The 72,089-nt window shown below is 32.2% G+C and overlaps 2 protein-coding genes and 1 long non-coding RNA gene across 8 annotated transcripts; 1 reads left to right on the top strand and 2 right to left on the bottom strand.

Annotated features, from left to right (window-relative positions):
• Positions 1-50,946: 50,946 nt before the first annotated feature.
• Positions 50,947-51,462, bottom strand: LOC139865851 (uncharacterized). Its single transcript, XR_011765121.1, has 2 exons — positions 51,317-51,462; positions 50,947-51,222 (listed from the first exon to the last, which is right to left on the bottom strand). It is a non-coding gene; the product is annotated as an uncharacterized lncRNA (long non-coding RNA).
• A 565-nt stretch (positions 51,463-52,027) lies between these two features.
• Positions 52,028-55,119, top strand: LOC139866867 (proline-rich receptor-like protein kinase PERK3). 4 transcript variants are annotated; one of them, XM_071855162.1, is made up of 8 exons: positions 52,028-52,410; positions 52,548-52,726; positions 52,856-53,067; positions 53,274-53,400; positions 53,523-53,594; positions 53,816-54,005; positions 54,089-54,221; positions 54,633-55,119. In XM_071855162.1, the coding sequence occupies exons 2-8, from the start codon at positions 52,579-52,581 to the stop codon at positions 54,894-54,896; spliced, it is 1,146 nt and encodes a 381-aa protein (XP_071711263.1). In that variant the 5' UTR covers positions 52,028-52,410; positions 52,548-52,578; the 3' UTR covers positions 54,897-55,119. The 4 variants fall into 4 exon arrangements, with proteins under 4 accessions (XP_071711263.1, XP_071711262.1, XP_071711264.1 ...); XM_071855161.1 differs by having other exon boundaries at positions 52,544-52,726; XM_071855163.1 differs by lacking the exon at positions 52,028-52,410 and having other exon boundaries at positions 52,420-52,726; positions 53,921-54,005.
• Positions 55,120-56,441: 1,322 nt separating this feature from the next.
• On the bottom strand, positions 56,442-61,027 carry LOC139867339 (phytyl ester synthase 2, chloroplastic-like). Of its 3 annotated transcripts, none has more exons than XM_071855707.1 (14): positions 60,395-61,027; positions 60,168-60,219; positions 59,967-60,022; positions 59,593-59,751; positions 59,390-59,503; positions 59,124-59,215; positions 58,574-58,695; positions 58,249-58,357; positions 58,043-58,173; positions 57,589-57,958; positions 57,413-57,526; positions 57,226-57,311; positions 57,033-57,142; positions 56,442-56,933 (listed from the first exon to the last, which is right to left on the bottom strand). In XM_071855707.1, exons 1-14 carry the CDS (start codon positions 60,762-60,764, stop codon positions 56,743-56,745), a joined length of 2,076 nt encoding a protein of 691 aa, XP_071711808.1. In that variant the 5' UTR covers positions 60,765-61,027; the 3' UTR covers positions 56,442-56,742. The 3 variants fall into 3 exon arrangements, with proteins under 3 accessions (XP_071711808.1, XP_071711809.1, XP_071711810.1); XM_071855708.1 differs by having other exon boundaries at positions 57,413-57,493; XM_071855709.1 differs by lacking the exon at positions 60,395-61,027 and having other exon boundaries at positions 60,161-60,222.
• Between the last annotated feature and the right edge of the window lie 11,062 nt (positions 61,028-72,089).

The raw sequence follows: 72,089 nt of genomic DNA, 5'->3' as shown, positions 1-72,089 counted from the left end.
CACGGGAAAAGATAGGACTATCAACAAATATGTTCTTGATATAATTAGAGATCAAGTAGAATGCAAGAGTCATGTAACATGGCACATAATGACGATAGGGTCTGTGAATCATCATGTTCCATTTAGAAACTCAGCATGACTTACTGTAATATAATCACGTTGATCAAGTGTCATTATATTATACTAACTCATGCATCAGTTCCCAACATTACTTCAGTAACATTCATAATTTAAGCTCGAAAGTTTACAGAATATAGAAACTAACAGTTTCTATATGATGTAATACTGATAGCACGAAGAGATTAATGAATTCGGATAAGAATATGTATGAAAATATCCTCAGAAATATGGAGGATATTTATAATGAAAGATACGATGATATCTTGGAATTTCTAATATCGAAGGGTGGTGATGAAATTTTGTCCGCAAGAGTTTGGAGTCAGAAGCAAGGTATTCGCTAAAGATTTCATCAGAAACAGAATCATCAGGATTCTTTGAAGGCAGATTTTATTCTATGTGATTTGTCCGCAGTCTCCTTCATGGTTAGCCCAATCTGTTTTCCAGTTCTAACTTTTCTGAGCTTTTCCAACATACTATTCTTTTTCAACAACTTCCGATGATTAAGGTCATTTACGGTTGTCTACGGTTTCTGCTGCTTCATTCAGCTTTTTCAACATTCAGAGTATTGATTTGTAGACTGAGTGCTTTTAAGGATTTCAGATGAAAGATCATAATTCTAAGAGATAAATGTCATACATATAACTGTTGATGTAGATATGTTGTGAGTTTTCAAAGTACTGATTGCTGATTCCCGGTAATTGGTATGGCAGTTCTCGTTACAAGATGCGGATGAGTATATGATAGGGTTTCAGTGAATAAATATAATGATTTGTCAGAGAGATTTAAGCCAAGAAGCAACGAGGTTGCTGGTACGTCTGCTGATAATATGGTGGAATATAAAAGAATTCTCCGGTATCAAAAGGGTAATCGTATATATCAGGATTTATAGTAAGGCTACTTCGAATGAAAAGTCGAAGTTGACCTGCTGGAGCTGTGACAAAATTGGCTACTTTAAAAAGGGGTCGCAAAGTTATTTTTGCTAATAAATGCCAAAGGATCTGACGCGGCTACGTGTTAAACTTTTACTCAATTGCCGAGAGTTTCTTAGGTGCATAACTATATGCATAAATCTTTTATTCCGTAGATGAAGTGCGGCTGATTCATCCTATCGATTGAAGTGTTTTCAAGAATTATGAAAGGCTTGAATGCAGATTGTAATCGTCAAGATACTAATGAAGTTTAGAATAAAATCAAGTGGCAAACTTGAAGAATCGTTTAGTTTCATATGTTATAATCAATATTTTAATTCATTTTAATTGTCCAAAGTGGGTAGTCCACAGTTAGCAATCCACAATTACTAATTCAATAATTCATATACAGTTTATAATATTCGAATTAATTAATACGTATCGTGACCCATATTCGTCTCAGACTCGATCACAACTCAAAGTATATATATTATTATAGAATCAACCTCAACCATGTATAGAGAACTCGATCATTACTGCATATAGAGTGTCTACGGTTATTCCAAATAATATATATATATGTGCGTCGATATGATATATCAAAACCTTGTATACGTGTCCCGATATTTAAAGTGCGTAAAAATAAATAACAGAAATTAAATGACGATAAATAAAGTGCGTAAAGTAAATAACAGAAATTAAAAGATGATAAATAAAATTGCGAGAATGTAAATTGCGATAATTAAATTACGATAAATAAAATGTGATCAGTTAGCTAGGAACAATTAGCTAGGAACAGTTAGCATGGATTCTTAATAAAATTTTCTCATGGTTAATTTTTTTGTTTCTAACAAATTTTTATTTTTGTCCAATGTTTTCTTCATTATGCCACTTGTTGGATTCTGATAGGTCAAAATCCAAATATGAAATTGAATGAAAATGGTTATGCTGCAGTGAACGGATTCGTACTTCTGTGGTTGTAAGTAGGATAGTAATTGACTATTGAATCAGATTCGAAGAATGTACAGTGTAACTTATTAATGTGAAATCTAAATATTCCTCGGGTATTACCTACCCGTTAAAATATTTTCACCATTAACAGTTTGTACGAAAGAATTTTTAATTACAATCTTTGTGAAAATATACTTACATATATATTTTCTTCAGATGTAATCATGGATTTAATGAGTTAATATGATATTAACCTCATTTGCTTTTTGGTTTGAGCTAGAATACATAATCTCTAAGACTTTAGAGATTACATAATCGCCATGAAGAACGAAGATAATTGATGTAGATCGATACGTAGAACGGTGATTATACTCGAGGTACAGAATGAGATGTTGAGGCATGTGATGTTGAAACTTGGGTTGTTGGTAGTACTGTTGGTGCCGGTGATGTTGCTGAAGCTGGTACGTTTTGCACCATATTTTTCAAGGCTATTACTCGAGCACGAAGTTCACTGACTTCTTGTATTACTCCGGGATGATTGTCGGTCGGAATGAGTGGATGAATATGGTTTAGAATTGTGGATAGAATATAATTGTGACGAGATACCCTGGAAAAGAGAGAAAAAATGGTGTCTCGAACAGGTTCGCCGGTAAGTGCTTCAGGTTCATCATCAAGAGGGTAATTTGGTTGGTGAAAAGGATCGCCTTCTACTCGCCTCCATCGGTTAAGTAGACTACGAACCCACTCCCAATTCATCCAGAATTGAAGATGACTAGTTGGTTGATCCATTTCGTTTATACTGCTTTCGGAGCTTAGGTGAATATCCATGTCGGAATAGCTGTCGGAATAACTACCGGAATAGCTATCGGAATCTGAGGAACTGGAACTGGTTGATGGATTCATCTCGTACGATCAGATGAATGATTTTCGATAAGAAATAGATTATAGGATGTAAATTAGTACCCTGCAATACATAATTTACATATGCATATATAATACTAAAATCCCATAAGTTACGGAGGAATCTACGGAAGCTGTCATGCAAAGGTAACAATAACAAATACGCTAAGATATGAATTAGCAGCTATGCTAAGATATGAATTTTGTCTATACACTAATCATGCAATCAATGCAATAAGATGTGTCTAGACTAAGGATGATAAGCAAGTGATTCTCTAAGAATGGTAAGCAGGTAATTTTCGACAAGAAATGATAAGCAAAACTTTTGACACGCAGACACGGTCGAAGTCCAGACTCACTAATGCATCCTAACGACATATCAGTTAGACACACTAAGGTAGACCTGGTTTGCTAAGATCACCGCTCTGATACCAACTTTAAAGACCCGTCCCAATCCATCCGGACAAAGTCCATATCGATTATAAACGATTCACAACAGTTGATTACATCGCGAGGTACTTGACCTCTATATGATACATTTTACAAACATTGCATTCATTTTTGAAAAGACAATCTTTCATTACATAGAAAGTTTGCATACCATTTTATAATATATCTAACTATAATTGACTTAATAATAATCTTGATGAACTCAACGACTCGAATGCAACATCTTTTAAAATATGTCATGAATGACTCCAAGTAATATCTTTAAAATGAGCAATTTGCACAGCGGAAGACTTCTTTCATACCTGAGAATAAACATGCTTTAAAGTGTCAACCAAAAGGTTGGTGAGTTCATTAGTTTAACATAAATAATCATTTCCATCATTATAATAGACCACAAGATTTTCATTTCCAGTTCTCATAAATATACGTCCCATGCACAGAGACAAAAATATCATTCATATGGATTGAACACCTGGTAACCGACCTTAACAAGATGCATATAGAATATCCCCATCATTCCGGGATCCTCCTTCGGACATGATATAAATTTTGACATATTAAAGCATCCGGTACTTTGGATGGGGCTTGTTGGGCCCAATAGATCTATCTTTAGGATTCGCGTCAATTAGGGTGTCTGTTCCCTAATTCTTAGATTACCAGACTAAAGGGGCATATTCGGTTTAATAATCAAACCATAGAATGTAGTTTTAAGTACTTATGTCTATTTCGTCAAACATTTATAAAGCAGCGCATGTATTCTCAGTCCCAAAAATATATATTGCAAAAGCATTTAAAAAGGGAGCAAATGAAACTCACGTAATGTATTTTGTAGTAAAAATACATACGACGTCATATAACAAGTGTAGGGTTGGCCTTGGATTCACGAACCTATATCAATTGTATGTATATTAACACATATAATTGAAATCGAATAAATTTACTTATTATTATTAGTGCGAAAATTGATATATTTAATAATTTATAGGTTTCATTAATAATTTAATTAAATATTTTCATTTTATATATAAACATATTAATATAGTTAAGTTACTTGTATTAAATATAGTTTTATATAAATAATCTTTATTAGGTAATATTATTAATAATAAAGAAAATTGTATCTTTTTATAATAATAAAGTACTTGATAATAATACTTGATAAGAATAATATTAATGTTAATAATAGCAATATTCATAGTAATAATATTATTCATAATAATAATAAAAAAATGATAAAGTTAATGAAATTCTAATAATAATAATAATAATAATAATACCTACGCTGAAAATAATAATGGTAATAATAATGATAATAATAATATTATTAATGATAAGATTAATAATAAAAATGATAGTAATGATACTTCTAATAGTAAATATCATTCATTTAATCATGACTTGATTGTAATTATAATTATAACTATATCTTTATATCATCTTAATCATACTCATATCCTAATACTTGAATCATAAACTTCATATCATTATAATTATAATCATATCCATCATTAAGTTCATCATGTTTTAAATAATAATAATATTAATATTAATATTAATAATAATAATTGATAATGATAGTAATATTAGTAACAACAATGTTATTGATAAATATAATTGTAATAATAACAATAAATGATGAGTAATAATGATAATAATTATAAGACTAATAATAATAACAATAATAAAAATAAAAAGGATTTTGATATAGAAATCTACCTTCTATAGCTTTTCCAAAAAAAATTGTCATGAACCAGACTCGAACCCGAGACCTCTTGAACACCCAAACACACTCCTAACCACTCGGCTAGATCTATTTTTCTGATTAATACTATGTACCAATTTTATTAAACCCGTTTTCTGTTTTCCTTTCTTCTTCATCTCCTTCAATTACAATTCAGTCGACCAGGAGTGAAAATCAAAAAAACAATCATTTAAACGATTCTGATTCTTAAAAAAAAAAAATATTAACGATATTTACATTAACAGCAAACGAAAAGAAAGAAAAAAAATATATATAGATTTATATTTCTGTTGCTGTATCGCGAAGGAAAAAAAATTAAATGACTCAAACTTTGATTCAAAAATTTAGACATTTTTAGATTAAGGTTCCTACATGAAATATCTCCCAATTCATCATCCTAATACACTAGACTTATCAAATTAACCAGAAATGAAGACACAGATTCGAATTTCCTGAAGAACATCACAGTTGACTTTTTGATTGTGAAACTTTGACTCCGAAATTTATAATCAATTTGAGAAATTGATATTTGAAACTTTACAGATACCTTGACTAGAAGATTTCTAACACTTTAGTTTTTATAAATTTTGAAATTTGATTCGGTTTTTGAATTCTTGATTTAAAGGTTTTGAACAGGGGTGTCGAACTAAATAAAAAAAATATCCTTTTCACTCGATTACAGTTGCACAAGTCATGGATATATTGAAGGAATTTGTTTGATACTGTAAATGAGTTAGACAGGTAACAACCCATCGACAGAAACAAAGTTGAGAATAGTTTAATGGCTCCTTGAAATCTAATTTGTACGACTTTTCTTTATATATTACATAATTAATATAAATATATTAATATTAATAATAATTACATAAATAATAATTATTAAATAATAACAATAATAATAATAATAATGAATAAAAATACTGGTTTTCTAATAAATACATTTATATATATCTATTTATATCTATATATCACTATATATGTATATCTCTTTATATATTTATCTTTATAGATTTTAATTAATATAAATATAACTATAATATTAAATGCTCTTAATATAATATACATAATAATAATACAAATTTATAATAATATAATATTAATAATAATATTTCTAATGATAATGATATCATTTACCATATATAATACAATAATATTATTAATAATACTAATTATACTAATATCATAATAATAATATTAATAATAATAATAATAACAACATATCAAATTATAAATACCAACTTATTCATACCCAATTTCATATATATATATATATATATATATATATATATATATATATATATATATATATATATATATATATATATATATATATATATATATATCTTGTATTAGAAATAATAATATTAATGATATAAATATTAATATTAATACTAACATTAATAATAATAATAATAAAAATAATAGTAGTGATATTAATTTAACAAATGTATAATTATATTTGACATATTAATAGTACATATTATAGTTGTACCACATCTAACATATGTTGAATATTATTTATTCATTTTAATATAAATACATTATACAATTTGTGTTTGTATTTTAAATATGATTGTCTTATATATTTATAAGTATTACATATGTATTTACTTGATATTGTTATTTTCTTTTGTTAATATAAGTTTCGACATATAATATCTATAACTTTTGTATATATTTATATATACATTTTTTATTTCAAATCAATTGTTCGAGAATCGTTCGGGAGTAGGCAAAGGTCAAATGATATTATGAATATAGTTTACAAACTTTGTTACTCAACATTACAGGCTTTGCTCATCATGTCGAAATCAAATACGAATTAAGTTTAAATTTAGTCGGAAATTCCCGGGTCATCACAAAGAGATGGGTACTAAGTTGCATGTGAGTACCGCGTTCCACCCACAAATAGATGGTCAAAGTGAGCGAACTATCCAAACTCTTGAGGATATGTTAAGGGCGTGTGTCATCGATTTTGGTGGTAGTTGGGATGCTCACCTACCTTTAGTTGAATTTTCATATAATAATAGTTATTACTCTACCATCGGAATGACGCCTTATGAGATGTTGTACGGAAGGAGGTATAGAACCCCAATATGTTGGGGTGAAGTGGGTCAAAGGGAATTAGGAAGCACGGAAATAGTACAATAAACAACCGAAATGATAGATCAAATTCGTGAAAGAATAAAGGCGGCACAAGATCGATAAAAGTCTTATGTAGATAAAAAGAGGAAGCCGATAGAATTTCAAGTGGGTGATAAGGTAATGTTAAAAGTTTCCCCATGGAAGGGTATTATTCGTTTTAGAAAAAGAGGAAAATTGGGTCCAAGGTTTGTGGGACCATTTGAGATAGTGGCAAGGGTCGGAAAGGTAGCATATCGTTTGGCCTTACCCGAGGAATTGAGTAATATTCACGACACGTTTCACGTGTCGCAATTGAGGAAGTGTTTGGCGGATGAATCAACTTATGTTCCATTGAGTGAGATTGAGGTTGATGATAAGTTAAGATATGCGGAAAAACCAATAAAGATTTTGGATCATAAGGTGAAGCAATTAAGAAATAAGTCGGTTATGTTATTGAAAGTGTTATGGGAATTTAGAAAAGGCTCCGAATGTACGTGGGAACCCGAAGAATGGCTTATGAAGTATTATCCATCATTGCATCAAGAATGGTTCGCGAGGACGCGAACAATCCAAGGGGGGAGAGTTGTAACATCCCAAATTAATTAAGGTATTATTTTATATAATTTAATTATCAAGTATTTGGATGGTATGATTTAAATTAAATAAATGGCAATAGTTAATGTTGTTAGTTAAGTTGAAAAAGGACTAGTAATGCAAAGTTAATTTAAGGACCTCTCTTATTATGCTTTTGGTGGGGAGGGTAGAAAGTGCAATTAAGGCAAAGTTGTTTTAATAAAAGAGTAAAACACTGATAAATCATTATCAGTTGTAAAAAAAATAGTAGAGAGTGTATCCTTTTGTGTGTGTGTCGACATTTACAAGAGGAAGAAGAAGAAGCTTCAATTGAAAGGATTTTGTTCATGCAATTGAAAAATTGTGTAATCTAGTGTGCTCTAATCACTCTAGCAAGATTTAAATCTTCAATCTCTTCTTCTTTATGCACAATTAGGGTTCTTGAATCCCTAAAGACAAGGTATGAATGTTTATGTCTAAGTATTACTATTATTGGGTGTTTGTGATGAGTCTTAAGCTTAAAAGTTATTGTATGTTGAAAATGTGCACACTTGAATGCTTTAAAACGAATTTGTTAATGATTTTGGAAGTTTGTTCATGTATGAACTTACATTTTGAGTGTATGGTATGAATGTGGTGAAATTGGTGATGTTCTAGCTTAGAATCAAGTTATGCACACTAGGTATTTGATGAAATGTCTCAATAAAATGTTTATGTGTTTTAGTTGAAAGTTATGAAGAAGGAAGTCTATACATGAATTGTTGTTATTGTTGTAAGTAATGGAATTTGAACAATTGATGATTTAGGGTTGCTAGTAATAGAAATGGGTTTATGCACATTTGATGTTTAATAGAATATTTGAAAGAATTGCATGTTATGATTATAAGAGATGAACTAGAGAATTGTGTGATTAAGGAAATGATGTTGGCATGATAATGTGGTTATATTGGAAAAGATGAGATTAAAATGCTATGTATGTAAGTGTTTGTGTGTATATTGGAGTAAATAGGGGGTTAAGTCAATGTATAAGTGTATGAATGTGTTGAAAGTTTGTGAAAGTTGTAATTTTGTTGAATTATGATATTGATGAGATTAGCTCATGTATAGGTGCTAATCAAGGCCAAGGAGCTTCAAGTAACCAAGGAATTGTGTTTAATCAAGGTAAGTTTATAGGGGGTAAAATGGGCGGGTCAAGAGTGGCTTAGTGTTCTCTAATCCATTCCAAGTAATCATCAAATTCCATAAGTATAGTTTCATAAAAATCAAGAATACTTCCAAGTTTGCAAATTTACTTCCAAGCTCTCTAATCCATTCCAAGTAATCATCTAAGATCAAGGAACCTTTGTTATTTATAGTAGGTTATCTTTCTAATTCAAGGTAATATTCATATTCAAACTTTGATTCAATTTCTACAACTATAACAATCTTATTTCGAGTGAAAATCTTACTTGAACTGTTTTCGTGTCATGATTCTGCTTCAAGAACTTTCAAGCCATCTAAGGATCCTTTAAAGCTAGATCCATTTTTCTCATTTCCAGTAGTTTTATCCAGAAAACTTGAGGTAGTAATGATGTTCATAACATCATTCGATTCATACATATAAAGCTATCTTATTCAAAAGTTTAAACTTGTAATCACTAGAACATAGTTTAGTTAATTCTAAACTTGTTCGCAAACAAAAGTTAATCCTTCTAACTTGACTTTTAAAATCAACTAAACACATGTTCTATATCTATATGATATGCTAACTTAATGATTTAAAACCTGGAAACACGATGAACACCATAAAATCGGATATACGCCGTCGTAGTGAAACCGAGGGCTGTTTTGGTTTGGATAATTAAAAACTATGATAAACTTTGATTTAAAAGTTGTTCTTCTGGGAAAATGATTTTTCATATGAACATGAAACTATATCCAAAAATCAAGGTTAAACTCAAAGTGGAAGTATGTTTTCTAAAATGGTCATCTAGACGTCGTTCTTTCGACTGAAATGACTACCTTTACAAAAATGACTTGTAACTTATATTTCTGACTATAAACCTATAATTTTTCTGTTTAGATTCATAAAATAGAGTTTAATATGAAACCATAGCAATTTGATTCACTCAAAACGGATTTAAAATGAAGAAGTTATGGGTAAAACAAGATTGGATATTTTTGATCTTTTTAGCTACGGGAAATGTTTAACAAATCTATACAAATCATACCCTAGCTAACTTATATTGTATTATACATGTATTCTAATATATTATGTAATCTTGGGATACCATAGACACGTATGCAAATGTTTTGACATATCATATCGACCCATGTATATATATTATTTAGAACAACCATAGACACTCTATATGCAGTAATATTGGAGTTAGCTATACAGGGTTGAGGTTGATTCCAAAAATATATATACTTTGAGTTGTGATCTAGCCTGAGACGTGTATACACTGGGTCGTGGATTGATTTAAGATAATATATATCGATTTATTTCTGTACATCTAACTGTGGACAACTAGTTGTAGGTTATTAACGAGGACAGCTGACTTAATACACTCAAATCTTTAAAACATAATAAAAATGGTTGTAATTATATTTTGATCATACTTTGATATATATATATGTACATATTTGTATAGGTTCGTGAATCGATCCGTGGCCAAGTCTTATTTCCGAGGAAGGAAATATCTATGAAAGTGAGTTATAGTCCCACTTTTAAAATCTAATATTTTTGGGATGAGAATACATGCAGGTTTTATAAATGATTTACAAAATAGACACAAGTACGTGAAAATACATTCTATTGTTGAATTATCGAAATCGAATATGCCCCTTTTTATTAAGTCTGGTAATCTAAGAATTAGGGAACAGACACCCTAATTGACGCGAATCCTAAAGATAGATCTATTGGGCCTAACAAACCCCATCCAAAGTACCGGATGCTTTCGTACTTCAAAATTTATATCATATCCGAAGGGTGTCCCGGAATGATGGGGATATTCTTATATATGTATCTTGTTAATGTCGGTTACCAGGTATTCACCATATGAATGATTTTTATCTCTATGTATGGGATGTGTATTGAAATATGAAATCTTGTGGTCTATTGTTACGATTTGATATATATAGGTTAAACCTATAACTCACCAACATTTTTATTAACGTTTAAAGCATGTTTATTCTCAGGTGAATACTAAGAGCTTCCGCTGTTGCATACTAAAATAAGGACAAGATTTGGAGTCCATGTTTGTATGATATTGTATAAAAACTGCATTCAAGAAACATATGTCGATGTAATATATTTCTATTGTAAACCATTATGTAATGGTCGTGTGTAAATAGTATATTTTAGATTATCATTATTTGATAATCTACGTAATGTTTTTTAAAACCTTTATTGATAAAATAAAGGTTATGGTTGTTTTAAAAATGAATGCAGTCTTTGAAAAACGTCTCATATAGAGGTCAAAACCTTGCAACAAAATCAATTAATATGGAACGTTTATAATCAATATGAACGGGACATTTCAGATCAACCAATCAGCCATCATCTATTCTGGATGAATTGAGGATGGGTTCGTAGTCTACTAAATCATTGGAGACAAGAAGAAGGCGATCCCTTCCACCAACCTAATTCACCTCTTGGCGAAGAACCTGAAGCACTTACCGACGAACCTGTTCGAAACACCATTTTCTCTCTCATTTCCAGAGTATCTCATCATGATTATATACTATACCAAATTCTAGATCATATTTATCCGCACGTCCAAACCGACAATCACCCCGGTGTAATAGAAGAAGTCAACGAGCTTCGCGCTCGGGTAGTGGCTTTGGAGAATATGGTGCAAAGATTACAAACACCAGCAGCAGCACCAGCAGCATAACCAGTACCACCATCATCAACGCCAACAGTACCATTACCACTACCAACAACAACCGCCGCAAACCTCAACTTCACAATCTGTCACACGAACATCAACGTCATACGTGTGATGACCCGGGAATTTCTGACCAAATTTAAACTTTAACCTTTATATGTTTCCGACACGATAAGCAAAGTCTGTAATATTGAAATCTCAAAAACTTTGAACTGTGTTCATGTATTCATTTACCCTTCGACTGCTCTCGACGATTCACGAACAATTAATTGTAAATAGATAGGTGTGTATATATATAAGTAGTAATTAGAAATATAATTTGAAGTATTATATGTTGTTGCTATTAAAATTAAATTATATAAAAAAAATAAAAAATAAAAATAAGTTATAAAATAATTAAGTACAGTTTAAAATGAATCTATATATATAAAAACATATGAGATATATGTATAACAATTATATATAATATATATAAAATTAAATAATAAAGAATCAATAAACGCTATATTATAATATATTATGTGATCATTAAATATTACATAATTAATATATTATTAACAAATTAAAATATAGCTGTTACAATAAGAATTTTTATTACTTTCATTATTATTATTAATACTAAGGTTAATATTAATAATGAATATTAGTATTAGTTATAATATTATAGATAATATATAGGTATGAAATTTAATGCTTTTGCTACCTTTACTAATATTATAATTACTTTCACTACTATCATTAGAATATATATCTAATATTAACAGCAATGTTATTATTATTTTGTAAAATACATAAAAATGAAATTTGATATAATTGATGTCTGGGATGATTACTATTATTATTAGTATTGTTCATATTGTAATTATCATCATTCATATTAGTAATAAGATTATAACTTTAGTTAATATAAATTATTATGTATTATTATTATTATTACCTTTAGCAAAATTATTAATATTAATATCATTATTATTATAGTAATTATCAATAGAAATTAATATAATCTATTACCATCAATAATAATATAATTATTATACGTTTTAGGATTATTTGTATTTTTTATTTATTTATTATTATTATAATTGTTAGTATTAATAATACATTTATTAATTATTAGTATTAATATATTTTATAAATTTATAAAGCCAGGAACCCAGCACGAAATCAGATTTACATACCAACCCTACTGTAATAGATTTTGTCTCTATATCCCTAATCTTATATAATTGAATCCAATCAGATACAATCTGTTAACTATCCTTATCATTCGTACCAATCAATGTATTATTTATTCAAAGTTTTATTTTACTCTTCTGTTTTCTTTTGAACAAATAATTGGTCGACCAGTCAGATATATGGAACCATCGATCAATTCATGTAGGAGAGCAGTCATCCAAGATTCTTTTCACCATCAATCTCAATTACCAAACCTAAATAGCTGTAAATGAAGAATTAAACAGAAAAATTCAAGAAATAGTCCCGGTTCTTTGCTCAAGTAACTTTTCATACAAAAATTGATTTTCGAATGAAACTTAAAAATCTATTAATGCAGAGTTATTTGAATTTGTCTACTCAAACTATCTGTGAAATCTCACGACCTAATTTTCCTTATCGAATTCGAATTTTACAAGTCAAACTTTTAAATCAAAAAGTCAAACGAGGTGTTCTTTGTGAAATTCAAATCTGCTTTGATGTTTCATGTATAATTGATGATACACGAGCATTTTAGAAGTAATTTGAAAACTAGTTCGTGTATGAACTTTTGCTTAAAACGTTACCAAATTCGAAATCAAATTTATTTTTTTTATTTGTTTCAGCGACGGTCTGCAACAGAGTTTTTTTTTATTTTTTTCCAATAAATTACAAATTGTTAATTGTTTTTAATTCAATATAACAGTCTAAATTAAATCGATAAATTCTTGTGTTGGTTGTTAAACTCGACTGAAGAAATGGAATTGTAAATGATGAAGAAGAAGAAAAGGAGTCAGAAAAACTAAACGGGTTATATCTATTTACAAGTAGTAATAATCAGAAAAATATGTAGCAGTGTAATGGTTAAGGGTTAGCTTGGGTGTGCGAGAGGTCGCGAGTTCGAGTCCCGTTCGGGGCAATTCTTTTTACAAAAAGCTTCAAGGGTATATTTTTATTACTTTTATTATTATTATTTTTATATTATTATTATTATTATTAGATTATTATCAGAATTGTTATTATGATGATTGTTATTATAGTTAAGACACTTAGTATTATTATTATGTTATTATTATTATTATTACTATGATTATCATTATTAATTATTATTATTGCTAGCATGTTAGATATTATTAATAACAAAATGATTAATGATATAATTTATGATATTATCATTATTATTACTAATACTATCATTTATAAACTATTAGTATTATCATTACTAAGATTATTATATTTATTTACATTATTAGTATTGATATCATTATTATGACTTTGACTATTATTAGTATTATCATTTTATAAATATTAGAACTATTATTATTAACATAGGTATATTATTAGTATTAGTATCATTTTCTATAATTTTTAGTATTATTAATATTGACATAAGTATTATTACTAATATTATCACTTTCATTAAAATAATTATCATTTACGAGTACTGTTATTATTTAAAAATTTGTATAATCATTACTAAAAAGTATCATTACTTTGAATATGTATATTTTTTTTATATAAAAACTATTACTAATACTATCAATATTATTATTAAGAAAATTATTATTTTTATCATTATATTTATTTTAGTATTAGTATAACTATATTATGTAAATAAAAGATTTGCTTAAATAAAAAGATATATAATATAAAACTTAACTATATTAAAATTGTTATTTATTTAAATATATAAAATAGCATATAATTTATTAATATAAAAATTATATCACTAATAATAAATATATTTATTCGAATTACGATTATGTGTGTTAATATATATATGCAAATGATATAGGTTCGTGAATTCGAGGCCAACCCTGCATTGTTCAATATAGTCATATGTATTTTTACTACAAAATACATTAGGTGAGTTTCATATGATCCCTTTTATTCTTTACATTTTTGGGCTGAGAATACATGCGCTGCTTTATAACTGTTTTATGAAATGGATACAAATACTAAAACTGATTTTTGTGTGAGTTTCATTTGCCTTTCTACCCTTTATATTCTTGGGCTGAGAATACATGCGCAATTTTTATAAATGTTTTACGAAATAGACACAAGTAATTGAAACTACATTATATGGTTGAATGATCGAAATCGAATATGTCCCTTTTATTAAGTCTGGTAATCTAAGAATTAGGGAACAGACACCCTAATTGACGCGAACTCTAAAGATAGATCTATCGGGCCCAACAAACCCCATCCATAGTACCGGATGCTTTAGTACTTCAAAATTTATATCATGTCCGAAGGAGGATCCCGGAATGATGGGGATATTCTTATATGCATATTGTTAATGTCGGTTACCAGGTGTTCAATCCATATGAATGATATTTTTGTCTCTATGCATGGGACGTATGTTTATGAGAAATGGAAATATGAAATCTTGTGGTCTATTAAAATTATGAAATGATTATTTATGTTAAACTAATGAACTCACCAACCTTTTGGTTGATACTTTAAAGCATGTTTATTCTCAGGTATGAAAGAAATCTTCCGCTGTGCATTTGCTCATCTTAGAGATATTACTTGGAGTCATTCATGACATATTTCAAAAGACGTTGCATTCGAGTCGTTGAGTTCATCAAGATTATTATTAAGTCAATTATAGTAAGATATATTACGAAATGGTATGCATGTTGTTAACTTTCGATGTAATGAAAGATTGTCTTTTCAAAAACGAATGCAATGTTTATAAAATATATCATATAGAGGTCAAGTACCTCGCAATGTAATCAACTGTTGTGAATCATTTATAATCGATATGGACTTCGTCCGGATGGATTAGGACGGGTCGCTTCAGTTGGTATCAGAGCGATGGTCTTAGCGAACCAGGTCTGCGTTAGTGTGTCTAACTGATAAGTCGTTAGGATGCATTAGTGAGTCTGGACTTCGACCGTGTCTGCATGTCAAAAGTTTTGCTTATCATTTCTAGTCGGAAATCATCTGCTTATCATCCTTAGTCTAGACACATCTTATTGCATTGATTGCATGATTAGTGTATAGATAAAATTCATATCTTATCATATCTGCTAATTCATATCTTAACGTATCTGTTACTGTAGACTTTGCCTGACAGCTTCCGTAGATTCCTCCATAAATTATGGGATTTTAGTATTATATATGCATATGTAAATTATGTATTGCAGGGTACTAATCTACATCCTATAATCTATTTCTTATCGAAAATCATTCATCTGATCGTACGAGATGAATCCCTCAACCAGTTCGAATCCCTCGGATTCCGACAGCTATTCCGATATGGATTTTCACCTAAGCTCCGAAAGCAGCATCACCAGAATGAATCAACCAATCATCCATCCCCAATTCATCTGATGGATTCGTAGTCAACTTAATTAATGGAAATGCAAAGAAGGCGATCCTTTCCACCAACCGAATTCATCTCTTGGCGGAGAACCTGAAGCACTTACCGGCGAACCACTTCGATACACTATATTTACTCTCATTTCCAGGATATCTCGCCATGATTATATGATATCCAAAATTCTCAACCTTATTCATCCGCTCGTTCCGACCGACACTCATCCCGGAATAATAGAATAAGTCAACGAACTTCGCGCTCGAGTAATCAATTTGGAGAATATGGTGCAAAATTAACCAGCTTCAGCAACATCACCGACACCAACAGTACCATCAGTAACAGCACCTGTATCATCAACAATCCTTGCCTCAACATCTCGTTCTGTATCTCGAGCATAATCATCGTTCTACATTATTTATCTTCGTTCGACATGACAATTATGTAATCTCTAATGTTTTAGAGATTATATATTCTTGTTATAACGGTAACTCAAATGAGATTAATATCATATTAACTCATTAAATCCATGATTACATCTGAAGAGAATATATATGTAAGTATATTTTCATAAAGATTGTAATTAAAAATTCATTTGTACAAACGAATTAATAGTGAAAATATTTTAACGGGTAGGTAATACCCGAGGAATATTCAGATTTCACATTAATAAGTTACAATATACATTCTTCGAAACTGATTCAACAGTTGTTTACTATCCTACTTACATCCACAGATATACGAATCTGATTCACAACAGAATAACCATATTCATCCAATTTCATATTTGGATTTTGATTTATCAAAAATCAAGTGGTATAATGAAGGAAACATTTGACAAAATAAAATTTGTTAGAAACAAACAAATTAACTATGAGAAATTTTGTTAAGAATCCACGCTAACTGTCCCGAGCTAATTATTCCCAGCTAACTAATTACACTTTATTTATCGCAATTTAATTATCGCAATTTAAATTCTCGCAATTTTATTTATCGTCATTTAATTTCTGTTATTTACTTTACGCACTTTATTTATCTTCATTTATTTTCTGTTATTTATTTTACGCACTTTAAATATCGGGACACGTATACAAGGTTTTGACATATCATATCGACGCATCTATATATATTATTTGGAATCACCATAGACACTCTATATGCAGTAATGATCGAGTTCTCTATACAGGGTTGAGGTTGATTCTACAATAATATATATACTTTGAGTTGTGATCGAGTTTGAGACATGTACACGGGTCACGACATGTATTAATTAATTCGAATATAATATACTAAACTATATATGAATTATTGAACTGTTAACTGTGGACTATCAACTGAGGACTACCAACATTGGACAATTAAAATGAATTAAAATATTGATTATAACATATGAAACTAAACAATTCTTCAAGTTTGCCACTTGATTTCATCTTAAACCTCATTTGTATTTTCACAATTTCAATCTACGTTCAAACCTTTCATGATTCATGAAAACACCTCCATCAAGAGTATGAACCAACCGCACTTCATCTACGGAAGAAGAGATTGATGCATATAGTTATGCACCTGAAAACACTCGGAACCTGAGTAAAACGTTTAACCCGTATCTGCGTTAGCTCCTTTAGCATTATTATTACCCAAAATAACTTGGTAATCCCTTTCAAAGTAGCAAATTTTATCACAGCTCCAACAAGTCAACTTCGACTTTTCGTTCAAAACAACCTTATTATAACCTTGATATATATGTGTACTCTTTTATTGTTACCGAGGAACCTTTTATATTCCACGACATTATCAGAAGATGTACCAGCAACTCCGTTGATCTTTGATTTTCCGAAAATCATTATATTCATTGAAACCCTATCATATACTCATCCGCATCTTGTAACGAGTATTGCCATACCAAATACCGGGAATCAGCAATCATTATTTTGAATCTTGCAACAATTTTACAACAACAGTTATATGTGTGTGTGTATATATATATATATATATATATATATATATATATATATATACCTCTTAAAAAAATCATGATCTTCAATTCTGAAATTTTGAACAGCACCTAGTCTACAAATCAATACCACAAATTCTGAAAAAGCTGAATACAGCAGCACAAACTGTACACGACCTTAATTGTTGAAAGTTTGATGATAAAGAATGGAGTATTGGAAACACTCAATAGAAAATTTAGTACCGAAAAGCGAATTATGCGAAACTATGAAGGAAGCCGTGGACAAATCACAAAGAATAAGTTTGACTTCAAAGAATCCAAATGATTCAATGCCTGCTGAAATCTTTAGCGAATACCTTGCTTCTGACTCCAAACTCTTGCAGACAAATTTTCTTCACCATCCTTCGATATTAGAAATTCCAAGATATCATCGTATCTTTCGTTATAAATATCCACCATATTTCTGAAGATAATTTCATAACTATTCTTATCTGAAATCATTAATCTCTTCGTGCTATCAGTGTTACATCATATAGAAACTGTTAGTTTCTATATTCTATAAACTTTCGAGCTTAAAATATGAATGTTATTGAAGTAATGTTGGGAACTGATGCATGAGTTAGTATAATATAATGACACTTGATCAACGTGATTATATTACAGTAAGTCATGCTGAGTTTCTAATGAAACGTGATGATGGTTCACAGTAAATCATACCATCATCATGTGTCATGTTACATAACTCTTTCATTCTACTTAACCTCTGAACATATCAAGAAAATATATTCTTGAGAGTTCCATCCTCAGTGACTCTGGTAATTTGACAAATCAAATCGTGCTAATATATTCCTTCTTATTTAGAACATGATGTTTATCCAAAATTCCATACTTATGAGTTCTGGACCGTTACTCGCTCTACTAGAGGTCGAGAGGATAAGCAAAAGGCAAAGAGCTCCAAAATATAAGAGAAAATATAAAGCCCAATAACAACACGGAAGTTACAAACCGTGGATATTAATACGAATAGCAATATAAAGACACGGGAGAATTAAAAAACATTATAACTCCAAGGGTAAAGTAGAAGTAAACAGATCCCTCTGGTGGTAGATGAAAAAGGAGAATGATAGATACTAAAGTCAGGAATATATTCATAATTAAAACTGGAAGAAGCACATTGACTGATGATCTAGAGGAATGAATTAAAGTATAGAAAATAGGAGTGGTAAAAACAATAGAACGGAAGAAGTTCATTTATAGTGAAAATACCAGACAAAGTAATCTGGACAGATGATCGCATTTAATTATAGAGATCTTAATTTCCATAAATCTCAAAGAATCAGATCTTATAGATTTCCAAGATTTTCTTTAAATCCCTTGAATTCCGGAATTCAACCAAGGCAACGTCAAAAGTTAAAATGAAACCTCATTTATTCATTTCACTCTGTTGTGATATCTTCATTCGTGCTCTTCGAATAATCGAATTATTTTATTTGTATTATTCAATAATGATAAAACTTTATTTATCAGCTCATATTCGTCAAGAAAACATATTTATTGTTAGCCATGACGACCTCACTCAAATTTCGGGACAACATTTCTTTAACGGGTAGGTAGTGTGATGACCCGGGAATTTCTGACCAAATTTAAACTTTAACCTTTATATGTTTCCGACACGATAAGCAAATTCTGTAATATTGAAATCTCAAAAACTTTGAACTGTGTTCATGTATTCATTTACCCTGCGAATGCTCTCGACGATTCATGAACAATTAATTGTAAATAGATAGGTGTGTATATATATATAAGTAGTAATTAGAAATATAATTTGAAGTATTATATGTTGTTGCTATTAAAATTAAATTATATAAAAAAATAAAAAATAAAAATAAGATATAAAATAATTAAGTACAGTTTAAAATCAATCTATATATATAAAAACATATGAGATCTATGTATAACAATTATATATAATATATATAAAATTAAATAATAAAGAATCAATAAAAGCTATATTATAATATATTATGTGATCATTAAATATTACATAATTAATATATTATTAACAAATTAAAATATAGCTGTTACAATAAGAATTTTTATTACTTTCATTATTATTATTAATACTAAGGTTAATATTAATAATGAATATCAGTATTAGTTATAATATTATAGATAATATATAGGTATGAAATTTAATGCTTTTGCTACCTTTACTAATATTATAATTACTTTCACTACTATCATTAGAATATATATCTAATATTAACAGCAATGTTATTATTACTTTGTAAAATACATAAGAATGAAATTTGATATAATTGATGTCTGGGATGATTACTATTATTATTAGTATTATTAATATTGTAATTATCATCATTCATATTAGTAATAAGATTACAACTTTAGTTAATATAAATTATTATGTATTATTATTATTATTACCTTTAGCAAAATTATTAATATTAATATCATTATTATTATAGTAATTATCAATATAAATTAATATAATCTATTACCATCAATAATAATATAATTATTATACGTTTTTAGATTATTTGTATTTTTTATTTATTTATTATTATTAATATAATTGTTAGTATTAATAATACATTTATTAATTATTAGTATTAATATATTTTATAAATTTATAAAGCCAGGAACCCAGCACGAATCAGATTTACATACCAACCCTACTGTAATCGATTTTGTCTCAATATCCCTAATCTTATATAATTGAATCCAATCAGATACAATCTGTTAACTATCCTTATCATTCGTACCAATCAATGTATTATTTATTCAAAGTTTTATTTTACTCTTCTGTTTTCTTTTGAACAAATAATTGGTCGACTAGTCAGATATATGGAACCATCGATCAATTCATGTAGGAGAGCAGTCATACAAGATTCTTTTCACCATCAATCTCAATTACCAAACCTAAATAGCTGTAAATGAAGAATTAAACAGAAAAATTCAAGAAATAGTCCCGGTTCTTTGCTCAAGTAACTTTTCATACAAAAATCGATTTTCGAATGAAACTTAAAAATCTATTAATGCAGAGTTGTTTGAATTTGTCTACTCAAACTATCTGTGAAATCTCACGACCCAATTTTCCTTATCGAATTCGAATTTTACAAGTCAAACTTTTAAATCAAAAAGTCAAACGAGGTGTTCTTTGTGAAATTCAAATCTGCTTTGATGTTTCATGTACAATTGATGATACACGAGCGTTTTAGAAGTGATTTGAAAACTAGTTCGTGTATGAACTTTTGCTTAAAACGTTACCAAATTCGAAATCAAATTTATTTTTTTATTTGTTTCAGCGACGGTCTGCAACAGAGTTTTTTTTTTTATTTTTTTCCAATAAATTACAAATTGTTAATTGTTTTTAATTTAATATAATAGTCTAAATTAAATCGATAAATTCTTGTGTTGGTTGTTAAACTCGACTGAAGAAATGGAATTGTAAATGATGAAGAAGAAGAAAAGGAGTCAGAAAAACTAAACGGGTTATATCTATTTACAAGTAGTAATAATCAGAAAAATATGTATCAGTGTAATGGTTAAGGGTTAGCTTGGGTGTGCGAGAGGTCGCGAGTTCGAGTCCCGTTCGGGGCAATTCTTTTTACAAAAAGCTTCAAGGGTATATTTTTATTACTTTTATTATTATTATTTTTATATTATTATTATTATTATTATTAGATTATTATCAGAATTGTTATTATGATGATTGTTATTATAGTTACGACACTTAGTATTATTATTATGTTATTATTATTATTATTACTATGATTATCATTATTAATTATTATTATTGCTAGCATGTTAGATATTATTAATAACAAAATGATTAATGATATAATTTATGATATTATCATTATTATTACTAATACTATCATTTATAAACTATTAGTATTATCATTACTAAGATTATTATATTTATTTATATTATTAGTATTGATATCATTATTATGACTTTGACTATTATTAGTATTATCATTTTATAAATATTAGAACTATTATTATTAACATAGGTATATTATTAGTATTAGTATCATTTTCTATAATTTTTAGTATTATTAATATTGACATAAGTATTATTACTAATATTATCACTTTCATTAAAATGATTATCATTTACGAGTACTGTTATTATTTAAAAATTTGTATAATCATTACTAAAAAGTATCATTACTTTGAATATGTATATTTTTTTTATATAAAAACTATTACTAATACTATCAATATTATTATTAAGAAAATTATTATTTTTATCATTATACTTATTTTAGTATTAGTATAACTATATTATGTAAATAAAAGATTTGCTTAAATAAAAAGATATATAATATAAAACTTAACTATATTAAAATTGTTATTTATTTAAATATATAAAATAGCATATAATTTATTAATATAAAAATTATATCACTAATAATAAATATATTTATTCGAATTACGATTATGTGTGTTAATATATATATGCAAATGATATAGGTTCGTGAATCCGAGGCCAACTCTACATTGTTCAATATAGTCATATGTATTTTTACTACAAAATACATTAGGTGAGTTTCATATGATCCCTTTTACTCTTTACATTTTTGGGCTGAGAATACATGCGCTGCTTTATAACTGTTTTATGAAATGGATACAAATACTAAAACTGATTTTTGTGTAAGTTTCATTTACCTTTCTACCCTTTATATTCTTGGGCTGAGAATACATGCGTAATTTTTATAAATGTTTTACGAAATAGACACAAGTAATTGAAACTACATTATATGGTTGAATGATCGAAATCGAATATGTCCCTTTTTATTAAGTCTGGTAATCTAAGAATTAGGAAACGGACACCCTAATTGACGCGAACTCTAAAGATAGATCTATCAGGCCCAACAAGCCCCATCCAAAGTTCCGGATGCTTTAGTACTTTGAAATTTATATCATGTCCGAAGGAGGATCCCGGAATGATGGGGATATTCTTATATGTATATTGTTAATGTCGGTTACCAGGTGTTCAATCCATATGAATGATATTTTTGTCTCTATGCATGGGACGTATGTTTATGAGAAATAGAAATATGAAATCTTGTGGTCTATTAAAATTATGAAATGATTATTTATGTTAAACTAATGAACTCACCAACCTTTTGGTTGACACTTTAAAGCATGTTTATTCTCAGGTATGAAAGAAATCTTCCGCTGTAGTGACCCGAACTTTTCCATGTTTATATATATTAATTGAGATTGATATTTACATGATTAAATGTTTCCAACATGTTAAGCAATCAAACTTGTTAAGACTTGATTAATTGAAATATGTTTCATATAGATAATTTACCACCCAAGTTGACCGGCGATTCACGAACGTTAAAACTTGTAAAAACGACTTGACGATATATATATGGATATACATATGGTTAACATGAGATTATGATAAGTAAGTATCTCCATAAGTATATTAACAATGAGTTATATACATATAAACAAGACTACTAACTTAAGGATTTCGAAACGAGACATATATGTAACGATTATCGTTGTAACGACATTTAAATGTATATATATCATATTAAGATATATTAATATATCATAATATCATGATAATATAATAATTTAACATCTCATTAGATATAATAAACAATGGGTTAACAACATTAATTGAGATCGTTAACTTAAAGGTTTCAAAACAACACTTACATGTAACGACTAACGATGACTTAACGACTCAGTTAAAATGTATATACAAGTAGTGTATTTAGATGTATTAAAATACTTTTGGAAGACTTCAAGACATATATCAAAACACTCATACTTAACGAAAATGGTTACAGTTACTTTTCCATTCTTTTCTTTCATCAAGAATTCTAGTCGTATTCTTACCCGTATTATACACAGCTTCAAAACGTACTTACTATGAGTATATACCAATAGGAACTAGCATGGGATTCCACTCTTGATTATGTCATGTATGACTAATCAATTTTAACTTCTACCATGAGCTAGTCAACTAACTAGAACTCCTTTTAACCCCACTCACCACTCACCAATTACCACTCATCATTCACTCCATTTCACTTCCAATTCTCTTTCTAATTCTCTCTCAACACACATACACTATTATGAACGTATTTTTCCAGTAGTTAATCATCATCTTCATCAAAAATCACTTCAAGAATCAAGCTATAATCATCATAGGAAGAACACTTCAAGAACACTTCAAAAATCCCTTCAAGTTTACTAATTTACTTCCAAGCTTTCTAATCCATTCCAAGTAATCATCTAAGATCAAGAAACCTTTGTTATATACAGTAGGTTATCTTTCTTATTCAAGGTAATATTCATATCTAAACTTTGATTCAATTTCTATAACTATAAACTATGTTAATTCGAGTAAAAATCTTACTTGAACTTGTTTTTGTGTCATGATCCTACTTCAAGAACTTTCAAGCCATCCAAGATCCTTTGAAGCTAGATCATTTCTTGTCACTTCCAGTAGGTTTATCTACTAAACTTGAGGTAGTAATGATGTTCATAACATCATTCGATTCATATATATAAAACTATCTTATTCGAAGGTTTAAACTCGTAATCACTAGAACATAGTTTAGTTAATTCTAAACGTGTTCGCAAACAAAAGTTAATCCTTCTAACTTGACTTTTAAAATTAACTACACACATGTTCTATATCTATATGATATGCTAACTTAATGATTTAAAACCTGGAAACACGAAAAACACCGTAAAACCGGATTTACGCCGTCGTAGTAACACCACGGGCTGTTTTGGGTTAGTTAATTAAAAACTATGATAAACTTTGATTTAAAAGTTGTTATTCTGAGAAAATGATTTTTATTATGAACATGAAACTATATCCAAAAATTATGGTTAAACTCAAAGTGGAAGTATGTTTTCTAAAATGGTCATCTAGACGTCGTTCTTTCGACTGAAATGACTACCTTTACAAAAACGACTTGTAACTTATTTTTCCGACTATAAACCTATACTTTTTCTGTTTAGATTCATAAAATAGAGTTCAATATGAAACCATAGCAATTTGATTCACTCAAAACGGATTTAAAATGAAGAAGTTATGGGTAAAACAAGATTGGATAATTTTTCTCATTTTAGCTACGTGAAAATTGGTAACAAATCTATTCCAACCATAACTTAATCAACTTGTATTGTATATTATGTAATCTTGAGATACCATAGACACGTATACAATGTTTCGACCTATCATGTCGACACATCTATATATATTTCGGAACAACCATAGACACTCTATATGTGAATGTTGGAGTTAGCTATACAGGGTTGAGGTTGATTCCAAAATATATATAGTTTGAGTTGTGATCAATACTGAGATACGTATACACTGGGTCGTGGATTGATTCAAGATAATATTTATCGATTTATTTCTGTACATCTAACTGTGGACAACTAGTTGTAGGTTACTAACGAGGATAGCTGACTTAATAAACTTAAAACATCAAAATATATTAAAAGTGTTGTAAATATATTTTAAACATACTTTGATATATATGTATATATTGTTATAGGTTCGTGAATCAACCAGTGGCCAAGTCTTACTTCCCAACGAAGTAAAAATCTGTGAAAGTGAGTTATAGTCCCACTTTTAAAATCTAATATTTTTGGGATGAGAATACATGCAGGTTTTATAAATGATTTACAAAATAGACACAAGTACGTGAAACTACATTCTATGGTTGAATTATCGAAATCGAATATGCCCCTTTTTATTAAGTCTGGTAATCTAAGAATTAGGGAACAGACACCCTAATTGATGTGAATCCTAAAGATAGATCTATTGGGCCTAACAAACCCCATCCAAAGTACCGGATGCTTTAGTACTTCGAAATTTATATCATATCCGAAGGGTGTCCCGGAATGATGGGGATATTCTTATATATATGCATCTTGTTAATGTCGGTTACCAGGTGTTCACCATATGAATGATTTTTATCTCTATGTATGGGATGTGTATTGAAATATGAAATCTTGTGGTCTATTGTTACGATTTGATACATATAAGTTAAACCTATAACTCACCAACATTTTTGTTGACGTTTAAAGCATGTTTATTCTCAGGTGAATACTAAGAGCTTCCGCTGTTGCATTCAAGAAACTGCATTCAAGAACTGCATTCAAGAAACTGATTTCGATGTAACATATTTGTATTGTAAACCATTATGTAATGGTCGTGTGTAAACAGGATATTTTAGATTATCATTATTTGATAATCTACGTAAAGCTTTTAAACCTTTATTTATGAAATAAAGGTTATGGTTTGTTTTAAAAATGAATGCAGTCTTTGAAAAACGTCTCATATAGAGGTCAAAACCTCGCAACGAAATCAATTAATATGGAACGTTTTTAATCAATAAGAACGGGACATTTCAGTTGGTATCCGAGCGTTGGTCTTAGAGAACCAGAAAATTTGCATTAGTGTGTCTTATCGAGTTTGTTAGGATGCATTAGTGAGTCTGGACTTCGACCGTGTTTTCTTTAAAAATGATTGCTTAACATTTTTGTTGGAAACTATATATTTTCAACATATGAATATTATGTGATATATTAATCTCTTATCGTGTTTGATATTATGTGATAGATGTCTACCTCTAGAACAAGTCCCATTGACTCACCTAATAATAATGAAGAGTCAAATGTAAATTGGAATGATTCGTGGACTGATTCACAAGTTCCTGAAGAGGAACCGGAAGAAGAGTCGGAACCGGAAGAAGAATCGGAACCGGAAGAAGAATCGGAACCGGAAGAAGAAATAGAACCGGTGGGGGAAATAATAAAACGGTTAAGTAAAAGAGAATCCTCAACCAACCGACCAAGGTTAATTATGGTCAATGGTGTTTCCACCAAGGAAGCAAAATATTGGGAGGATTACCAATTCTCCGATGAATCGGATTCCGACGAGAATTCCGATGATGTTATAGAAATTACCCCAACTGAATTTAAAAAGGCAAAAGAAAATAATAAGGGAAAGGGCATAAAAATAGAGAAATCTAATTCCAACCCCGATGAACTTTATATGTATCGTCAACCCCCGAAGTCCTTAAGTTGTAACAATGACCTGGGAACCTCTAAACCACCAAGTTTTTCTAAACCAATGTGGACAACGACAGCTCATATTAGGGCAACATCATATATCCCTAGAAACTTGGCAAAACGAACCAAAACCGAACAAGAATAAACGAGCGAGTCGGAATAAGATAATTATATTCGTGTGGTGTAATATATGTAATATAGTGTGCTTATGCTTTATGATATATGTAAAAATTGCTTGTATTAATAAGTATTTTTTTTATGAATCTAACTCTTGTCTATTTTACAGTATAAAAACACAAAATGGATAGGCAACCCAATATTTTAAGAGACCTACCCGGAGACATGATTGATGAAATCTTGTCTAGAGTCGGTCAGAATTCCTCGGCACAACTATTTAAGGCGAGATCAGTTTGTAAGACATTCGAAGAACGTTCCAAGAATGATTTGGTTTATAAAAGGCTTTCGTTCGGAAGATGGGGGATATCACATTGGGAAATCCATAAGTTACGATGTGTTTACTTTGACGCATATATTGCGGGGAACCCAAATGCTATTTTACGCAATGGGTTAAGAAATTATTTTGACTCAGTATATCCAAATATAGGACTTCGTGATTTAGAAAAAGCGGCTAACATGCAACATAAAGAAGCATGTTATGCTTACGGGTTAGTAATGTTCGCTTCTCACCAAAGTGAGAACAAGAACATCGGGCTACAACTATTAAACAAAACGTTCCCACAAGTGACGGAGTCGGTAATTGGGGTAAGAAATGAGGTTTTTAGGTTATTACGAGACTGTTGGTCATTACGTAACCCTCGTCCCTTTGACGACGTTACAACACGCTGTCTTATCAACGGCCATAACGGTTATGTTCCACAAGACCAAGGATGGGAAGTAGTCCTAGTAAAACCAGAATGCATGACTTGTTTCTGGACGTATGAATTACGTGTCTTTATTGCCTTTGCTGAACGACTTGTGTACTAGCTAGAATTATCGTCACAACTATCTTGTATCAAAGTTATTGTGTGCTATATTTCATGCTTTATGTAAAATAAGCGGTATTGTAAGTTTGTAAAATATTGTATAAAAGTTTGAACGTGAAATATTATTACAATCAGTTTTTCATATAGAATTGTAGTAGTTGAATTGTATATTAGCTACTAAGTATGAACTTAACGGGTAGGTACTACCCGAATTTAAACTTATAAAACGCTAATATGAAGAAAAAGCTTTTATAAATGAGTTCATATTATGCTACGAAATACTATTAACTACTCTTAATATTCTGTATGATTAACTTGTTCCCTTTGACTATTTTGAAGGAAATGGCACCGACTACTCGACACACCGTGAATATGAATGAAGAGGAATTCCGTACTTTTCTAGCTTCAAACATAGCCGCAGTACAGGCTGCGCTATATACCAACAATAACCTTGGATCTGGCAGTACAGGAAATCGTGTAGGATGCACCTACAAAGAATTCACTGCCTGCAAACCTTTGGAATTTGATGGAACCGAAGGACCGATCGGATTGAAACGGTGGACCGAGAAGGTCGAATCGGTGTTTGCCATAAGTAAGTGTACTGAAGAGGACAAAGTGAAGTACGCTACGCATACCTTCACAGGTTCTGCGTTAACATGGTGGAATACCTATCTAGAGCAAGTGGGACAAGATGATGCGTACGCACTACCGTGGTCAGCATTCAAGCACTTGATGAACGAGAAGTATCGTCCTAGAACCGAGGTCAATAAGCTCAAGACAGAACTTAGAGGGTTACGAACCCAAGGATTTGATATTACCACGTACGAAAGATGATTCACAGAATTGTGCCTATTGTGTCCGGGAGCATTCGAAGATGAGGAAGAGAAGATCGACGCGTTTGTGAAAGGATTACCGGAAAGAATCCAAGAAGATATAAGTTCACACGAGCCTGCCTCCATACAACAGGCATGTAGAATGGCTCACAAACTAGTGAACCAAATTGAAGAAAGAATTAAAGAACGGACTGCTGAAGAGGCCAATGTGAAGCAAGTCAAAAGAAAGTGGGAGGAAAACGGTGATAAGAATCACCAATACAACAACAACAGCAATTACAACAATAATCGCAACAATTATCCCAACAATCGCAACATCAATCGTAACTACAACAAACGGCCCAACAACAACAACAACAACAACAACAACAACAACAACAACAGCAACTACAACAATCATCCCAACAACAATAATAACCGCAACAACAACAACAATCAGAAGCAGCTATGCCAAAGGTGTGAAAAGTATCACTCGGGGTTCTGCACCAAATTTTGCAACAAGTGTAAAAGAAATGGTCATAGCGCGGCGAAGTGTGAGGTCTACGGACCAGGGGTTAATAGAACGAAAGGAACAAATGGTGTCGGAACGAGTAATGGCGGAGCAAGTAGTGTCGGAGCAAGTTATGCCAATGTAGTTTGTTATAAATGTGGAAAACCGGGCCACATTATTAGAAATTGCCCGAACCAGGAGAACACGAATGGACAAGGCCTCGGAAGAGTTTTCAATATTAATGCGGCAGAGGCACAGGAAGACCCGGAGCTTGTTACGGGTACATTTCTTATTGACAATAAATCTGCTTACGTTTTATTTGATTCGGGTGCGGATAGAAGCTATATGAGTAGAGATTTTTGTGCTAAATTAAGTTGTCCATTGACGCCTTTGGATAGTAAATTTTTACTCGAATTAGCAAATGGTAAATTAATTTCAGCAGATAATATATGTCGGAATCGAGAAATTAAACTGGTTAGCAAAACATTTAAGATTGATTTGATACCAGTAGAGTTAGGGAGTTTTGATGTGATAATCGGTATGGACTGGTTGAAAGAAGTGAAAGCAGAGATCGTTTGTTACAAAAATGCAATTCGCATTATACGAGAAAAAGGAAAACCCTTAATGGTGTACGGAGAAAAGGGTAACACGAAGCTACATCTTATTAGTAATTTGAAGGCACAAAAACTAATAAGAAAAGGTTGCTATGCTGTTCTAGCACACGTCGAGAAAGTACAAACTGAAGAAAAGAGCATCAATGATGTGCCCATTGCAAAAGAATTTCCCGATGTATTTCCGAAAGAATTACCGGGATTACCCCCACAGCGATCCGTTGAATTTCAAATAGATCTTGTACCAGGAGCTGTACCAATAGCTCGTGCTCCTTACAGACTCGCACCCAGCGAGATGAAAGAACTGCAAAGCCAATTACAAGAACTTTTAGAGCGTGGTTTCATTCGACCAAGCACATCACCGTGGGGAGCTCCTGTTTTGTTTGTCAAGAAGAAAGATGGTACATTCAGGTTGTGTATCGACTACCGAGAGTTGAACAAACTTACCATCAAGAACCGCTACCCACTACCGAGAATCGACGACTTATTTGATCAACTACAAGGCTCGTCTGTTTATTCAAAGATTGACTTATGTTCCGGGTATCATCAAATGCGGGTGAAAGAAGATGATATTCCAAAGACTGCTTTCAGAACACGTTACGGTCATTACGAGTTTATGGTCATGCCGTTTGGTTTAACTAATGCACCAGCTGTGTTCATGGACCTTATGAACCGAGTGTGTGGACCATACCTTGACAAGTTTGTCATTGTTTTCATTGATGACATACTTATTTACTCAAAGAATGACCAAGAACACGGTGAACATTTGAGAAAGGTGTTAGAAGTATTGAGGAAGGAAGAATTGTACGCTAAGTTTTCAAAGTGTGCATTTTGGTTGGAAGAAGTTCAATTCCTCGGTCACATAGTGAACAAAGAAGGTATTAAGGTGGATCCGGCAAAGATAGAAACTGTTGAAAAGTGGGAAACCCCGAAAACTCCGAAACACATACGCCAGTTTTTAGGACTAGCTGGTTACTACAGAAGGTTCATCCAAGACTTTTCCAGAATAGCAAAACCCTTGACTGCATTAACGCATAAAGAGAAGAAATTTGAATGGAATGATGAACAAGAGAAAGCGTTTCAGTTATTGAAGAAAAAGCTAACTACGGCACCTATATTGTCATTGCCTGAAGGGAATGATGATTTTGTGATTTATTGTGACGCATCAAAGCAAGGTCTCGGTTGTGTATTAATGCAACGAACGAAGGTGATTGCTTATGCGTCTAGACAATTGAAGATTCACGAACAAAATTATACGACGCATGATTTGGAATTAGGCGCGGTTGTTTTTGCATTAAAGACTTGGAGGCACTACTTATATGGGGTCAAAAGTATTATATATACCGACCACAAAAGTCTTCAACACATATTTAATCAGAAACAACTGAATATGAGGCAGCGTAGGTGGATTGAATTATTGAATGATTACGACTTTGAGATTCGTTACCACCCGGGGAAGGCAAATGTGGTAGCCGAGGCCTTGAGCAGGAAGGACAGAGAACCCATTCGAGTAAAATCTATGAATATAATGATTCATAATAACCTTACTACTCAAATAAAGGAGGCGCAACAAGGAGTTTTAAAAGAGGGAAATTTAAAGGATGAAATACCCAAAGGATCGGAGAAGCATCTTAATATTCGGGAAGACGGAACCCGGTTTAGGGCTGAAAGGATTTGGGTACCAAAATTTGGAGATATGAGAGAAATGGTACTTAGAGAAGCTCATAAAACCAGATACTCAATACATCCTGGAACGGGGAAGATGTACAAGGATCTCAAGAAACATTTTTGGTGGCCGGGTATGAAAGCCGATGTTGCTAAATACGTAGGAGAATGTTTGACGTGTTCTAAGGTCAAAGCTGAGCATCAGAAACCATCAGGTCTACTTCAACAACCCGAAATCCCGGAATGGAAATGGGAAAACATTACCATGGATTTCATCACTAAATTGCCAAGGACTGCAAGTGGTTTTGATACTATTTGGGTAATAGTTGATCGTCTCACCAAATCAGCACATTTCCTGCCAATAAGAGAAGATGACAAGATGGAGAAGTTAGCACGACTGTATTTGAAGGAAGTCGTCTCCAGACATGGAATACCAATCTCTATTATCTCTGATAGGGATGGCAGATTTATTTCAAGATTCTGGTAGACATTACAGCAAGCATTAGGAACTCGTCTAGACATGAGTACTACCTATCATCCACAAACTGATGGGCAGAGCGAAAGGACGATACAAACGCTTGAAGACATGCTACGAGCATGTGTTATTGATTTCGGAAACAGTTGGGATCGACATCTACCATTAGCAGAATTTTCCTACAACAACAGCTACCATTCAAGCATTGAGATGGCGCCGTTTGAAGCACTTTATGGTAGAAAGTGCAGGTCTCCGATTTGTTGGAGTGAAGTGGGGGATAGACAGATTACGGGTCCAGAGATTATACAAGAAACTACCGAGAAGATCATCCAAATTCAACAACGGTTGAAAACTGCCCAAAGTCGACAAAAGAGCTACGCTGACATTAAAAGAAAAGATATAGAATTTAAAATTGGAGAGATGGTCATGCTTAAAGTTGAACCTTGGAAAGGCGTTGTTCGATTTGGTAAACGAGGGAAATTAAATCCAAGGTATATTGGACCATTCAAGATTATTGATCGTGTCGGACCAGTAGCTTACCGACTTAAGTTACCTCAACAACTCGCGGCTGTACATAACACTTTCCACGTCTCGAATTTGAAGAAATGTTTTGCTAAAGAAGATCTCACTATTCCGTTAGATGAAATCCAAATCAACGAAAAACTCCAATTCATCGAAGAACCCGTTGAAATAATGGATCGTGAGGTTAAAAGACTTAAGCAAAACAAGATACCAATTGTTAAGGTTCGATGGAATGCTCGTAGAGGACCCGAGTTCACCTAGGAGTGTGAAGATCAGATGAAGAAGAAATACCCGCATCTATTTCCAGAAGATTCGTCAACACCTTCAACAGCTTAAAATTTCGGGACGAAATTTATTTAACGGGTAGGTACTGTAGTGACCCGAACTTTTCCATGTTTATATATATTAATTGAGATTGATATTTACATGATTAAATGTTTCCAACATGTTAAGCAATCAAACTTGTTAAGACTTGATTAATTAAAATATGTTTCATATAGACAATTGACCACCCAAGTTGACCGGCAATTCACGAACGTTAAAACTTGTAAAAACGACTTGACGATATATATATGGATATACATATGGTTAACATGAGATTATGATAAGTAAGTATCTCCATAAGTATATTAACAATGAGTTATATACATATAAACAAGACTACTAACTTAAGGATTTCGAAACGAGACATATATGTAACGATTATCGTTGTAACGACATTTAAATGTATATATATCATATTAAGATATATTAATATATCATAATATCATGATAATATAATAATTTAACATCTCATTAGATATAATAAACAATGGGTTAACAACATTAATTGAGATCGTTAACTTAAAGGTTTCAAAACAACACTTACATGTAACGACTAACGATGACTTAACGACTCAGTTAAAATGTATATACAAGTAGTGTATTTAGATGTATTAAAATACTTTTGGAAGACTTCAAGACATATATCAAAACACTCATACTTAACGAAAATGGTTACAGTTACTTTTCCATTCTTTTCTTTCATCAAGAATTCTAGTCGTATTCTTACCCGTATTATACACAGCTTCAAAACGTACTTACTATGAGTATATACCAATAGGAACTAGCATGGGATTCCACTCTTGATTATGTCATGTATGACTAATCAATTTTAACTTCTACCATGAGCTAGTCAACTAACTAGAACTCCTTTTAACCCCACTCACCACTCACCAATTACCACTCATCATTCACTCCATTTCACTTCCAATTCTCTTTCTAATTCTCTCTCAACACACATACACTATTATGAACGTATTTTTCCAGTAGTTAATCATCATCTTCATCAAAAATCACTTCAAGAATCAAGCTATAATCATCATAGGAAGAACACTTCAAGAACACTTCAAAAATCCCTTCAAGTTTACTAATTTACTTCCAAGCTTTCTAATCCATTCCAAGTAATCATCTAAGATCAAGAAACCTTTGTTATATACAGTAGGTTATCTTTCTTATTCAAGGTAATATTCATATCTAAACTTTGATTCAATTTCTATAACTATAAACTATGTTAATTCGAGTAAAAATCTTACTTGAACTTGTTTTTGTGTCATGATCCTACTTCAAGAACTTTCAAGCCATCCAAGATCCTTTGAAGCTAGATCATTTCTTGTCACTTCCAGTAGGTTTATCTACTAAACTTGAGGTAGTAATGATGTTCATAACATCATTCGATTCATATATATAAAACTATCTTATTCGAAGGTTTAAACTCGTAATCACTAGAACATAGTTTAGTTAATTCTAAACTTGTTCGCAAACAAAAGTTAATCCTTCTAACTTGACTTTTAAAATTAACTACACACATGTTCTATATCTATATGATATGCTAACTTAATGATTTAAAACCTGGAAACACGAAAAACACCGTAAAACCGGATTTACGCCGTCGTAGTAACACCACGGGCTGTTTTGGGTTAGTTAATTAAAAACTATGATAAACTTTGATTTAAAAGTTGTTATTCTGAGAAAATGATTTTTATTATGAACATGAAACTATATCCAAAAATTATGGTTAAACTCAAAGTGGAAGTATGTTTTCTAAAATGGTCATCTAGACGTCGTTCTTTCGACTGAAATGACTACCTTTACAAAAACGACTTGTAACTTATTTTTCCGACTATAAACCTATACTTTTTCTGTTTAGATTCATAAAATAGAGTTCAATATGAAACCATAGCAATTTGATTCACTCAAAACGGATTTAAAATGAAGAAGTTATGGGTAAAACAAGATTGGATAATTTTTCTCATTTTAGCTACGTGAAAATTGGTAACAAATCTATTCCAACCATAACTTAATCAACTTGTATTGTATATTATGTAATCTTGAGATACCATAGACACGTATACAATGTTTCGACCTATCATGTCGACACATCTATATATATTTCGGAACAACCATAGACACTCTATATGTGAATGTTGGAGTTAGCTATACAGGGTTGAGGTTGATTCCAAAATATATATAGTTTGAGTTGTGATAAATATTGAGATACGTATACACTGGGTCGTGGATTGATTCAAGATAATATTTATCGATTTATTTCTGTACATCTAACTGTGGACAACTAGTTGTAGGTTACTAACGAGGACAGCTGACTTAATAAACTTAAAACATCAAAATATATTAAAAGTGTTGTAAATATATTTTAAACATACTTTGATATATATGTATATATTGTTATAGGTTCGTGAATCAACCAGTGGCCAAGTCTTACTTCCCGACGAAGTAAAAATCTGTGAAAGTGAGTTATAGTCCCACTTTTAAAATCTAATATTTTTGGGATGAGAATACATGCAGGTTTTATAAATGATTTACAAAATAGACACAAGTACGTGAAACTACATTCTATGGTTGAATTATCGAAATCGAATATGCCCCTTTTTATTAAGTCTGGTAATCTAAGAATTAGGGAACAGACACCCTAATTGACGCGAATCCTAAAGATAGATCTATTGGGCCTAACAAACCCCATCCAAAGTACCGGATGCTTTAGTACTTCGAAATTTATATCATATCCGAAGGGTGTCCCGGAATGATGGGGATATTCTTATATATATGCATCTTGTTAATATCGATTACCAGGTGTTCACCATATGAATGATTTTTATCTCTATGTATGGGATGTGTATTGAAATATGAAAGCTTGTGGTCTATTGTTACGATTTGATACATATAAGTTAAACCTATAACTCACCAACATTTTTGTTGACGTTTAAAGCATGTTTATTCTCAGGTGAATACTAAGAGCTTCCGCTGTTGCATACTAAAATAAGGACAAGATTTGGAGTCCATGTTTGTATGATATTGTGTAAAAACTGCATTCAAGAAACTGATTTCGATGTAACATATTTGTATTGTAAACCATTATGTAATGGTCGTGTGTAAACAGGATATTTTAGATTATCATTATTTGATAATCTACGTAAAGCTTTTAAACCTTTATTTATGAAATAAAGGTTATGGTTTGTTTTAAAAATGAATGCAGTCTTTGAAAAACGTCTCATATAGAGGTCAAAACCTCGCAACGAAATCAATTAATATGGAACGTTTTTAATCAATAAGAACGGGACATTTCATCCGCTGTGCATTTGCTCATCTTAGAGAAATTACTTGGAGTCATTCATGACATATTTCAAAATACGTTGCATTCGAGACGTTGAGTTCATCAAGATTATTATTAAGTCAATTATAGTAAGATATATTACGAAATGGTATGCATGTTGTTAACTTTCGATGTAATGAAAGATTGTCTTTTCAAAAACGAATGCAATATTTATAAAATGTATCATATAGAGGTCAAGTACCTCGCGATGTAATCAACTGTTGTGAATCGTTTATAATCGATATGGACTTCGACCGGATGGATTAGGACGGGTCGCTTCAGTTGGCACCATAGATACCAAGGAGTACCAACAACAATGAACGATGAAGTATTAATTCATAACTTCATTGAAGAAATATTCTGCGAAGAATATGTGGTTTCTAAAATTTTTAGAGATTATTTATTCTAGCTCAAACCTAAAATCAAATGAGTTTAATATCATATTGACTCATTAAATACATGATTACATCTGAAGAAAATATATATGTATATATGTTTTCATAAAGATTGTAATTAAAAATTCTTTTGTACAAATTGTTAATGGTGAAAATATTTTAACGGATAGGTAATACCCGAGGAATATTTAAATTTCATATTAATAAGTTACACTGTACATTCTTCAAGTCAGATTCAACAGTCATTTACTATCTTACTTACATCCGCAGATATACGTATCCGTTCACCGCAGAATAACCATTTTCATTCAATTTCATATTTGGATTTTGACCTATCAAAATCCAACAAGTGGCATAATGAAGAAAACATTGGACAAAATAAAATTTGTTAGAAACAAACAAATTAACTATGAGAAAAATTTTGTTAAGAATCCACGCTAACTGTTACTAGCTAATTGTTCCTAGGTAACTGATTATATTTTATTTATCGCAATTTAATTATCGCAATTTATATTCTCGTAATTTTATTTATTGTCATTTAATTTCTGTTATTTATTTTACGCACTTTAAATATCGGGACACGTATACAATGTTTTGACATATCATATCGACGCATCTATATATATTGTTTGGAAAAACCATAGACACTCTATATGCAGTAATGATCGAGTTCTCTATACAGGGTTGAGGTTGATTCTATAATAATATATATACTTTGAGTTGTGATCGAGTCTGAGACATGTATAACGGGTCACGATACGTATTAATTAATTCGAATATTATATATTAAACTATATATGAATTATTGGACTGTTAACTGTGGACTATTGACTATGGACTAATAACATTGGACAATTAAAATGAATTAAAATATTGATTATAACATATGAAACTAAACAATTCTTCAAGTTTGCCACTTGATTTCATCCTAAAACCTCATTTGTATATTGACGATAACAATCTGCATTCAAACCTTTCACTATTCTTGGAAACACCTCAATCGAGAGGATGAACCAACCGCACTTCATCTACAGAAGAAAAGATTGATGCATATAGTTATGCACCTAAAAACCACTCGGAACCTGAGTAAACGATTAACACGCATCCGTGCTATCTTCTTTGGCGTTGTTATTACTGAAAATAACTTTGCAATCCCTCTCCAAGTAGCCAATTTTGTCACAGCTCCATCAAATCAATTTCGACTTTGCATTCGGATTAGCCTTATTATAACCTTGATATATAAGTTACCTTTCGTTATCGTTACAGGAGAACCGTTTATATCCCACCACATTAGCAGTAAACTTACTAACAACTTTGTTGATCTTTGATTTTTTGAAAAATCATTATATTCATTGAAACCCTATCATGCACTCATCTGCATCTTGTAATGGTAATTGTCATACCAAAAAGCTTCAATCATTATTCTCGAATTTCGCAGCAATTCTACGCCAACAGTTATATATGTACATATAACATCTATCTTCTAGACTTACATACTTCAATTGTGAACTTCTGAAAAGCACCCCAAACTATGAATTAGCTCTCTGAAAATTTTTGAAAAATGCTGATGAAGCAGCAAAAACTATAAACGACTTTAACAGTCAAAAGTTTGATGATACAGAATAGTATGTCGGCAAAGCTCAGAAAAGTTAGAACTGGAAAAAGAATTGAGCAAACCATGAAGGAGACTGTGGACAAATCACACAGACTAAACCTGCCTTCAAAGAATCCAAATGATTCAATATCTGCTAAAGTCATTAATGAATACATTGCTCCTGACTCTACACTTTTACGGACAAATCTTCATCATCATCCATCGATATTAGAAATTCTAAGATATTATCATATCTTTCATTATAAATATTCTCGATATTTCTGAATATATTTTCATAACTATTCTTATCTAAAATCATCTATCTTCTCACGTTATCTGTATTACATCAGAAAGAAAACTGTTTTAGTTTCTAAATTCTGAAAAATTTGAATGTAAATTATGAATGTTTTTGAAGTAGTGTTGGGAACTGAAGCATGAGTTAGAATAATATAATGACACTTGATCAATGTGATTATATTGCAGTAATTCATGATGAGTTTCTAAATGAAACGTGATGATTCACAGATCATAACATCATCATGTGCCATGTTACACGACTCTTACATTTTATCTAATCTATAGACATATCAAGAACATATTTTCTTGATAGTTCTATCTTTTCTCTGGAATTCTGGTAATTTAACCAATCAAGATCGTGCTATTACAAATTCTCTCTTAGAACATTAGTTATGTTCATTTTGAATTTCATACCTACGAATTCTGGACCATTATTCGCTTGACTTAAAGTCGGGAAGAGAAAACAAAAGGATGGAACTTCCAAAATATAAAGGAAATGAAGGAAATGGATTTATAATGAAAATATCAGACAGAGTAGTCGAGGCAGATCACCGTATCTAATTAAAGAGATCCTAATTCCCTTAAATCCCGAAGAATCGGATCTTATAGATTTCCAAGATTTTCTTTTAAACCCATTGAATTCCGGAATTCAACCGTTACTACGTCAAAAGTTAAGACGAAACTTTATTTCTCATTTCATTATTTTGTGATAGCTTCACTCGTACTCTTCAAGTAACCGCAACATTTTATTCATATTACTCAATGATGATACAACTTTATTTATCAACTCATATTCGTCATGAAAACATTTTTATTGTTAGCCATGACAACCTCAATCAAAATTCGGGACGAAATTTCTTTAACGGGTAGGTACTGTGATGACCCGAAAATTTCCGATCAAATTTAAACTTTAATCTTATATGGTTTCGACACGATAAGCAAAATCTGTAATGTTGAGTCTCAAAATTTTGAACTGTTTCATATATTCAATTGACCTTCGACCAGTCTCGACGATTCACGAACCATTATTTGTAAATAAATATGTATACATATAAAAATAAATATAAATATATGTATAGAGTATATTAAATATAATTATTTAATGATTGTAATACTCGTTGGATGTTTCGATTATTATTTAGAGAAGTTTAATTCGAACTTATATGATTTTAAAATAAACGGTGATCCGAAAATGTGTTCTATGAATTTTAGGCTTATTAAAAATATATTTAGAAGCAAATTAGTAAATTTCAACACTTTTTATATTTTACCCAGGATAGGGGTGGACAGTGAGTTAATTTTTGTTTAATAGTTAATGATCGAATTTTATACCATAATGAATGGAATAAATAAAGATATTTAATTTGGACATTTTTCGAAGACTTTTATCCGCCAGCAATTAACAACAAGTACGAAACCCGGTCTGTGAAAGGTGACGTCTAATATATTCACACGTTTAAATTATTAATTATTATTATATTATAATTATTATTCAATTACTGTGTTTGAAAAGGTTATGCAACTGAATTGGTTCCATTTTGGGCTGTAAAATTTATATTGAGATGATTGATAAACTTAATTAATATAAACTAGTACTATGTTTTGTTCGTGTGTGTTTGTTTAGAATATGAAACTATCCCCACCATCCACCACTCCATTACTTCTCTAACTACTTCCTAAATTCTTTTAAATTTTTTAAACATGTATCATTGTTTATGATTGATAATCATTAATAATTGCTTACTGTAATTGAATGTGATTTGCGTCACTATTTCTATAGTGTAATCAAGATATTTAAGTCACTATTTTTGTCTATCTACTATATCTCAATCAATTTTTACAGTGTAACTATATTTATATATAATCTACATATTCACATAGATATAGATACATACATATCTGATCATTTATCCACTACCATCAACCTCCTAATCATCCACACCACAAAAATCATTGAGAACCACTTCAATCACATCTTCTTCTTCACTCGAAACACCATTAACAAATACTAGCATCTTTTGTTTCATGGTTCAACCGTCGACCACCACTTTGTCTTCTTCAACCACTAAACAACCGCCTCTTGAATCACAATAATCATAACCGAATCCCGTCATCAAATATGAACAACCATGTCACCACTTTAGTCAACCTTCGAACTGCTTTTGCCACGGCTTGGTAACCCCCTTGTAGCCACTTTGGATGCTACTAAGTCGAAGAACACCAACTGTAACCATCGCTAGCCATCTTCTATTCTACTACGATCAACAACCACATCTTTTCCTCTCGCTATTGCCGTTGTAAGTCCCTACTGCTATAATTATAATTTTTTTTCTCAAACACCAAGTACTTTCTATTCGTTGTCATTATGATCGACACACACCACTCTCTTTTCTCTCTTCTTTCGGATATGAACACCAAACAACCACCTGCAACTCGTTTGGGAAACCTGCTGCTACTACAATTTTTCTATTTTCCTGTTGCAACCGAGTCCCAAATGAAAAACAAATAATCCTTTTAATGTCGACTGCAACAACTATTATGGTTTCTGTTTCTGTCCGAAGTCACACCAACAAACACCACTGCAAAACCATCACCACCCTCTCCATTAATCACCACCCTTGTCTCTCTCTCTTCTCTTTTTCTCTCTCTCTTAAAATTTGAATTATGGACTGTGACTTCTGTTGCGTTCTTCTTATTTTCTGTTTCAACAACACCCCTACAAACTGCTCCTACTAATACTCTCTTCTCGTTGCTGCTAAATAAAGATGATACAAGATTTGATAGGGATGATGAAACAGAAAAGATGAGATGATGATGAACATTGACGTTGAACCAGTTTGCAATTGATATTATCATTCAAGGCCGCTGTTACTTGATTTTCCTTCATGTCCGACAATCCACAAAAGAATAACCCAACATCGAAACCCCACTCACTTTTATTGCTATTAGTCGGTTCCTGTTTGACAGCTAACACCCACGACAACAGCTAATTGATTATATTTTTGTTACTTGTAGGGCCAAACCCTAATACCCACTTATTCTATACTGCTTCTGATTTTCCTATCTGTTTTTTATTTAAAACACGAACCCAAATTCACCAAACTCTATTTCATAAGGCTGCTGGGCCGTATTATTGGACTACCAAAAGTTAACCAAGTTTTTTTTTCCCCTTAAACTAGAATGGGCCGTATATATGTTTTTCTAATTGAGCCGAGGGATTTATAAATGATGATGAGTGATCGTATGATGATGTGATGATGAGTGAAGACGATATGATATTGATGTTATTGGATGATCATAATAGATAATGTGTTGTGAAATAAAAAAGGTTGATGATGGTATTGACTATTGAAGATGGTTACAGAAAATCGAGTTAAAACCATTTAGTGTAATAACTATATCTGAAAGTAAAATACAGTTCAATGGTTGAGAGTGTTTGGGGTTGAGTGGGAGGTCGCGGGTTCGAGTCCATGCATGGACTGTTATTTTTTTTGGGACTCATTTTATTTGAGGTAGTCTTCAATTTTATGATTATTATAATTATTATTATTATTGTTATTATTATTATTATTGTTATTATTATTTTTATTAATTAAATTATTAGTATTATTATTGTTATCATTGTTATGCTAAGTATTGTTATTATTAACATTAATATTATGATTATGATTAACAAATATAATTTTTATTATTATTATCATAAGTATTAGTAGTATCCTTATAATTAAAACCAATATTATTATTATTATTATTATTATTATTATTATTATTATTATTATTATTATTATTATTATTATTATTATTATTATTATTATCATCATTTTTAATGTAAGTAGTATTATTATTAAAACTAATTTTTTTATAAAAATTATCATTTTTTGTTATTAGAACTATCATTATTATTATTATTAGAATTATCATTATTTCTATCATTATTATTTTTATTATCATTTTTATTATTTCTAACACTAATATTATTATTTTTATCATCATTATTATTAGTATTATTAATATATCAAATAAAGATTTTCTATATAAAAATATATTATTTACATAAAACATAACTATATTAATATGTTTGTATTAAATATTAATTATCTATTTAATGTATATAAAAATAAATATAGTTAATTTAGTTATTAATGAAACGTACAAGTTACAAAAATAACAATTAATAATAATAACTAAATTTGTTCGATTACCATTATATGTGTTAATATATATAAATGATATAGTTTCGTGAATCCGAGGCCAACCCTGCATTGTTCAGTTTCGTCATATGTATTTTTACTACAAAATACAGTATCGTGAGTTTCATTTGCTCCTTTTTTAAATGCTTTTGCAATATATATTTTTGGGACTGAGAATACATGCGCTATTTTTATAACTGTTTTACGAAATAGACACAAGTAATTGAAACTACATTATATGGTTGAATGGATCGAAGCCGGATATGCCCCTTTTAGCTTGGTAGCCTAAGAATTAGGGAACAGACCCCCTAATTGACTCGAATCCTAAAGATAGATCTATCGGGCCCAACAAGCCTCATTCTGAAATTTGGAATGCTTTAGTACTTCGATTTTATCATGTCCGATGGGTGTTCCGGAATGATGGGGATATTCTATATGCATCTTGTTAAGGTCGGTTACCAGGTGTTCAATCCATATGAATGATATTTTTGTCTCTATGCATGGGATGTATATTTATGAGAACTGAAAATGAAAACCTTGTGGTCTATTAAAATGATGGAAATGATTATTTATGTTAAACTAATGAACTCACCAACCCTTTGATTGACACTTTAAAGCATGTTTATTCTCAGGTATGAAAGAAATCTTCCGCTGTGCATTTGCTCATTTTAGAGACATTACTTGGAGTCATTCATGACATATTTCAAAAGACGTTGCATTCGAGTCGTTGAGTTCAACAAGATTACTATTAAGCCATTTATAGTTTGGATAAATTATGAAAGGGTAGACATGCCTGTCAACTATCGATGAAATGAAAGTTTGTCTTTTAAAACGAATGCAATGTTTGTAAAATGTATCATATAGAGGTCAAGTACCTCGCGATGAAATCAACTATTGTGAATCGTTTATAATGTATATGAATGGGTCCTTTCGTGGTTAACCATAAGCACAAGGGAATGGTACTCGCAAATGACCATCAGTGTTCGCAATAACCATTAGTATACATACGCGTTGTATCACTAACCCCTGGGTGGTATCGAATGCCTGAAATTTAAACCTACCCGTCTCGTGAAATGTGGTATCGAACGCCCGAACTTTAAACCCACACTTCACGCCCACGCACACATGATAATATGGTATCGAACGCCCGAACTTTAAACCCGTATCACATTCCAATACGATGTAGTATCGAACGCCTGAACTTTAAACCCACATCGCATCCCACACAAGTAAATACACCATATACATACATGTATAATTATTTCACTCACCTTATCGCTTAGGTCACGATAATATAAAATCATGCAACCTTCAAAGCAATGTACCTATTACATTAATCACACAATTAACACACACAGACAAGTTGGACTACTTACCAACTCATAACCCCTAGTGCAATTATGAACCATAGTGCAAATGTGACCCCATTTGCACTACTAACACACACACACTAGGCCATGACTATCACAAATCACTAATAACTAGTGATTATAGTCCAAATACACTAACTAATACAAGTTTTGAGTAATTAAATCATCATCTTGCTAGTTGGGTCACACAACACGCATTTGGCCCATTTCAAGGTCAACACTTACATTTGGGTCAACCATGGAACCTAACAACACCCATTCACTAACACATAATTGTGCTAGTGATTCAACAATAATTTAAGACTCATAAACCCGAATTTACAACATCAAACCCTAGATTATATATCTTTGGGTCTAGGTACATAAATCTTACCCAAAATCCCCAATTTACCAAAGAAATGGGGCTTACACCTAACACATGACCAAAACCCTAGCCATAACTTAAAATAAACAATAGAACTTGGAATTGGAACTTACCACGACACCAAAAGAAGGTTAGCAAGTGGATTCAATAAAAATCCAACACCAATTGGTGAGAAATAGCTTCTTCTTCACTTGAATCAAACTTTCTCTTTCTAGGGTTCTTACTCTCTCTCTCTCTCTCTCTCTCTCTAAATGGGAGCATTTTAATGGATAAGAAATGAGCTCAAGATGATCTTTGAACCAGATTTGTGGCCTAAAACTCGACCTCAAAGTGAAAAGATCATTATGCCCCTTTTTAAAACCCAAAAACATGGTCTAAAAATTTGTTGCCAGACACGCGTCGCGACCGCGATGGGTCTGGTCGCGACCGCGATCCTGCGAACCAAAACTACTAGTCACCTGTTAACATACCGCGATATGGTTTGTCGCGACCGCGATGACCTGCAGTTTCAGCAACTTTCTCTTTTGGTCAATTTTTAGGTCAAACGCGGTCAATTTTACATTCTAAAGATCGATGACATACCTTGGAACTCAAACGACGTCCAAAGCAATACGTTTCTAAAAAACAGGGTGTTACAAGCTCACGACATCAAAACCTAATCGAAGCAAACCAAAACACAAAAGTCACATTCTAACACAACAATATAAGGAAGATGAAAATGAATGTAGACGACACACGTAAGATTAGAAACCACCAAAAAACCAAAAGAATAACGATCGAAGGCACAAAAATAATAACTCGAGCATCCTTGATAAAATCACCGAAAGTATCCTTGTCTGCTCCTGAACCAATTTCTTCTTTTTTCGTTTTATTTTATTTTTTGCTTTTTAGGTTAAACCATTGAATTAGGAGGGTCACTTGAATTAATAACAAGTCCCTTTTGAACACCCTCCATGTTGTCCATCATTTCGTTAAACACCGCAAATGGGGAAGGGGAAGATGTGGATTCAAATGGACCCGTCCGTTCAATCACATGACCCTTCCCATTTGACTTATCGAATTTAGGTGCTAGAGAAGCAAATGAACTGGACCTGATAATAACACTGGAATCCAACCCAATAACACAATCTTTAGAATTCGCACCTCTTTTTCCAAAAAAAAAAGGCCCATCATCACAATCGGTGGGATCTAAGCCCCCTGTACGCAGATCACTATTCGTCCCAAAAGGAGAAACAGAGGTATTCGGGTCTGGAGCCGAAGCAACAAAATTACCGCAATCGTTAACCACACTAATATGACCAAATAAATGTAAGTCTCCTTTAAAACACAAGTCGCAACTATAAATTATATGGCCTAACTTTTCTAATCTCATATATCCGTATTTAATTTACAACCTGCTCATTTATCAATTTGGAAATATAGTTTGATTTGCATTATTATTATTAGAAATTATTATAGATATTATAATTATATGGAACTACTAAATTGAAAACTAGAATAACACAATTCACGGCAGCTGGATAGCTGGTGATTAGCATATCACAGGCGACAAATGTTTTTTTTATTAAGCTATATTCTTTTTAACAATTTTTATTGCATATAATATTTGTTATATTTGCGATTCTATTATCCATGTTAGTCGACTGCCGTTAAATAACACTTGTGCACCTTATGTGAGGGTATATTTATCGTTTTACCTACCTTTCTCTTTCTCTTTCTTATTCATCTCTTTTCTCTTTTGCCTCTTGTAACTCATCGTCTCATTTAACCCACACCTCTTATAACTCATTGTCTAGTAACATTAAATCTTGATTTGTTGTTTGCAACTTTAAGAAAATAAATTGACATAATTTAGACGTTTTGGCATGATGCTATTTGCAGGTGGGTTAAAGGGGACATGAGTTACTAGAGGAAAAAGAGTAAAGAGATCGATAAGGAAGAGAAAGATAACCGACGAGTAAAATGACAAAAATATCATCACATGAGGTGCACATGGAGTTATTTAACAGCAAATGACTAACGTCTCTTAGAGTCAGGTACCAAACCCACAATATATGCAAACATTAGTGTTATTCGCGTCAAAAATAATTTAAATACATTCATAAAATTTGAATAAAATATTAAGGACCAACTGTGTAATTTAATCAAAATGTACATGATGATACGCATAATGACTCGTATTGATTAAACGCATCTTTTCACAATTTGACAAAAGTTCCGTCTTGAACTTAATTGGCATATCAGTCCAGGAAGGAGTGCATTCTCTTGAACATTCTCAAGAAAGCCATCCAGAAGACCATTCAAGTGCACATCTGGGAAGAAGCACCTTGAATAAGAGCAGGTCGTCACTCCGCATTAAGCCCATCCTATCCAGACAAGTGAGTCAGACAACGGCACCATTCACCCGGGTACGCATGTGTCGAAAAGGTCACAAGCTATGTTGCCACGCCAAGGTTTACTCAGCCAAATACACTAGTTATCCTACAAACCCCCGATAAAAGAACACTAGGATGAATATATGAACCGATTGCAACCATACCTGGTCAGGAGAACACCGTGAAGAAATTCGTCTGTCACATCGTAGTTGGATCAGCCACACCATTCTGGAACAACTATATCACATCAAGGCTATCATATAGTCTCAGAGTGGAGCATAGTCTCGAAATAGAGCATAGTCCCGGAACAAGCATTTGGTCCCAGAACAGACACACAAACGGGTTGTGTGCCACCTCAGCCCGAGAATCTAGGAAAGTTCGTTAGGATCTGTTTGTTATGCAATGAAAAGGACAGGTGCCACGTCAGCTCATGAAAAGTTCGTTATAACCATGAAAGGGACATACGCCGCGTCATCATTTCCTCAAAACACCTTTAAATACACTCAATGGTCATTCATTACAGACCACTGGACACACACCGTTACTCTGCCCAAAAAATCTTACTGTAACGTTATCCAGCTAAAAATACAACTCCGATAAATATTCCGGTTGATATCGGAGTTAACTTTTATCCAAGATATTAACTCATTCGATCTAATAGAGTGAGGTTAATCCCCTCGTTTGTTTTACGCATTTGGAATCCAGATTTCAAATCGGGGTTTGCGATTTAAAACATTCGATCGATTCTTTTTCACAAATCAAGCACTCAAGTCCAAATCTATAATTCACCAAACCAGATTTAGGCATGATCACTACATTATTGTATTACTTCACCTTCTTCTTGTTAATTTATTATATTTTTATTTTAAAATCTTACCGGTAGCCTGGCGGTACAATTATATTACTTTACAGCCCATAGTTACCACTTGGCCCCATCACACGTACATATACTTAGAGCACTGGGAGTGGTGACCCAGGTCATTTAGCATGCCAGACGTGATTTGCTGAGTCAGAAAAAGTGGGGAGTGATGACCTGTGTCAGTTAGTGGGTTAGTTAGTGTATTAAAATAATATTTTATTATATTTAATAATTTATCCCTTTGAAAAACAAATGCAAAAATAAAAAAAAGGGGGTGACATCCGTCGTCATAGCGACTGACCTAAGGGGGACGGAGGTATGCGACGGGAGGAGGGAGTGGACAAATAGGCGACGAGGTGTGCGACGTGGGGAGGCTGACTTCCACTCCTGGTGCTCTTATGTGTTTTTTTTTACTACAAGTAGTAAACATTGTAATTGTAGTTTGTAATTAATTTTAATTTTACTGATGAGTTTTCTTCATCTAAAACCTGCAGTCAAATCTGGTACGAGTATTATCTTTTAACGTTGTGTTCATATCTTGTAATCATCGTCACTGGTCATTTACCAAAGAAGGTTTCTTTTCCCATGTGCCTGTAAATATAACATATACTAATAATTAAGACATAACTGTGTAATTCGTCCCTAAAGTTTGCATTTTTTTTCATCCTCGTCCCTAATGTAATTTTATCTCATCCTCACCCTTAAAGTTACAACTCAGTTTCAATTTGGTCCTTAATGGTAACTGCCGTTAAATCTTAGCAGTTTATGACTAGTCACGTGTTTAAACACCAAGGGCATATTAGTATTTTAGCTATTTAACTTATATAAACCCTATTAAAATAAGCCGGCTATGTATAAGTGTATATGACAGACGACTTTTGGTTTATCTGATGTACCAGTCTACGTTTCATATTAATCATCACGTAAACCTTCATTCATCAAGCAAACCCTAAAAAATTCTTTCCATTATCGATCTACCAATGGATGTTCCTACGTACACAATACGAACGGAGTATGCAAACTTGGATGTTTTACATTTAGAACAATTATATTGTAAGTATTCATCACATTTATATCGTTTCATTCGTTCAGAATAATTTTCTTGTTTCAGTAATTTACAACATCCTGTTACAGCCGTTTTTACAGCCATTTACAACAGCTTGTTCTAACAGTTATATAGTTGTTTTAGATTTACAACAGCTTTTTTTATTTTAGATTTACAGGAAGTTTTCTAACTGCTATTTATCCAGAATTACTGTTACATCCATCATTGATTTTTTTTTATTACAGCCATTTTTCCAGAATTATGTACTGTGAAGATGCATCATGGAGGATATTTTAGTGATAACCCATGTCGTGAATACTTGAGTGGTAATATTACTTATGTGGATATGGTTAACATGGTTGATTTTTCATCTAAAAAGGTGACTGATATTGTAGAGGAATTGGGATATGATGGTTCAAGTAAAATGTTTTATCATTATCTCATTCCTTGTACTAGTTTGGATTATGGTTTATGTCCTATTGATTCTGATAGTTCAACATTTTTCTTGAGTCAATATGTTGGTTTATATAAAGAAATCAGTCTTTATATTGAGCATGGGTCTAGTGTTTTCAATAAAATTAAAGCTAGTGATAACATGACCCAATTGTCTGATTTCTTGCAAAATGACCCAAAGGCTGCTAGTAATGAAGTAGATGATGGCTATGAATCTGATAAAACTGATGCAACTAGTGATAGTGACTTTGTGCCTAATGACCATGAGAAAGCTTATGATGCTGAGGTTAATATGAAAGAATTTAACTTTAGTATTGATAAGGATGTTGAATATATTGGGAATGGAACTCTATCTGCAACCAAAATATTTGAAGGAAATCAGAAAGATGCACATAAGTTGACTGTTTTATGGAATGGTGATGGAAAGTACCAAGTTAATGGACCCAATGGTGAACAAGTTGTGGTTGATATTGTGAATAAAGTGTGTGATTGTCGAAGATGGGAGCTCACGGGTATACCTTGTAAACATGTAGTGGTTGTACTTTGGAATATGTCTAGGGTTAATGATGAGACTGTTGGTCCACTTAAGTCTTGGGTGCATCGAGTACACTGGTTGGATACTTGGAAGAATACTTACAAATACAAAATTAATCCAGTCAACGGAATAGATTTGTGGCATAAGAGTGATGTACCAACCAAATTGTTACCTCCAATAAAGGAAGCTATAACTGGACGACCTAAGAAGAATAGAAAGAAAGGGGTGGATGAAAAAGTTGACTTGAAAGGAAAGACCAAATTGTCAAAGAAGGGTACAGTTAATCGTTGTGGTAATTGCAAGGAACCTGGGCATAACAAGAGGCGTTGTACTAATGACAGTGTCAACACCGGTCAAGGTCAATGAGGGTCAAGATTGCTACTTTGCATCAACAATGGGTCAATTATGGGTCAAGATTGCTACTTTTGGTGTTTTATGCAACTTTGGATCAAGAACTTTTATTTTAATGTTTTTTCATGATTTATTATATGTACTTTGGGTAGGCATTGCCACTTTGGGTCAAGATGTTATTTTGTTGGTATTTTGTTCTTTTGGTTGTACTTTGATAATACTCTGCAAGACTGCAACATGCCATGGAATTTTATTATTTTGATGTTTTTTGGTAGTACTTGGATGAACTGCACTAAACTAAACAGAACAGGCTGTACAGTACACATTACTTAAATAATTCGAATTCATTTAAACTGAACAGGCTGTACAGTGCACAATCTGATGCATAGTATGCTATTTAAACTGCACTATATGTTATTTACTTGAATTTTGTTACTTTGAACTGAACAAAATGAGTGAACAAATAGGCTATTTAGATTGGTCAAACAAACACCACAATATGCTGTACAAACTGCACAATATGCTATTTACTTGAATTTTGTTACTTTGATTAGTCAAACAAACTGCACAAACTGCACAATATGCTGTACAAACTGCACAATATGCTGCACAAACTGCACAATATGCTGTACAAACTGCACAATATGGTATTTACATTGGTAAAAAAAACTGCACAATATGAATGTTGCACAAAAACTAAACACAAATAAGAGAACTTCCATTAAGTACACAAACTGCATTACATTCGAAAAAAGTACATTTACATCCTCAAAAAACCTACAATTGGTTCAACTGTCTATAAAAATTTGCAATAAAAAATAGCTAAACATAACAAAATCAATAGAAACTGGAGACGTCTACTTTTTCGTTCCTCGTTCTTGAGTTTCAATGCAAGCATTTTATTCATCTCCAATAACTCTTCTCGTGACTTCACGGGTGGGTCATACCACTGTACAAACTCACATTCGGACCACTATACAAAAAATACAACAATTATTTCACATCACAGTTCATAATAAACTATGAATCGACTAACGAATTTCAAAAAGAAAAAATATGGTAAATACCGGAATTGGGCAGCTGTAGAATCTCCTTCCTGGGTTTTTCACAGTCTTTGATATGCGAAGAATGGCTTTTCTACCACACCAACAATTAACCATATTGCTAATTTTAGAATTAGGGTTCGTGACAATAGATCCAATTTGGGAATTAGGGTTTAATGAACTGAAACTAATGGAAGCAGATTCATACGATGGGAACATAAATATATATTTTAATTACGCATTTGGTCCTTAGAGTATGTGGTGGTTTCATTCTCTTCCCCAAAGTATTTATTGTACGAATGCATAATATAAATACACGCAAATGACATTATTACCCTCACGTGTTTGTCACGTGAGTATACCTTTCTAGTTTGCAGTTAACGGGCTGGTAACAGCGGGGACCAATTTGAAACTGAGTTGTAACTTTAAGGGTGAGGATGAGATAAAATTACATTAGGGACGAGGATGAAAAAAAATGCAAACTTTAGGGACGAATTACACAGTTATGTCAATAATTAATCAAAAAGTGGAAACGGCGATTGCCCCTTTGCGGTGTTTTAATTCACCATAACTACATACTGTAAGTTTAGCATTTCTTTTTTCTTTTTCTGTTTATATAATAAGGATATAATAATATATAATATAATAACAATAATAATAAAATTATTATTATTATAATTATTATACTGCAAGTCGGATTCCGAATGTGTGTGTCTGTGTCGGCGCAAGGTCACTTTCTGTCGGCATTGTTTCTCTCTGTCCAAATGATGAGATAGTTTTTTTTTTTTTTGTTTTTTTTTTTTAATTCAATTGTAAATTCATCCTTGATTCCATTCTATATTATTAGCTACTTATTTGTTAGCCTTTACAGATATATTCCCATCTTCAATCATTCATCAATTTCATTACTTTACAACTGATTGATTATTGACCTTGTTTTCAGCCTACACTGATTCTTAATTTTGAAATAAATTCATCATCTGGTCTGTGGTTGCTGAGGACACCCTATTTCTTCAACATCATCCATTATTGGCAGATGAAGTTGGGTCTTTTAGGGATCTTGCTAAGCTGCTATTCTGGTTTCAATTCTGTTGTACAACAACAGTTGATTAATTTGGGTATTCTTTACATTCTGGTTTCAAAATGTACTTTACATTTCCCCAGCTGTCACTCGTATTACAGTTGATAGTTAGGTTTCAGAATTGATTTTGTTTTTTACCCATTTGGACACCATTTTGTGTGTTTAATTAGACAGGTGAATAGAAGTAGGTGGTGATACCAACCAAATGTCAAGGACTCTTGCAGCAATAGTGGGAGGTGCTGCAGGAGCTGTAGCGTTGATTGGCGTTGTGATTTTAGTTACATGGTTGTTTCTTTGTAATAACAGGAGTGCCTCCAGAACCTCAGAAGGTGCTTCTTCTGATCCATCTCAAGGTACACTGTATGTAATTTTGTTATACTACTAATTGAAGCTCAATGTAAAATATTATTAGCATATACTTGTACTGAGTATATAATATAATATAATATATTAGTTGCTCAAAATATGTATATGATATTCAGTTGGAGGAAGACCTCAAGGGGTTGAATTAGTGATCCGAGAAACCAGGCGGTTTGAGATTGAGGAATTGTCGTTGGCTACCAAAAATTTTAGTGACAAGAGTTTGATTGGGGAAGGAAAATTTGGGGCGGTGTATAAAGGCTTACTTCATGATGGTATGTTAGTAGCAATAAAAAGTCGACCCTCTCCCCCTACTCAAGAATTCATTGAAGAGGTAAAAACCAGTTTAGATTTTGCAATTGAAGAATTTTTTTTGTCTAATTTGTTCTGTAAATGAAATGACTACTTACTGTTGCATTGAAAATGATCAAGGTGTAAAATGTACATTCAAAACTTGTCTACTTTCCAAATGTACAAGGTTTGATTTTTTTCTTTTATCTTGCTTTTGGCATCTTGTGGAATGATTCCACGTTAAATCAGGCAAGGTATCTGGCATCTATTCAGCATCGGAATATAGTGACCCTTCTAGGTTACTGTCAAGCAAACGGTCAACAGATCCTTGTTTACGAGTACGTTCCAAATGGAAGTGTTTCGATCCACTTGTATGGTAATCCTCTATCTATTTTTTTTTTTTTTTTTTTCTACCTCTGTAATTTTTTAGATTTTTGTACCTACCATTTAAATTAATTATATACCTTCCTGATTTTAATTTGTGTTTTGAACATGCAGGGGAGGGTCAGGTGACTAAAGAGAAGCTTGAATTCAAGCATAGGCTTTCAATAGCTATTGGTGCAGCTAAAGGTGATCCTCTGCAAAATCAGTGAGCATTTTTGGCTTTCCTGGTATTAGTTCTTCATCTTTTTTGTAGATTAAAAACAAAAAGTATTCTGTAAGTTCAATTAAAATGATTTAAGCTACTTTATGGTCACTATATATTATTGATAGCATAAAAAAGAAAAAAAAAAATAATAATAATAACAAGATTTATACAAGTAACCACCAAATTATATTTTCCAATTCAGGTTTAGTTCACCTCCACTCCCTAAGCCCCCGGTTGGCTCATAAGGATTTCAAAACAGCCAATGTTCTTGTAGATGAGAACTTTATAGCTAAAGTTGCTGATGCAGGGGTCCGCAACTTTCTGGGACGAGCTGACTCAGCGTCCTCGTCCTCCTCTCAAATTACAGCTGATGAGATTTTCCTTGCACCAGAGTGAGTTATACCCTCTCCGTAGACTTAATTTTTATTCACAAAAATTTTCTAAAAACTTATTCTGAAACTCTACTTTTTTATAGGGTGAGAGAGTTTAAACGCTTCTCTGAAAAGAGTGACATATACAGCTTTGGTGTATTTTTGCTCGAGTTGGTAAGTGGGAAGGAAGCAGTAGAATTGCTATCTTCAGACTCCAACCAAAACGTTGCGGAATGGGTATTCAACTAATTCATTACTAGTCCTGCATCTTTGTCGAGGTTGCAAAAATCGTTACTCGAGAATACTCGGTCGAGACTCTCTTTTTAGGGAGCACTTGGCAACTCGGGGAGTACTTGGATGTTGACCAAGTTTGACTTTCACCGAGTTTTGACCAATTTTGACTGATTTTTCAGGGAGTACTCGGATATTTGACCTAGTCTGACTTTGACCGAGTTTTGACCAATTTTGACTGATTTTCTGGGGAATACTCGTATGTTGACCAAGTTTGACTCTGACCGAGATTTGACCAGTTTTGACTGATTTTCAGAGTAAGCTTTGGCCGAGAACTTGCCCAGTACTCGCCGAGTAATTCCGAGTTCTGCTTGTGTTTAAACAAATCTGATATGTTTTCTGTTGTTATTCCTAAAGGTGCAAAACTGTCAAGAAGCAGGCACTATTTCTAGTATTATTGATCCACGACTTGGGAACAGCTTCACAACCGAAGGTATGGAAGAGTACATCCACTTGATAATTGGATGTGTCGAGGTTTCTAGTGAGAGAAGACCTGCAATGAGTTATGTCGTAACTGAATTGGATCGAATTCTCGACAAAGAAATGAGCTTGACGACAATCATGGGGGAAGGAACCCCGGTTGTGACCCTTGGAAGTCAACTTTTCAGGGCTGCAAAATAAATAAATTCCATTTGCATTGAATTTAATTATTATTAATTATTTATTTTTATCTCATCTCCAAATTGTTGTGTGATTTGTCAAATATATGATTCTTATGTTTGGGAAGGAGATTCAGCTGTTTGATAAGTGTGTAAAATAACAGCTGGTTGATTTTATTTTTTTCTTTCTCAATTGTACGTCATTAGCTTTTTTATTGATATTGATTGATGATTGTGATGTAAAAAGAAAGCTGTGTGATATTGTAAATTTTATGATTATTACTGTCTAATATTCTGACGCTTGGCTATTACGAATTTAAGAAAGTACGGTTTTTGTACTCTGGTAAACGTTAGCATTATGATAAGGATTTGGGTACTGTCAACTCGCATTGGCAATTTTTTTTTTTTTTTACTCCGTATTCATTTTCAGGTCTGCTTCTTTTGTAGATTGATTCAAGTTTTATGAAAACACATCATCCTGTTTTAATCAGGCGTTATGATCTCCTTTTATGTATACTACTGCTGTTTTAGTTTTATGTAGTTTTCATGTATTATACTGCATTATGCTTCTACTGTATTGCCACCTGTTGTAGTCCGAGCAAACTTATCCATGCCACAGTAACATTTTCAGTTAATATACTAAGTACTTGTCCAGTTGTATTAGGCCAAACAAGTGTACTAATGTTCATTTTGTCTTGGTAACACCTTGATCTCTTTAAACTCTACTGATTAAAAGATGGCTTACGGTATAAACTCGGTTCTTCTAAGAGATTGGGAAGTGTTATGCGTAGTTCTCGTTCATTTTACGCGGACGTCAATGTCATTATTGTTTCAGATTGGGGGCCAGGAGTTAGATGTCGAATATTGTTAATATATTTAACAAGTTTGCTATTGTTTTAGGTCTCAATATTAGCATCAACAAATAAACGTTTATGGTGTTAGTGTGAGCAGGGATGAGATCCAAGATATGTCCGATGTTACAGGTTGTCGGCCAGGGGTTGCGCTTTTGCTTATCTAGGCTTGCCTATGGGTTTTAACATGAAAAGCATTAAGCATTGGGATTCTATCAAAGATCGGTTTGATAAAAGGTTAACAAAGTGGAAATCGAATCTGTTATCCATCGGAGGTAGGCTAAGTTTGATTAAATCGATTCTTTGTACTTTAGGGATCTATTACATTTTATCATCTAAATGCCCGAAAACTGTTTTTGAAGTATCTTGAAAGCTTGTGTTAGATTCTTTTGGGGAAGTGAGAATGGAGCAAAAAAGATGGTGCGGGTTAAGTGGGATTATAGTGATGGCATCGTTACATAAAGTGAGTTTAAACATGGGTAGCTTAAAAGCGTTTAATTCAACAGTTTTATTCAAATGGAGGTGGATATATATTACATACTACTGCTACAGCTAGATTGCACGCTATAAGAGCGTTTTTCGAATGGTGTTCGGAAATGAAAGTGGTCTTGTGGTGAGCTATCAAGTTGGCATTCATCTTTGTTACAGGCTCTCAAAGCTGAATTAGCCAAATAGCCAATGCCTCTGAGAAAGGCTAAATCATACTCTCAACATGATTTTTATCCAACAAAATTGATCATTTTATTTGTTTGATATCTATTCTATTCATATTCAGCGTTCTTTTTATCTATCTATTTATTTGTTTTTTTTTTTTTTAATGGCTAACTCAATACTCTCAACATGATTTTTATCCACGAACATATACACATTGTTCGCCCTAAACTTGAACTTATAACCTTGTGAGCCATAACCTCGTGACTAGTGCTAAGCCAATGACTTTTGGTAGTCTATTTCATCCTTGTACATCTATAATTCTTATGCAGCATTATCTCTATCTTACTGTCAAAATATCGAATTTTATGGTTCAAATGTTGGTATCTCACTCTCAAGACCATTCTGGAGCTGGTAAAGTAATCGAGATAGAATACTCCGATAAGGATCATTTTCTCTCTTTTGTTTTAGATAAGCAAGACAACTCTCTACTTGCAACTTCACTTGTAAGTACAGCTCGTGTGCCTTGTCCCTATTCCTTAGCTCTTGCTGTCTCCCTGCAATCGCATTTAACAACATCTATACATTTGCACTAACATATAAAATACACATGTGCTTCAAATTAATGTCGAATAATATATAGTAATAAAACATACCCTTTGTCTCAATCGCTTTCCCAAATAAGTAATAGAAGCGCCCAGGAAGTTTAGGACGCATCACTGGCAAGTGTACATCTTGGTTAGCCACCTCTCCTTCATTATTACTCCTGTCAATGCATGCATAATAATACCATGATATCACTCCATCACTTACTGAAAAAATCAATATTACAAACAAATTTTTTGGTACCTGAGTTGTACTGCCTCATCTGTTAATTCCTGAATAAAGTTTCTCAGATATGGAACCTTCATTTGGTCATTATAGTCAAAAACTAACTGAATACAGAAAGAAAAGTCATAAGTCATTTTAAAAATCATGATGATTACATTAAGGATTTATTTATTTATATTTCAAATAAAGATATTAGAAGCCTTACTTCACCAATATCATCTTCTCCAACAACACCAAATGGTACAATTTTTGCTCCAAATCTAGCAGCCATCCTCACAAATTCTGACTGCTCTGGCCAGAATAATGTATACTCTTCACCCTAAATAATCAAAAAATCAATTCGATCATCCATGAAAAAAGAAAAGTTATAATTTTACATACCTTTCGATGAAGAGCCTCGCGCATGCCACCTGGATACAGCAGGATATGGGACTTTGATTTCAAGAGTTTAAAAAGGTTGGTTGCTGACACAGGAACCGCACCCATAATTCTGGATGTATCATATTGAGATGTATCAGGTAATCTTCCTTCTTTTAATTTATTAAACATCAGTGGATGTGCTAGTCCACGCACAATTATCCCTCGTTCAGAATATATATTTGCAACCAAAGGAGCCAATTCAAGCCCTAACATCATGTGATACCCGACAAATAAAACGGGACCTTCTGATGGAATCCCCGAGAGTCCCCTAATGACATTCCCGTTTTCCAACGTTGATAACATTACCGGAGAGAAAGCTTCCTCCACAAATCTGCATATTTTATACATTGTTTTTAATTAGTTATTTTTATGTATATAAAACACAGATACTTAATGTGGTTGTGTTGAGGTATACCTGAATGATTCTCTTTCTTTTTTGAATTCGTTGGGGGTTGGTGGTAAGTAATCTGATACGTAATCAATATTTCTTGTACGGCGATAGAAGCTGGTAGCTTTTAAAATGGTAACTAGGTCTTGATTTTGATCCTGGGACGTGTATATAAGTTTAACATCTAGATACAAAATTAATAGAATAAAAGATAAATGAATGAATTTTTGTACCATAAAGAGCATGTGAGAACTGTCATCGAATATACGAATGTCAGATTTTGGGAGTATACGATTAAGTCTCTCACCTTCTTCTCGACTTGGTAATAACTGATCTCTGCCACTGCAGGGATCATTAGTTTTATGAATTAAAAGGTTACATATATATTTACCTTGAGCTAGTTCAGTTTGATAGTTAAGTTGACAGTTGGCCAGGTTCAAGACCATGACAAACCATTAAATGTCTAAGCAGAATTTGTTTTGAATTTTCTTCAAAAACATTTGCTCGTAATACATCAAATTTAGATTAAATACGTTAAAATGAAAAAGATGGTGAAACCTAGATAGAATTAGTGTCTGAGCTTTGACAGCATGAAGGCGTGAGTTGGTGTATGAACAAGCTGAATCAAGCAACCTCAATTTCCATACAAGTGTTTGAAACGAGATTACTTCAGTTAGGGCCTGTAACATCAAACATCAGTTTGTTTTAATATTATAATAAGTTGAAGGGAAATTTGTTAGTTGGGCAACTGGTCCAACAGGTAATTTTTGGTGCGGCACGAAACGGGATAAATCAGGTTGGGTTCAACCGTAACACTTTTAAAATATAAGCAATAACATATAATAATTTCATATGAAGTATATGAAAGTTCAATGATAATCTAGGTCAAGTAAATAACAAGATAACTCAATAGTTTCACCTATTTTTTCAAATACAAAAAGTCGTTGAAACAAAACTTAGGTTAAAAGACAAGATATGCCATTCATACACTTATTGATCACAAGTGTCACTTACAGAAGATATGCATATAATAAGAGCGCAGTATTTAAAATCTAATCAAGTTTAAATAATGCGAAGCAGTTACGTTTATTGAAAATCTGAAGCTTACAGGAAGGTCAGAAGACATGGCTATAAGAGCCTCTGAAAGCCTTGTATCTACTTCTTGTGAAACTCGTTTCCCCGCAGTTTCAGCTCCCATGCCTACATTTATGAATAACAGAAATCGATCACTTCAAAACTATAACGAGTTTCGTCTTACTCCTATTCATTCATATAAATATGAATATATGATATATTATATTCACATTTCATATATATATTCATTATTTGTAAAAATAAAAGAAGTAACAAGTGAAAAGAGAAACCTTAAAGCACCTGTTGTTGTAATAATCAGATTAAGAATAGTATCAAGTCCAACATCAAGTTCCTTTGACATGGATTCTAACACGGGTAAGAATGGACGCAAATGTGATCCATTGAAAGATGTAGCTGCAAAAAAGGAGCATGTAACATATGGATTACTATACTACATCCTCAAATATAATTGCGTATTGAATTGAATTATGTAAGTGTGTCACCTGAATTGGCTAAAACTAAAAGAAGATCGATATGAGGATTGCGTGCAGCAACAGCTAGTGCAAGGCAAGCCCCAAAAGACTGGCCCACAAGATAGATTGGCCTCCCAGGATACTGGTAATTCTGAGACTTAACAGTGCTTTCAACTAGTTTCACTAATTCTGAACCAATCAAAGTCTTAGTTAGTACGTACAGACAAATCTAACCGATGAAGCAAAAGGTGAATACAGTAAAAGGTGTAGCTAGGGATATCTAAAAACCGTATGATAATATATATATATATATATATATATATATATATATATATATATATATATATATATATATATATATATATATATATATATATATATATATATATATATAAGTTGAATACCTGGAAATGGTGTTCTATCAGTAGGAGGTATATGCAGGCACCATATATCAAACATCCTAGTTAGTAGAATAATAATACAAATGAATTAGGCATGTTACTAGGGCATGTCACATATAATATTGATAGTCTAAATATATATTAGACTCATTCATATTCAAATATATACTAGTAACTGAAGTGACGTAGTAGATAACTAATTACTGTCCAAGTCTTTGATGATGCAAAGAAAGGCCAAGTCCAGATCCACCTATCCCTGATCAATGAGATCAGAATACAAAAATATAAATACATAATTTTATTTTAATTAGTTATTAGTATTATTATTATTATTATTATTATTATTATTATTATTATTATTATTATTATTATATTATATAGAAGAGTACACAACAGAACAGAACATAATAGAAGAGAATATAATAGAATACCTGGTAAGTAGAGTAGAAGAGGGGAGTTGGGTAAACGGGAGGAGGAGAAACAATCCAAAGGACAAAACCACCGAGGAGGATGTGATGACGTCATCATGTCAACCCTTCGATTCCCATTCCCATTGAAAGTCACATCTGGAATTTGCAGATTTGATGAAGAATCAGTGGAAGAAGCAACAGCAGCAGCAGAGTAACGATGATTGGGCAGCGAATGTTCTACTGCTTTACTACAACTACATCTTCTTGTACATGTTTTATTAATATTGGACTTTTGAGATTGAAATGTAGATGCAACAGCAGCAGCAGGTGTTGTTGGCTGATGATGGAATATGAAACAGGAGGATGAGTAACACCAGAGCTTAGTTGCCATATATGAATATGAATGAATTTATAAATACGGTAATAAACACACACGTGTGATGCTGCTCTTCTCTTTTGAGGATGTTTTAATCATGAGAAAACCTTGAAAACAATAATTATTAAGAAACAATTGTAGAAGAAACAAGAAAAAGGCAACCACAAGACTTTAATTCCATTCACTCTATCACTTATTTAAATTAATTAATTAATTTGTCATCTGTTTTTAGTGGATGACAATTGGCCATTCCACACCCGCCTTCCCAGGAAAAATCATTCACATCTATCGATCTGGAATACCGGGTGTTATGAATAAGACTAATTACTCATTACTCGTTTAATTTATATTTTTATTTTAATTGAATTTGGATTTGAATTTAGACAAATTACATGGTTCGTCCCTAAATTTATACTCAAATTTCACTCTTCGTCTTTTTATTTTTTCTAAGCTCGTCCCTCATGTTGTAATGTTTAACGAGAGACGTCCGTCCGTCAAAAAGTCATTAACTTTTTCCACTTTTTCCGTTATATCTTGTCATGTGCCAGACATGTGAGGGTGTATTAAGTAGACAAAATTACGCTCGTCGTCCCTGAACTTGTATCCAGCCTTCTCGGGTCATCCTTAAACTTTTTTTTTGCCGGCGTCGTCCCTGAACTTGTACTTTGTAACTCCAGTTGTCCCTCTGTCTATATTCCATCCCATTTTTCTGTTATCTCATCCCATGTGCAAGACACATGAGGGTATTTTAGTCTTTACATCAAGTTTTGGTGTCCCCCTTTATCTTCATCTTCAACAAAACCTTTAACCAAATACTTTTAAACCAAAATCAAATCAATCTAATCTAATCTAAATTAGATTAATATAAAAAAACAAATCAAAACTATAAGCAATTGAAAAAAAACATCAATCAAACTTATTTTATGCCACCGTCTATTAACCGTAATGAGATTGTGAACATAACAAAAATATAGATTATAAACTAAAAATACAATGAATAAGATATAGACATAGATGTTCTATGTAAAAGTCCCATGTAGACTTTAAGAACAATGTTATTAAGGTGCCAATAAGAATGATCCATCTGCCACGAACAATTTATAAATTAATTTAAATTAGAATAAGCTGATATGGGATGGAACTCACGCAAATTGGTAAAAAAAAAAAAAAAAAATTTGCATTTGTGTTTGCAGATGCAGACATGGGTATTTTCATGGACCACACTCAATGGGAATTTGGTATGATATCAAGTCATAAAGAGAGTGGATACAACTGTATATAAACGGATACATTACAACTTGCTTCACCTTTCACATCTGAGCATACCTTCAACATCGTCATCATCGCTAAAGCCAGATCTGAAATTTGCTTCACCTTCGATTAAATCATCTGAGCAAACCTTCGATTAAATCACGAACGATTTGCTTCACCTTCAACATCGTCATCATCACAAAAGCCAGATCTGAAATTTAACACCCAGATCTGAGATTGAACAAAACCCAGATATGAATGTGAAGAAATCAGGCGGTGGTGGCGCGGCTCAGATTCCGGTGGTTCATGGTTGCTTGTGGTGGTAAGAATGCAATGATTTAATGGATTTTTATTGTTCATAAGTTGTACAAAGGATTTTAGGGATGATTTTGTATTTATGAAATGGTGCAAGAATTTTTAAAAAGAAATTGTTTTTGACTAAGACATTGTCCATATGCTTTTTAATTTGTTGGAGAAATTAATTTTAATTTGTAATTGATTAGGGTTTATAATTTGGGATAAAATGAAATTGAGAATGTCAAAGATGAATAAAAGGTGAATGAAGTTGGTAGGAATGAGAAATGAGGTGGTTGAATTTTAAAAGACAAAATTACCCTCACATGTATTGCACATGGGATGAGATAACAGAATAATTGGACGGAATATAGACGGAGGGACGACCGGAGTTACAAAGTACAAGTTCAGGGACGACGCTAGCAAAAAAAAAGTTTAAGGATGACATGAGAAGGCTGGATACAAGTTCAGGAACGACGAGTGTAATTTTGTCTTTTAAGTATTTGAACACTTCCTTTGTCACTTTTCTCTTCCCGTTCATCTTCATCTTTAACAATATCTTTAATCAAATACTTTTAAATCTAAACCAAATCAAATCTAATCTAAATTAAAATCAAAAACAAATTAAAACATCAATTTCAAAGAATTTGTTCAAACCCATTTAAAAACTCATGTATTCTTAATATTAGTGTGTGAATATCATAATCAAAGGCAACATTAAATTATAAAAACCCATTTAAAATTTATGCTTACAGAAACTATTTGCAAAACTCATTTTTTATGCACAATCTGAAAGCCATTTTACAAGCAAAATCATTTTTTGCAGCTCTTCACCATAAATGTATACAACCGAAATCATATCTACAACCACCATCATCTTTACAGATCAACATCATCATCATCATGACTATTTGCTTCACCTTTAACATCTGAGCATAAACCTTCGATAACCTCCACGATCCATTGTTTGGTCAAAACCGTAGGATTAATGTGCAAGGTACAACATATAACCATATGGCCAACTTCATTTGAGCCTTCGGGGTCACACACATTGTGACGACCCAGAAATTTCCGATCAAATTTAGACTTAATCTTTATATGGTTTCGACACGATAAGCAAAGTCTGTAATGTTGAGTCTTAAAATCTTTAAACTGTATCATTTACCCATTTGACCTTCGACTGTTCTCGACAATTCACGAACAATTGCTTGTAATTGAATATGTACATATATATAAATGTAAATACATACAATGATTTAAAATTATAAATTATAATTTAATCATTAGAATTAAATATGGAAAATAATATATAAGATAATAATTTTGTAATTTAAAATGAATCTATAAATATATATATATATTCAATACATAAATATTATTATATATATATTGTAATAAATAAATATTAAATAATTCAATATAATATAATTAGTAAATATGATATAACTAATAAATTGTATTATATCAAACTTAATTACAAGATTGTATTATACTTTCATTATTATTATTTATAAAACTGATATCTATAACTTGTTATATTATTAGTATTATTATGATTATTGTTATCAATGTTAATATAATTACTAATATAACTAATAAGTGAAATTATAATTTTAGATATTGTGATTAATATTAGTATTATTATTATTTATTGATATTAGAGATTACTATTTGTATGATTAATATTATTATGCTTCTTTAAATATTTAATATACAAATATATATATATATATATATTTGTATATATATATATATATATATATATATATATATATATATATATATATATATATATATATCAGTTATATGTATATGAATTTACATATATATATATATGTATTTATATAGTTGTATCTCAAATATATATATATATATATATATATATATATATATATATATATATATATATATATATATATATATATATATATATATATATATATATATATATATATATATATATATATATATATATTAAATACATAAGAATCAGTATTCTGTTTCAAGTCATTTTCGGAGCTCTTGATAATTTGCCTTTCTGTTTAATCAATCGTACTAGTTAGTAATCAAACATAAGGATAATCCAAAATTTCTGTAACCACGGATTCCTATTTTATTTCTTTTAATATATTTTTGTACTATCGAATATTTTCATGTCGACACAAATCAATATAGAACATTGAAATTACTTCTTCCTTTCATTATGTGTCACAACCCACCCTCTCTTATCCTCGAACCATGATAACCACCATCAACCTCCAACAATAAACAATCACCTTAACCACATATGTATTAACACAACCCATGAACGATCACCATATCTCAATGCTATTGTTTGATTTCTTATTACTACTCGACGAAGGCTGCTGCTTTATGAATCACCATGGTTCATCATAATCGTAACATCATCTTCATCAATCATTACCATCGAAACCCATTTAAACACCACCTTAGACAATCACCTTCGAAAACAACCTCAAAACCACTTCATTCACCACCTTTCTATTTTTCCTATCAACGAAAACCATCATCAACACCTCATCACCTCAACCATCAAACTGCAACCTACTTTGGTCTATCTGTTTCTCTTTTCTCTGTTCGACAGCCCCAAAACAAACTCCACCACTTTCATCTCCAAACCACCTCCGCCATTATCCTTCACCATATAAGAATTTTTCTGTTGATCACCCGTCATCACCACACTTGTATATCACCTCCATTAAACCAACACTCGAACTACTATGATTCTGTTTCCTTTCTATCTTGGTTCACCACGAACACCCATCACCATCAAAAAAACCTGCAAACGTTAGCATTGTACTCGATTACTACAGCTGTAACACCACCGTTAAAAACATAAAAAGCCGTAGCTGATATTGCTAACCTTTTTCTGTTGTTCGACGCAAAGCAAATAGAGAAGAGTGTACTTGTTTTGTTGGTTTGTGAACTTACAAGAATCAAAAGGAGAAAGAAGAAACACTACATAATTGTTAGAAGTTTACCAACTTAATTGACTATTTATAACATTAGAATCTACAAGTGACACTAATTGAGAGTTAATGGCAGACAAAGGCCACCTAAAAGTGATATGGGGATATAATTGAAATGGTACACAAGGAATGAGCTGTTAGTTATATATATTCTTTTTCAATGATTGTCGGTCGAGTGAAAGGAATACAGACAGCCACGAAAATGTTACTTGGGTCGTTCTTTTCTTTTTCCTAGTGATGGGCTGTTGTTGTTGGGCCAAGGATTACATTTTTCTGTTTGGGCCGTATCCTATGTATGCTGTTGGGCCCAAGATACGATCCATATTGCTGTATGTTAGATCGGTTTAGCTAGGATTGATTTGTTAGGAAAGAAGAACAAAAAGCCAGAGATAAAGGTTATATATATTTAGGTCACACATAAATTACAGAAAGAAATAGATAGCACGCTGGTTAGAGGTGTGGTTTGTTAAGCGAGAGGTCGCGGGTTCAATCCTCGGCCATGTCAAATTTTTTTTTTAGAAAAAAGAAAAAGAAGAGGGACTGATGATTATATAGGTTATATAAAATAAACTCGGGATTAATTTCAGAAAAAAACGAGTAGAGCAGATGGTTTGAGAGTGTTTGAGTGAGCGAGAGGTCATGGATTCGAGCCCTGGCCATGGCATTTATTTCTTTTAAAGCTTCTTTTAAAGGTAGTCTTATTTTGTTATTATTATTATTATTATTATTACTACTGTTATTATTATTACTATTATTGTTTTGTTATCATTATCATTAATAAAATTTATATTATTATCATTATTATTATTAATATAAGTATTATTATTATTTATATCATCCTTACATATCATTGTTAGTAAAAAGTATTAATATATGCGTATTAGTTATTATTATTATTACTATTATTATTATCATTATCATTTTTATTAAAAGTATCATTAATATTAAGGATTATCATTTTATTAAAGTTATCATTATTACTAAAATTATTACTAAAATTATTATTATTATTATCAATATTATTATTATTATCATTATTATTATTATTATTTTCATATTAACAATATTATTATTACAAATAAATTCTTTCTATATAAGAGTATATTTATTACGACTACCATAATATTACATATAATTATATATATTAAAAATTAATTATATAAAGATTTACATATAACAAATTATTGATTTTTAATATAATATCAATCATATACATATATATATATATATATATATATATATATATATATATATATATATATATATATATATATATATATATATATATATATATATATATATATATATATATATATATATATATATATATATATATATATATATATATATATATATATAAATATATATATATAAATATAAAACTATATAAATATTAATTATTTTAAATATATATACAAATTAAATATATAAGATATATAATATATAAGATATAATATATAAATTGTTCGATTACCATTATATGTGTTAATATATATATAAATGATATAGGTTCGTGAATCCAAGGCCAACCCTACATTATTCAGTAGTAAATGTCGTCATATGTATTTTTACTACAAAATACAGTATGGTGAGTTCATTTGATTCCCTTTTACTCTTTACATTTTTTGGGACTGAGAATACATGCGCTACTTTTATAACTGCTTTATTAAATGCTTTTGAAATACATTTTGAACTGCGAATACATGAAATGCTCTTATAAATGTTTGACGAGATAGACACAAGCAAAATATTCCTCGAATGAATTATGTGGACGTGATAATTGCCACCATTGAATTATGTGGACGTGATAATTGCCACCATTGATATGAATATTTTTCCCCTGATTATTATTGCTTGGTAACCTAAGAATTAGGGAATATCACTAATTTTGAGAATTAGTGCACGCCTAATTGACGCGAATCCTAAAGGTAGCTACCGGGTTTAACACCCCCACCCAGAATGTTCACAAGACAGAAGGGCTAGTGGGCGTGGTGTTTAGTACTTCGAAGTTTATATGATTATTATACAGACGAGATGTTCTGTTTTGGGGATATTTGTTGAGTCCCCAAAATAATTAAGGATTTAATTATGACAAAACTGTAATTTATTTGCACTAAAATGATATGTGCAGTCAGCACAAGTTTGTTTATGTATAGACAGCAGATATTGTTGTGTCGAGTGTTTAGTTTGCTGCTCAGTCTACCAGTACAAGGTAGACAGTGTTCTTCAATCAGCACAAGATGTGTACTCAGCAAATCAAGAACATGAAGTGGCTCAGCAATAAAGAACCAGCACAGCTGAAATGCAGCTTACTACACAAGACAGCTATGCTCCATTATAAGCATAGTAGTTTCCCAAGTGGTCTACATCAATGGTACTATTCAACAGAAGTCTAAGACAAAGTTGAACAGAAAAGAACACGCGTCGGCGGCTGACAAGTGACCTTACAAGACCACGTGGGAATGCAGAAGTTTAACGCATGTGCAGATATGGGTTATACTTTGTCAACACCTAGGGAACACAACATTCTATTTGTATAATCAAATAGTGGTGCCAAACTGAATTGGAGTGTTCCTGCAAATAGCTACCAAAGAGGAAAGAGGAGAGCATGCTCTCTGATATAGTTGTCCCCACAAGTACAGACATCCTATGTACCAATGGACAATAGAACCATTACACGGATAATAGGACTACTATAAATTATTGTATCCACTATTGTAACAACTAGTGGTGTGGGTTTATTTTTATAGAGTCAAAACGTGTAATAGCTGTTAGTTTACCTCTTAGCTATAATCTAGGTATTCTGTATCAACCAACTATCATTCCGCCAAGGATATTTGTGATTCTTTGTGATTCAATCAATAAAGAATAACTGTTAAAAATTACCTGTGACTCTATTTATTTGCATGCTTGAATACTAATCTTGTTTAACTGTTAAGTTATTTTTAAAAAAAATTGTATTCATCCCCCCTCTACAATACTCCTGTTGTTATCAAGGGACCAACAACTGGTATCAGAGCTTCAGTCTTGATAATCAGTATCTTGGATCTGAATTCTCTCATGGCTGCATATTCAAATACAGCTTACCTTGAAAATGGCTCATCCAATAGACCACCCAAATTTGATGAAGATGAGTATGAAACTTGGAAGGCAAGATTCATGCTTCACCTTGAGTCTATTGACCCACTCATGCCTGGTATTGCCATAGGTGGTCCATTTGTACCTACTGAGACTATTGGTAGTGCTTCAGCTACAGCTGACACTCCTGGTGTTCCTGCAGAGAGGTTATTCTCACCCCTTCTAAATGGGATGCTGAGGATAAACGTCGTGTTGGACTTGACCCTAAAATCAGAACCTTGTTAGCTATAACTTTGCCTAACCCACTGTTCAAACTGATTAAGGGAAAAGAAAATGCCAAGCTTATGTTGGACTATCTAGATGTTACCTATGAGGGTATGGGAGAAGTTAGGCAGAACAGAATGATTGCTTTAAAACGAGAATATGAAATGTTCTTTGCCTACAAGAATGAAACCCTTAAGCAAACCTTCATTAGGTTTAACTCCTTGATTGCTGACCTGATCACTTTGAATGTCACCTATACTGAGTTTAAACAAGTAAACAAATTCATAGATTCACTGCCTACTAAATGGAAATCTGTTACTGACCCTTTAAGAACCACTCAGACCCTAAAGAACTTTAACATGTCTTCTCTCTACAGTTCACTTTGGAACCATGAGAAGGCAGACGCTAAATATGAACTTAACTTGAAAGAAAACTTTAGGTCTGCCCCCACCACTTCAAAATATTCTAAGACAGATGATACTGCTCTTATTGCTGCTGCTAAAAAGAAAGCTCAAAAAGCTTTACTGGTTCAAAAGTTGTTGGCAGAAGAAGAGACAGCTGAGAGTGAAGTGGATAGTGGTACTGGGTCTGAAGAAAGCAGTGATGATGAAAGTGATGCAGAAGGGTTTGCTGAAGGTATGGCTTTGCTGGCTAGGAAGTTCAAAAGGTTCAACCATAATAGAACCAGCAAGTCATACAAAGGGAGTAAGAAACCGAGTGCTAGGTATAGCAGCAAGTCAGTCAAGGGTCCTAAATCCGAGTGTTAAAATTGTGGGAAGGTTGGACATTTTGCTGCTGAATGCATGTCCAGGAAACCTTCAACTTCCCATGCTAACTCTTTCTCAAAAGCTAACAAGTACAAGAATAAGTACAAAGCTATGAAAGCTCAGATGAAGGAAAGTGCTAAGACTGATAAGAAGGGTAAAAAGCCAGAAAAGGTTCTAGTTGCTGAGCATCATGATTGGGATGAAACCAGCTCGTCGTCTTCCTTTGATAGTGATACTGATGATGATGGTGCTGGTTATGCTCCAGAGAAGAAGCTGTGTTTAATGGCCAAGGAGGTCAAGGAGTCTGATGAGGATGATAGTGGTAGTAAGTTTTTGGCTGATATGAGGGAAGCTGATCAGAAAAGAGATTCACCTCAATGGAAAACTGAATTGATGTATAAGGTTGATAATTTTCGAACTTATACTGATGATGAAAAAGCCGAAATGTTTGACTACCTAAGAGTTGACTTATGTAGATGCAGCAAACGTAAAGAAGTTTTGAAAACTGACAACAAATCTTTAAATGAGAAACTTAAAATCAAAAATGATGAAATTAAAATCTTGAAAGATGAAATTTCCAAACTTGAAAAACAAAACTTTGCTTTAAGGTCTCTTCACGTTGAGGCAGCAGAAGTCAAGAACCAGCTGGATAATCTTAAAAAGGTTGTCGCTTCATGGTGTACATCTGCTCAACACACAGCAAAGTGTGTTAACGAGCAGGTGCCTGCCCAAGTTGAAGCTTTTTTGCTGGTGACTATGCTGCTACTGCTGCTATTGCAGAAGTTACTTTCATGGACCCAAATCTTGAAACAGATCCTGAAGCTGTCTTGCCAAATACTTTTGCCAAGATAGTTAAGGGTAAAAAGGTCTTGACAAATAAGTTTGTTAGACCTACTGTGTCCCCACCACCTGCCATAAAAGAGATTTTGGAGGATGAAGTTAGAGCAAGAGAAGCCAGTACCTCAATTGATGAGACTACTGACCCCTCAAGCATCTACTACATGACTCCAAAAGAAAGACGTATCAAAAGGGAAATCACTAAAAATAATCTTAGAAAAATTAAACCTACTGATTCCCCTTCGTGCTCGAGTTTCAATTGTGTTGAGCCAGCTGATGACAAACTTACTAGTCAACCAGTAGCTGTAGACAAGCCAGTCAAACGTAATTCTGGCAAGTCCAAGGCAGCAGGAAAAACTTCCTCTAGCTCATCAGTTTCAGTAGACAAGCCAGTAACTTCCCACGCTGGCTCGTCAAATGATAAAGGCAAAGCAATACGTCATGACTATGGTACTAGTTCCAAGAAGAAAGCTGCCCTTAAGGGAAAAGCAAAAGTGGACTCGAATAAAGAGCTGTCTATCACTGAGATTATGACAGTCAAGCTTGACCAGCTAATTGAGGCAGTAACCAAAAATCGACCCGATCTTACTGCACCCCTTTACCCAGTGTATGACTAGTCACCAATACCAAATGTGAGAAAATGCAACAAATGTGGCAACAAGTTTCACTTAGCCAATCGGTGTCCTTTAACCCCAACCCCATCTGCTGCTGCTTCTTCTAGCAAACCAGCAGACAGGAAGAGATCATCAAAGATGACCCTTCCAGAACCCATCCTTGGATGGGTTCCCAAAAAGAAATAATCTCTTAGCTACTGTGCAGGGCATTCAAAACAAGCAAATCTGGTATCTCGATAGTGGTTGTTCGAGACATATGACCGGATGTAAGTCCCTGCTGATGGACTATCAAGAAAAAGATGGTCCAGTTGTTTCGTATGGAGATAATTCGTTGGGTTACACAAAGGGTTTTGATACTTTGACTAATGGGAATGTCACATTCTAAAATGTTGCATATGTCGTTGGGCTTAAACATAATTTACTCAGCATAAGCCAACTGACAAGTAAGAATAAGATAGTCGAATTCAGAAGGAAAATTGGCACTATTTTTGATAAGATAGGGAAGCCTCTGCTAACTGCAAAACGTCATGAAAACATGTATCAAATTGACATGAACACAGCTGTCACAACAACTGATACTTGTTTCTATTCGAAGGCAGCAGACAACCTAAAATGGTTATGGCACAAGAGACTCTCACATCTCAACTTCAAAGATATTCACAAATGATCCAGTAGAAGTTTGGTGTCTGGGCTACCCACCATGTCTTATGTAAAGGACAGATTGTGTCCTGGTTGTGAAAAAGGAAAACATCACCATGCCTCATTCAAATCAAAGCAAATCTCATCTGTTGAGAAACCATTTCATTTACTTCATATGGATCTTTTTGGTCCTGTTAATGTGGCCAGCTGTAGTGGGAAGAAGTATACACTGGTTATTGTTGATGAATATTCCAGATACACCTGGGTATTCTTTTTGAAGTAAAAGAGTGAAGCTGCTGATGAAATTATCAATTTTATCAAAAGAATGGAGCTTTTAAATGGGCAACTGGTGAAACAGCTAAGAAGTGATCATGGTACAGAATTCAGAAATGCTACATTAGAAGAATTTTGTGCTGATAAAGGTATTTCATAGAACTTTTCTGCGGTAAGAACACCTCAACAAAATGGTGTTGGAGAAAGAAGAAACAGTACTCTCATTGAAGCAGCAAGATCTATATTAGCTGAGTCTGGGCTGAAAAATTCATATTGGGCAGAAGCTGTGAACACTGCATGTTTTACTCAGAATAGATCTTTAATAGTGAAAAG

This window comes from Rutidosis leptorrhynchoides, chromosome 9, assembly GCF_046630445.1.
Source record: "Rutidosis leptorrhynchoides isolate AG116_Rl617_1_P2 chromosome 9, CSIRO_AGI_Rlap_v1, whole genome shotgun sequence".
Taxonomy (NCBI): Eukaryota; Viridiplantae; Streptophyta; class Magnoliopsida; order Asterales; family Asteraceae; genus Rutidosis; species Rutidosis leptorrhynchoides.
This window is presented reverse-complemented; position numbering and strand designations above follow the sequence as displayed.

Bases quoted from the DNA above. Each gene is read 5' to 3' on its own strand.
- LOC139867339 (XM_071855707.1), bottom strand. From the start codon at position 60,764: ATGGCAACTAAGCTCTGGTGTTACTCATCCTCCTGTTTCATATTCCAT. The intron at 57,959-58,042 runs GTATACCTCAAC...TAAAATATGCAG, and splicing joins AAAGAAAGAGAATCATTCAG to ATTTGTGGAGGAAGCTTTCT. The intron at 57,527-57,588 runs GTATGTAAAATT...TTGATTATTTAG, and splicing joins GCGAGGCTCTTCATCGAAAG to GGTGAAGAGTATACATTATT.
- LOC139866867 (XM_071855162.1), top strand. From the start codon at position 52,579: ATGTCAAGGACTCTTGCAGCAATAGTGGGAGGTGCTGCAGGAGCTGTA. The intron at 53,595-53,815 runs GTGATCCTCTGC...TTTCCAATTCAG, and splicing joins AGCTATTGGTGCAGCTAAAG to GTTTAGTTCACCTCCACTCC. The intron at 54,222-54,632 runs GTATTCAACTAA...TTATTCCTAAAG, and splicing joins ACCAAAACGTTGCGGAATGG to GTGCAAAACTGTCAAGAAGC.